The 60,588-nt window shown below is 42.2% G+C and overlaps 2 protein-coding genes across 8 annotated transcripts; one reads left to right on the forward strand and one right to left on the reverse strand.

The window, feature by feature from the left end:
* Positions 1-1,626: 1,626 nt before the first annotated feature.
* SSMEM1 (serine rich single-pass membrane protein 1) lies at positions 1,627-10,561 on the reverse strand. 2 transcript variants are annotated; one of them, XM_045855709.1, is made up of 3 exons: positions 10,266-10,561; positions 3,968-4,022; positions 1,627-2,373 (listed from the first exon to the last, which is right to left on the reverse strand). In XM_045855709.1, exons 1-3 carry the CDS (start codon positions 10,269-10,271, stop codon positions 1,883-1,885), a joined length of 552 nt encoding a protein of 183 aa, XP_045711665.1. In that variant the 5' UTR covers positions 10,272-10,561; the 3' UTR covers positions 1,627-1,882. The 2 variants fall into 2 exon arrangements, with proteins under 2 accessions (XP_045711665.1, XP_045711664.1); XM_045855708.1 differs by lacking the exon at positions 10,266-10,561 and adding an exon at positions 8,718-8,920.
* A 713-nt stretch (positions 10,562-11,274) lies between these two features.
* Positions 11,275-46,111, forward strand: TMEM209 (transmembrane protein 209). 6 transcript variants are annotated; one of them, XM_045855649.1, is made up of 16 exons: positions 11,275-11,366; positions 12,319-12,455; positions 12,592-12,650; positions 13,445-13,576; positions 14,064-14,302; positions 19,510-19,711; positions 30,103-30,278; positions 31,110-31,181; positions 32,552-32,648; positions 33,864-33,989; positions 36,793-36,890; positions 38,213-38,327; positions 38,426-38,523; positions 40,013-40,086; positions 44,284-44,321; positions 44,838-46,111. In XM_045855649.1, exons 2-16 carry the CDS (start codon positions 12,319-12,321, stop codon positions 44,864-44,866), a joined length of 1,692 nt encoding a protein of 563 aa, XP_045711605.1. In that variant the 5' UTR covers positions 11,275-11,366; the 3' UTR covers positions 44,867-46,111. The 6 variants fall into 6 exon arrangements, with proteins under 6 accessions (XP_045711605.1, XP_045711609.1, XP_045711606.1 ...); XM_045855650.1 differs by lacking the exon at positions 11,275-11,366 and adding an exon at positions 11,409-11,530; XM_045855651.1 differs by lacking the exon at positions 11,275-11,366 and adding an exon at positions 11,410-11,515.
* Positions 46,112-60,588: the final 14,477 nt, after the last annotated feature.

Raw genomic sequence — 60,588 nt, forward strand, 5'->3', positions numbered from 1 at the left:
AATCATAACCTGCATGGTTTTTTCCGTAAGAACTGTAAACCTACTTTTACACATACACACATATAACACATTCATTAAAATGTTAAGGATGCTGAGATGGAGGACTTTTCAAGGTACCCTGGAGCATTAGGGAGGGCCTAGTGAGCTTGCCTGCGGGAACACAGTGGAGGGGGTGTTGAGAAGTAAAGGAAGGCCACACGGAACTGGCTGATGCTTGAGCTGAATCTTGAAGTTGTCCTGCCTTTCACTCACAGCCTCAGACCTGCGTCAGTCCCAAGGCAATCCGAATAAGACAGTCTCTGCAAATAAGCTCAGAAACAGTTCTCACGTCCTAGACTCTCATGGCCTAGTTCCAATGGTTGGGACTCCCACAGTGCCCTCCTGGTCTCTTCGTTGTAATCAGCTAAGGAAGCTACTATTGTCAGAGCGACTCACGAGCCCAGTGTCAGAGCTCTGTGATCTCTTGCCATAAAAGGCTCAGTCCTCAGTATTATGTTGCAATCTTTACCATATGTAGTACTTAAGTACCTAAGGCCTCCACTAAGACCTAAAGCCTTTCTTTGAACTTTAGGTCAGTGACCAGAGTCTCTGCTGCTTATCTTATCTGGACCAGTCCTCTTCTCTGGGGTCTGGATTTCGTTTTATAGCCCAGCTGGGGTTCTCCCATTATCTGCAGAATGACCTCCAGAATGGCCACCTGCTGCCTAGGCCTACTGAATTCCCCAGTGCTGGGGTCCCCACTTAACTGGGAAACCCAGCCCCAACCAAGTCTGGGTTCCAGCTAACTTGTGACAAAGTCCAAACTTTAAGCCAGGATCCTCTTGATCAGATGTCAGCTCTGGTGTTCATCACGTCTTTGACCTGCCAGGCCAAGTTTCAGCAAGAATGCTGCTGAGTAAGTTTAGTGAGAGCCCCCCTCACCCCCCCCGCCTGGACATCTGATCACCCCTGACATCTGATCAAGTTCCTCATCCCCCATCTTGATAGATAAGTTCTTGGCCTACCTTCACCAAGAATCCTATTAGGTCGGTTTAACAGGAATCTCCCTAGCCTTGATGTTTCCTCCTAGTAATTTTCCTGCTAGTAATTTTCCATCCACTGACCCCCTTGCCCTGCTCCTTGGCTATAAATCTGCTTGTCCTTGCTGTATTTGGAGTTGAGGTTGATCTCTCCCTGCTATTGCAATAGATTTGACCCCTATTACAATAGGCTTGAATCAAGTCTTCCTTACCATTTTAACAAATGTCAGAGTAATTTTTTCTTTAACATTTGCCATGCCCTTTGGAAAATAACCACCAACAGCCCATGGCTCAGCTGCCCCTCTGGGTCTGCCTTGCCTCCTTGGTCCACTCTAGAAATCAGAGCTCTTATCCCAGGTTCTTGAGCTCCTCCTGCCTCCCAGCCTCTAGCGGACACAGAAGCAGCAGTGCCGCTTAGGTGGAGTCAGTCACCTGGAACCAGGGGCCTGCAGAATATGGGCCAATTCTACTCTAACCAGCTTCACCTAATGCATCCAGTCGGATCATCAAAGCATATGAGTAAGTGTGGATGGTTTCTGGACATATTTTTAAAAAGCTTCCTTATTAGTATTATAGACATAAAACACGTATACTCAAGGGAGAAAATATCTTGTGCTCTTTTGAATAAAAAATCATAGTGGATACAGATCGTCGATGTTCCAATGGTGCCATAAACAAATTCACTGGCCTGGTTTGGGACAAAGAAGTATTTGAAATTTTACCTGTTGGGTTCCAATTATTTTTGTTCTTTGTTAACAGAGTTTATTGTAAAACATCTCCTCACCTAAAGCTTCAGTGATTTTTTTGTGTGTTTTATTTATCCCTTTCATTTGGCTTCAAATAAGGCAAGGACTTGATAAAATTCAAAATTTACTGAATCTTGTGTTAATGTCAGGTACAGAATTTTCCTCTTGAAGATCTCCCTTCACCGGGGCTGCTACTGAAGTGTTCTGAAGGAAATGGCGGGCCAACCATTCATGGGTTCTCCTGGCTTTGCAGTAGAGGCAGGGCCTTTCCCTGGTTCGGTCACTGTCCACACTCTGTTGCCGCTGAGCTATTTTTCTCTTTGTACCGGCGGGCGGTGGGTGTTCACTTTCACTCTCCTTCCAGGACGACGCTCCCAAGTCAGAGTCTTCGCTGTCGTAGTCGGTAGTATCACTGTCGAGTTGGGACTGATTCGCCTGGCTGAGCGGAGAATGGTGCCTACACCTTCTTCCTTCAAGAGAGTCATTGCCCAGAGCCACTTCTGAGTCGGATCCAGGAGTAAGCTGGCTCTGCTTCGGTTTTTTCATCACCTGTGAAGAGTCCCAGGACCCATCTTTGTTTTGCCACTGATAGGAAGTATCTTCGCTTGCTAACAATCAACGAGACAAATCAACAAGTTAGGCACATTGTTGGTTATTGTAATTCACATAACCCATGAAACCTATGGCATGTGTGGGCTCGCTCTTAGTTGCCATTTGCCAAGCCACTACTTTTCTCCACTTTTCTGCACTTGTTGGCAGCTGACTGCGTTTCCCAGTACCACACCGAATCTCCCCATTACCAAATAGATGCTTGACACATTACTTCAGAATTTCATGAACCCTGATATAAGATCAAGGGAAAAGTCTCTCAACTTTTCCAGAGAAGGACCCTCCTCTCCTTTGCCCTGAAGACTTAATGATTCGAGTGTGTGTATGAATGTGATTTGGGTGGCAGGAAACTCGTAAGAATCTTTTCTTTATTCAGTGGTGTGCTGGACTTGGCCTGCCTCAGTCAGCTCACAAGAACCCGATAGTTAAGCTTTCAGGAATTTTGTGAAATGGTTGTTTAACACAGCCACGAGTAGAAATTAAACTCTCCAAATTTGTCATTAAATCAATGTATTACAAATGAACGTTAATACTCAAATCATCACTCCCTAATTATTTTATTGAATTTCGTGATGACGCATGTGCTCTTGAAGCTATTTGTCTGCTGTCTCTGGACATCGGAAATACCGTATAATGACATGCGACTATGGATCTCTTCCCGGCTCCGTGTGCGGTGACGTCCTGCTGGTGATTTGAAACCAGTCTGGGTGGGATAAAAATCAACAGGCCCTACAAGGCAAGTGTTGGTTTATGGTTTTGTTGATTGCCTAGGTGTAAAGCGATGGCAACTTGGTCCTAGCACAGATGACATTTAAAAATGTCGTGCCTATAGCCACTACACTGTGAACAGCACCTCAAAATGCAGAAATATTTTTCCAGAGTATTCTAAAACTATTATCCAATTTGCAAAGAAGTCACTCACCTCACCAACAACCAAATGAAGTTCCAACATATACCTTCCTGTTTCTTTCACATTATTCTTTAATTTAAGGGAAAGTAACATTCATAATGGAACCACACTTGTTCATCAATTACAGACACAGGTGGGTTAGGGATACAAAGGTAAAAGTCAAGGAAAGCATTTTGTGAGGATCAGTGATCTATATGGAATTTACCATAAAGAGTATTATATATTTTATTATTTGTAAATGGTGTGATATACATTCTTTAGGTCAGTAAAAACATTTTAAATGTATACACACTTACACACATTTTTGGAGAGCCAGGTGTTAAACATTTTCCAGCATGGCACTGCTTATAGGTTACTGAGAAAGATGTCATTTACGTCTATAACTCTACAGTAGCTCTCACCATAAAGTCACTCTAACCATAAAGGTATGCGAAAGGGAAGCTGTGTGGAGGGAAAACGCTGAGGTATGAAAAGAGAACTTGAACTTTACCTACTGGTAATGTAGAGCCCCTGCTAGAGCAGCTCGGTCATCCTGCACTAGAGCAAGGAGCTCATCCAACGGGCCGCCACGGGTCTGCGGGGGCCCTGTAACACCTTGGCTATTCACCTCTGCTTTTCGCTCTCCACACTCAGCACACAGTTCCCTCATCATAGCCCAATACTGAATATGCACTGGCTCTCACCTTTACTCAGTGTAGTGCTTGTCCCACTGTCTTCATCCTTCTTCTTCCCGGACATCTGTTTCAGAAATACAGATTAGTGATCTTGCATCATCCACCGCCTCATATTCCCAGTTAACGTGTACAAGTGTAAAATAAAAGTCGGACAGTGAAGAAGGCTGATAGGAAAAAAATGGATTCTTTTGGAATGTGGTGTTGAAGGAGAGCTCCATGGGTACCCTGGACTGCTAGCAAGATAGATGAACAAGGGGGTCCTAGAGCAAGTGAAGCCTGAAACACCGCTGGAGGCAAAAATAATAAAACCGAAGCTGTTTTGAACAAATCATGAGAAGGCGGGGAAACTGGAAGGCAGCTGGAAAAGAGGAGGACCAAATACAAGATGCGCTGGCTCCATCAAAGAAGCCACAGGCGTGAGCCTCCAGTTGCTGAGCAGGGCTGGTGAGAACAGGACCTTGTGGCCACCACTCATTTATAGCGTTGCCAGGAGTCAGAGCCACTCAGTGCCATGTAAAACACTCAACAGTCATCTTAGTCGGTTGTTTTTCATTTTCATTTCTGCTGCCCATTATTAGGGAGACCATGCTTTGATAGCAGAATCTACCAAAGTGTTTTGAACCAAGCAAAATGAAACAAAGACTTGAGAGAAAATGAAACTGATAAGGAGCTATAGGTTATAAAGTTTTCCTGCACGCACATAGAGAAATATCATTTAAAAAGAGATTTGATAGTACTATGATTAGTTTTTAAAATTACTTTTTAAAGGACATTTTATCAGGTCCCATTATCAATAATTCTTTCAGATCTTTACCTGAATTCATAAACTTAATGTCTCCTAAATCCTTTAGAAACTTTCCTTTGAAATGCAACCACAACATATTATGTGTGGATTTGGCAACCAAAATAAATGGATTTCTCTAAATATTTCCAATTTCAAATATTCTGCCCAGTACTGCATAAATGTAGTTGTCCTATCTTCCAGATCAGTGTGCCACTTTTTGATGCTGAAAATGGTTTTGTCAAGTAATACAAATATAAAGTACCTCCTTGAGAATGTATCAAAAACTAGAAATACTTATAACACTTTTGACACATAACAGTTCTTCTGGGAATGTATTACCAGGAAATAAGCCCCAAAAGAGAGAAAGCTTCATATAACTGAAATATTCATGCAGGGTAATTCAGATAATATAAAATACAAAATTCAAAAGTAGGTAATGGTTAAATAAATTACGGTATAATTACATAATTATGTAAGACAGGGATGTCAAACTCATTTTCACCAGGGGCCACATCAGCCTCGAAGCTGCCTTGAAAGGGCTGAAATAATTTGAGGACTGCATAAATGTAGCTACTCCTTAACTGTTAAGGAGCTGAAATGACATTCAGCCCTTTGAAAGCAACTGCGAGGCTGATGTGGCCCCTGGTGAAAATGAGTTTGACACCCTTCATATAAGATATAATTGTAAAAATTATTACAATAAAAGTAAGTCATAATATAAGCAAATAAATATTATACTACTAAATTAAAAATCAAGATGCAAATTTGCATATGCAGGATGATCATGAGTTAGCTAAAAATATGAAAAGAAAGATTTTAAGTGTTAGCAAGGGTTGACTTTGAGTGGTGAAAGTATTTTTTTCCTTCTAATTTTTCAAATTGTCTAAAATGAGGAGCAAATGGATTTATGAAGAAAACCCAACTGTCTTTGGGTGCCATACTTGCATGTTCACAGCTGCAATCTAGATCCTTGGCCCATTCCTCCCTCAGTATCTGATCACTACAGTGGTAGGCAAGTATCTCCAGTGAGACAGCTCTTTGCTTTTTGCACAATTGCAGCCATCTCTGGAAGCCTGAGGGAGGAACCCTCTTTTAAGATAACTCTTTATACAAATGGTTTGGGGACCTTATTTTAAGTTTAATATGTATAGAGATGATTATGAAAAGATTAGACATTTATAAACCTAAAAGTTAATAATAGTTGATTATTTCTGTGTAATCTGGAGTGGGTTTTTTCATTTTTTTCTACTTTCATATAAATTCCACATTTTCTTTTTTAAATATATTTTGGAGGGCTTTTTAAAATTTTTATTTTTGACTTTAGAGAAGGGAGGGGAGGTAAAAAGAAAGGGAGAGAAACATCTATGCAAGAGGGAAACATTGGCGGGTTGCCCAAGCGTGTTCCCTGACCGGAAATCAACCCTGTGCCTTCCGGTTTGCGGGAGGACACCCAGCAAACTGAGCACACCACCCGCGCTCCACAGTTTGTGCGTACATTTGTAATGGAGGGGCAAAAGTTTTAAAAACACTTATTTGGTTTATATCATTTTCATAGAAAGCATCCATTTTTGACTTGATGGCCAAATCAAAATATAATAAAAAAAATCAAAAGAAAGATTTTTGCATGACTGGTGTGGCTTAGTGGGTTGGGTATCATCCAACAAACCTAAAGGTCCCCGGTTCAATTCCTGGTCAGGGCACATGCCTGGGTTGCAGGCCAGGTCCCTGGCTGGGGGCTTGCAAGAGGCAACTGATTAATCTTTCTCTTGCACATTGATGTTTCTCTCTCTCCCTTTCTCCCTCTCTTTCCCTCTCTCTAAAAATAAATCAATAAAATCTTTAACATAAAAGAAAAATTTTTACATCAAGTTAAGAGGAATGTACAAACTGTAGTCACCAAAAGCATTTTGTTGACTACCCCTGAGACTCAGTGAGGGAAAAGAACAGGGCCTGCCCTGAGAGTGGAGCAAACAATGGAGAGATCCAGGCTTTGCTCTGCCTTTCTGCCACCAGAAAGCAACTCCGCCGCTTAAACACCTCGTAAGCTCAGTTTCCACATACGCAAAGTGAGGAGCATGGACTGGTATTGGGGAAAATTCCAGCACTGGCAGTCTGAACAAACACAAATCAAAAATATAAACTAAAGATAGTACATGTGGTCTCTGAAAGCAAAAGGTACATGCATCTTAAAAAGTGGCAAATCCCGAGGAAATCAGCGTGCTTCATGTTTGAGGATAATTACCACTACACTTCCATCACGCTTTCACCGTTACTTCAAGGTTTGTAAATAAAGGATCGTAGCTTAGCAGAAAAAAAATGAAGTTCTAAGTGAAGGGAAAATTCCACCCTCCTTCGCTGGTCCTCATCTGGTTCTCAGATTTCAAACCTGGGACACTTCAGAAGAAGCCATGCAGCAGATTTCAGCTGCCACAAGGGAACAAAGTGAAAGATGAAACCTCTAAGATAATTAAGGATTTAATCAGCACTAAATAGATTTAATTCAACATTTCAACTATGCTCTGAAGCAAACAAATGATGTGGCAGGAAATTTGGGTCTATTGTCCCCTCCGTCACTAACCACGTGTGTGAGACTGGACAAGGCACTTAATATCTTTGGGCCTCGTCAATTTTAAAAAGGAAAGATACTGATATCTTACTTGCTTACAAACAGGAGACCGGACCACATGGAATCTTGAGGTCCTTGGAGCTTGGGTCTCTATGACTCCAAGGAGCTGATGCAAGCAAGGAGCAGAAGAGCTTAGGCCTCGTAAGTGGTCTTCATGATGAAATTGCCAGGAATCAACTGCAGTTTTTTGTTAAATTTCTAAAGTAGCTTTTCTTGCCAAACCAGGCAAATTCCATATACTTAGCTAGGGAGTCTAAGATACATATAAGCTATTGCTTCTAAATCTTCTTTTGGCAAAGTATCTACCATATGAAGCATTTAGAGACCTTTGATGAAACTTCTCAGGGGGAAGAGGTGGTGAGGGGAAGAGTCTTTGATTATTTTAATGGATTACAGCTGGCATAGACATAACACCCTCCTCCTCTCCATCCAGAGCTGACACAGCACTCACTCTAGCTAACCACGGCCTGCCCAGCGATCTGGCAGTAATGCTGAATGATGGTGGCTTGATTAATCATCAACCTGGTATTAATGGCCAGCAATGAGTCTATGTCAGCAACTTAACAAGAGCTTAGTTACTCGTTATATGCTGAAGCATTACAGTCCTGATAAAGTGGGCTTTCTCCTTCCTAAGAGGATGGTATTTTCTTCTGCTAGTAGGTGGTCTAGAGTGGTAACTTCAGTTCTGTTTAGTTTAGTTTAGTTCTGCAGTTTATTCTATTCAGAGAATGTATTGCCCCATTCTAAAATCCCCAAAGTGCTACAACATATATCCTTAAATACAACAACTTAAAAAAAAATCTGTGATTAGAATTATGTGGCTGCAAAAGGAATTTCGAGGTCATTAAGCAGGAGAGAAGTTTATCTCAGCATCACACAGCATATGGACAAAGTGCAAACAACCTCAATATCTCAAAATTGCAGATTTGTTACGGTACAATCACACACGAAACGATGCAGTCATGAAGGGTGCAGCTGTGTGAATGTAATTTGGAGAACTGTTAAAATATAGCATTAATGTTTTAAAAAGCAAGATATGAAAGTGCATACTATAACATAATGCCAATCACGAAGGTCAAAGATAAGAGAGGTGGAAAGATAAATATTGGAATAGAGAAAAAGAAAAACACTAGAAAAACACACTCCAAAATGCTAACAGTGATTATCTAAGAAACAGGATTATTGTAGTTTAAATTTTCATCCTTTTCTTGGATTCTCTAAAATAAGATTGCAATATTTTTAAAACTAGAAAACAAACTTTTAAAAAGTAGTTTCATCAAAGTGAATTTTATGAAATATCCCCTAGTATACAGTAAACATATTATTTAAAATGAAAAAGGATATCCTACCCAGACAGAAGCCCGAGAGAAGAACATCAAGATCAATATAATGACAAAATACCAAACAAGGAAGATCCCTATTGCTCCACAAGAGTCATCCTGCTGGCACTCGTAGTCCTGGTTCGGAATGGCAAAACTTAATGGCATGGGGGGCGGCTCCACCTCCCAAAACAAGGAAAGAAGCTTTCCCATAGTGGCTTCTTGCTTAAGAAGAAAACATGCTCACAGGGATGGCGGCGACTGGGAGGTACTTCTCTCTGGGTATATGACAGCTTCCTTAGCAACCTATTATGACATACACTTCAGCAACTGTGACAGGAACTGACAAACACTTCTTGGATTTCTAAAGTTTTAGAAAATTTATCTAAGCTACTTTTATGAAAGTTGATAGCCATTGTCCCAGAGCTTAATATAGTGTGTTCTGCCTCAATCTTTTCTTCCCCTGAAATTTGTATGTATTGTAGTACACCCTTAAACAACATTGCTTTGAACTGCGCAGGTCCACATATTAGGTTTTTTGGTTTGTTTGTTTTTTTTGTTTTTTTTTTTTTTTCAGTAAATACCTGTAGTGTTGTTGATCTGCATTCGAGAGTCCAAGGATGCGGAAAGCAGACTGTATTCATGGATCTAGGCCATTTTATACAGGGGATTTGAGCACCCTCGGATTTTGGAATCTGTGGGAATTCTGGAACCAAACCCCCAAGAATACCAAGGATAGTTAGGTTTTGGGGAGTCAATATTTTAAAATCTAAGTCTATGCAGTACCCATTTTCTCCCATCTTGTATTGTTGTAAATTAACATATACAGTTCTAACGTGTTACAGACTGAACTGTGTTTCCCAAAATTCATATGTTGAAGTCCTAACCTTCAGTTTGACTATAATTAGAGGTAGGGCCTTTAAAAAGGTAATTAAGGTTAAATGAGGTCATCAGGATGGGGTCCTCATCCAATATGACTGGTAACCTTGTAAGAAGAGGATGTGTAAACACATTTAAAAAAAAAGGCCAGTTAGAGACACTAAAAGAAAGGGCATCCATCGCACACGACAAAGGAGACAAGTCTTAGGAGAAACCAGTTCTGCTGGAATCTTGATCTCAGAATAGACTCAACCTCCAAACTGAAAAAAAATTCTGTTGTTTAAGCCACCTAGTCTGTAGCATTTTGTTAAGGCAAGCCTAGCAAACTCATACATAAATCTAATTGGAGTAGTAGTAGTGTTCCTTTTTAAGCCTTGAATAAATTCACAGTCATTTATAGATTACATTAAGAGGGAAATTATCCATCTATCTTTTGTGAGTTACATCAAATGTACACAATGTCTTCTTAGGAAATTTCTTCTCTTAAGAAGAATGCACATTTGTGCATTCATGGGGTAGGGAGAACCTGGTATTACCAATTTGATTGTACACAGAACCCTTTCACTTTGAACAATTTTCAAGTTAGTTCATCTTGCAATCTAAAACTAGAGCAAAACACCATTGCTGCTAAGGCAATCTAAAAATTATAAAAATCCCACTTAAAAAAAAATCTGTTAGAGCTTTAAGAACATAGCATACCTTCATTTTTTTTCATTAATATGAAATACCACAAGCAAGCTTCATTTTCTTCTACTTGATTTCAGGAGCATTTCAGGAAAAATTTTGGTTGTTGGATTGTTACACCATGTAACAATCCACTAGCTTATTGTGACACACCATAATGTCAATAGGGTCACGCCTCCCTGCCTCCTCAAGGGCAAGTCCCCAAACCCCGTCCATTCTGCTCCTTATCTGCCTGAGACCTGCTTCGCCTCCTCCAGGAAGCTCCCAGGAAGTCCGAGCTGGGCCCGCGGTGCCTCCTGGAGCTCATCGCACCTCACCTGCCAGCCCCCTAATGCACCTGCTGCCCTTCTCCACCGAGCTCCTCCAGGCAGAAACCCGATCTTTAACTTTTACATCTCCATGTGGTTCAGTGGCACACAGTAGGCATTTGTATCTGTTAAATAAAAACCATCTGAACTCTATGACGAACCTTTCCTCGGGATTAGAAGTTCTTTCAAGGAAAATGCAGGCAATTAAAAAAAATTTGTTTTAACCTCAAAACCATTAGCAACTTGAACAAAACGCGTTTTGTTTTTTTTCTTGTTACTGCTGCACCCTCGTTAAACAGAATTTTAAGAATTAACATGGAGTCAGAACACGATTTTTTTTAACACAGAGGTGTGAGAAATGCTTTGTCATTGCTGATGGGGTTTGAACACATTATCATGTACTCTAGCCTACGTATTAGCCATTCTGCTTAATACAATGTTTTAACACGTAAGCCCATAAACGCCCTAAAAAAGCTAAAGTTAAGTTAATACATAAAAATTTAATTTAGCTTGTTACAATTATTACTTTATTCTGAGGGTTCAGAACCGGGCCTGAATCTTTACCGCTCAATTTTCTCCCAGCACCTGAGTGCAAGCCACAAATCCGCGGATGTTTCCCTGGTAACGCTCCAGTCTCCATCCTCCACACCCCCCCCACCACCACACCCTCCTCTTCTCGCGAGAAGAGGTAGCCAGGCCCTTTCTTCCGGTATTGTAGCCGAGCAAGCTGGACTCAGCCTTGGCGCTTTGCTTCGCGCATGTGCAGTACTGAGTGGCGCGAGCCAGCGGTTTCCGTCCGAAGATCACGGTGCGTTTTCGGGGTCATTTTTGTGCTTCCTGCATGTGGAATCCACGGGGGCCTTGGGAATTCCGCGCCTGCGGATCTGCCGAGGGCTCAGCCGCAGGGGGGTGTGGCCAGGTGTCCCGCCACCCGTAAAGGAACGGAGGAAAGAAGCAGTAGGGGTTGCAGAAGTTTGTATTGGGAGAGCCAGGGAGGGAAACTTGGACTGCAGAGTTTTGACTCCGGCTGCGTGGCTGGAAGGGTATTGCTGTGTACTCCGGGGGATACGAGTCCATATAACTGAAACACATCTCACACATGTCTGCAGGAGATGAGGCCTAGCAAGACAAAGGAAATATAAATCCCAGTGTAGACCAAAACTGAATGCACACTTCTCCCGGTTCACCCTCATCCCTGTCACATCAGGAGTACTCACCCGTCTAAAACTTAAAACGGAGATCCCTGTCGTGTGTCAGCTTGAGTGCAGAGTTGTTTAAGATCATAGGCGGTTCATGGTTTGTGCATAAGGCTGTGGGAGAGGCACTGGTGGCTTATGGCTTAAATGGAATAGTTTCTCCCAAAGCTTGGTATTTCGAGTGTCTTAAATCAGCCCTTTGGCTAGCCCTTGTGACATATTCCAAAAACACAATACAGGGAAATTGCAGACGTACATAACTATCAATACTTAAGATCAAAATAACAAAAAACAAAATAAGACATTTTTATTTATTGGAAGTATTACATTTTTGGAAGTGACCAGCCACTTCTTTTGTTGATTATAATATGGTGCCAATGAAGTTATAATTTAGGGTTCCCTTTTCATAACTAACATGACAATGTAAAGTTTTGGAAAAAACATTTTAAAAATGAGGAAAAGTGGGTGTATTTTTTAGTTAACTGTTATAAAAGGATACAAGTGTGATTTCTTAAATGGAGTAGTTTCTTTTGATTAATTCTTGTGCTTTTTGTTTTTGAATAGATGCAAGGGGAGCCAAGCCCTAGTGCTTCCCTTATTGACAGAACCATCAAGATGAGGAAAGAAACAGAAGCTAGGAAAGTGGTTTTAGCCTGGGGACTCCTAAATGTATCTATGGCTGGGATGATATATACTGAGATGTAAGTTAATTACTACACCCCCCCCCCCAAAAAAAAAGGCCCGTGTTGGTTCCATAGGTTTTTGTGTTGGTTGATTTTTGGTGTGTGCGTGTGTGTGTGTTTTAAAGAGATTGAAAGGCCTTTCTAATTTTTTCAGGACTGGAAAATTGATTAGTTCATATTATAATGTGACATACTGGCCCCTCTGGTATATTGGTAAGTAATTAATTTTCACTGTGATTTAGAGTTACTGTGGATGAAAAACTGCATTCAAGTTTAATTCAACTTAGTACCCACGCCTTCATTCAACAAGTATTTGAGTGCCTTCCCCAAACTGGGACTGTACCAGGAAGGGAACAAAGGCCCCGTCCTCGTGGGTGGAACATTCCAGTAGGGGAGACAATCACATTAAACAAATCTCGGTAATAATGAGTGCTTTGAAGGAAAAGTTTGGGGGAAGAGAGGTTTGTATTTGTTATGCTCCCTGAAATGCCTTCCCTACTTCTCTAATTTTTTACCCTTCGAGAACAACCAGATTTCTACCGTATTGATGTGTTCCTGCTTCTCTCTGCTCTTCAGTAGTCCTTGGGGATAAATCCTTATGACTGGTAAAGGAAATTCCATTGTCTCATACCCACCTTCATCTGAAGTCTGTTGTAGAGGTGGTGTGGGAATGGAAGAGCAAAAGTTTGGGAATCTGCACTCCTAAGCTAGTGTCATGGCTTCAATAACTAGCCGTGTGCCCTTGCAAAAGTCACTTGACTTCTTCTCTACAGCTGTTGGTTGATCTTTAAAATGGAGGTGAAATGTTTATTGTACAAGTTTTAAGGATTAATAATATTTTGAAACTCACTAGTAAGTACCCTACACATAATAGACATTCATTAAGTGCTAACTGTTACAAAGAATATGTTCTCAATTTTGTTGTTAATTTGCTAACATAGAGTTTTGTTTCTCCCTTTAAATGTTCCACCCCCTCTATTTAAAAAAAAATTGTTATTCTCTTATAGAGCTTGCCCTTGCATCTCTCTTCAGCCTAAACGCCTTATTTGATTTTTGGAGGTATTTCAAATATACTGTGGCACCAACAAGTCTGGTTGTTAGCCCTGGACAGCAAACACTTTTAGGGCTGAAAACAGCTGGTAAGTGTTTTACATCTTTTACAAAGATGGGGGAAAGGTTGGCCATAACTCTTTCTCAATTTAATTTTCCCTTTTCCTAGACTCGGCTAGAAGGGACTTAGGCCATCTGGTTCAGCTATATTAAGCACGTCTACAATAAATTGTGTTAAGACCAATGACCATTATTCCTATTTCTATAAATTAAATGGAACTAGCAATAAATAGCCTCATGAAAGTTTGTTCCCTTGTTTAATTAAAATTAAAATTAAAATTAAATTACTAATGCTTGCTGCAGTGAAGCTAATTTCTTATCTTGAACTCTGGAAATGGTAAAAAACTAATTTGTGCCTTTTGGTAATAATACTTTATGTAATTTAACGATCAGGTTCTCTATTACTTTCCCTGTTTCTGAAGAAAAAGATTCCATTCATTAAATCTGTTTTGATAGAAATTTTACTTATCTATACACTGACATTTGATTTATTTGCCATGTATTTACTTCTTCCAGTTGTACAGACGACTCCTCCACATGACCTGGCAGCCACCCAGATCCCTCCCTCTCCACCTTCTTCAATTCAGGGTCAGAGTGTGTTAAGTTACAGCCCATCTCGTTCACCCAGTGCCAGTCCCAAGTTCACCACCAGCTGTATAACTGGGTACAGCCCTCCGCTGCAAGGTCTGTCATCAGGTGGCAGTGGTTCTTACAGCCCAGGAGTGACCTACTCACCCATCAGTGGTTATAATAAGGTAACGACTCTTTCCTTTTGGCCAGTCACATTATTTTAGAATTCAGAGGTACCTTGACTGTCTAATGAGTCGAAACTCCTAATTTTATTGATGAGCAAACAGAGGAACAGTGGATCATGGACTCCCCGAATTGCCCATTTAAGAGCCAATAATAAACCCAGATTTCTTTACACCCATTAGAAGTTCTTTATACCACGTCTTAAAATGAAAGAAGGATAGCTTTTGCAAAGGTAATGAACTCAGGTTCACCCTCTAGGATCTTTCCGCAGAGGTTTTGAAACAAGTTGAAACTATGATGACTTTTTATTTTAGTTTCCTATGCTCATGTTTCGCTCCTTGATTCTTTATGTGAAACTTCTGTATATTCTTACAGAATTTTAATGCTTTCCATCATGTTAGAGCGTCTTTTAAGTTAAAAACTGGGATTGCCATGTAGTTTCACTCTAGAGTATAGACACACTCCACTGGATGATTGGAAATCTTTACTCCAACTCCCACTGCACAGTGGGTATGTGTTTTAATTGTAGGCTTGATAGAAGCAAAATTGACATTCAAAATTGTCACTTCTGCCTGAAGCATAAGAACATAAGAGGGGCATTTAAAGGGGAGTGGTCACATCGTCTGATGCACTCACCAGTTAGACTAACATCATCATTATAGCTACTAGTGAAATGAGGAATGTCTGGAAATAAAATCCAGTCTTCCTTTACCCTTTTACATAACATTTCTTTGTAATGAAATTCTGTATTACTGGTGCCCAATAATTGGGCAAGTGATAGAACTGACAAAATTTTGTATAAATTAAATATGAGGGAATACACATACAGGGATAATTCATAACCCATAGGTAAACATGACTTTTAAAATTTGTTTTTATGAGAAAAATACTATACGATCATTATTAAAAAGTTAGAATATAGAAGAAATATTACTCAAGTCTTATCACTGAAACATCTGTTCAGTGGCTATTTAATACTCATCCAATAGGTATACTATAGTTTACTCTTAAATATTTATTTTCATTTATTAAAAACTTATTAATCTGTACAAAATATGTCTGTCCATAAAGTTCATAACATTGCTTAACTATCTCTTTTGACTAGATTATAACCTCCTTGAGCACATGATTATGTGTTTTTTTTTTTCATCTTAAGATAACCCATCTTAACATAGTATATGGGTTATAGAGGCAGTGTAAGTGTTGAAGTGAACTAAGACCTTGGAAAAGTTCATGAAATAATTATTTTTCAGGGGAAAAAATGCCAAAATTAACTACAAAGTAGGAAAACTGAATAAATCAAAGAAGAAAATTTAAAAACTTAGTCAAATACATCCTCAGAATACATTAGGCCACTGGAGTTTTTATCATTGAGTTCCTTTAGATTTTCAAAAAAAGTTACTTTTTAAACATTTGATTATTAAAATTTTCATGTGGGAATGTAGGGACCAGCACTTTGAACTCCTGTGTACCTCTCATTTTCAACAGTTGCCAATATTTTGTTACTATGTGAACAGATCATTCCAATCCTGAAAACATATTAGAAGTGTAAATTCTAGACTTAGAAAACTGGATTGAAATCCTGGTATGATCTTGAGCAAGTTACTGAAGCACTCATGTCTAAAATTAGTACAGTAATGCTATTTGCCTCTTATGAAGTGGATGAAATAAGATCATGTATTTTAAGCATAAAACATTATGCCCCTTCAGCAAGGATAAACCACTTAATAAAACAATAGCTCAAATAGAGTAGTAGTGTATAAGGATTTAATATGTTCATTACAATAAAAGAGAAATCAATGTAGAAGAGGATTAACATTTTTTATTTTCAGACAGCATTAAACAATTATAAGATTTGTTCATCTTTCATTTATTACAACTGAATATAAGTTGATTGTGAAACCCTGGTAGAAAAAAATTTTCAGTATACTGGACTAAACAGTTAAAAATGTGGGTAATACTAGTAACCAGTAATTGTATTTTTAAAGTTTACTCCGCAACTATAAAAATGCAAATTAAAAGTACGCTTTAAAATTTTTCTGGAAATGAAACATTTTAAAAGAGTAATGCTGATGAACATATACCAAAATAGGTACTCCTGTATGTTCTCTTCTGATGGTGTAACTCAGTGCAACATTTTTAAAATTATATTTTATTGATTATGCTATTACAGTTCCAAATTTTCTCCCTTTACCCCCTCCACCCAGCACCCATACTCCCTCAGGCAATCCCCACACCATTGTTCATGTCTGTGGGTCATGCGTGTAGGTTCTTTGGCTGCTCCCTTTCCTACACTGGACTTTATACATCCCAATGGCTATTCTGTAACTACCTATCTGTACTTCTTAATCCCCTCGCCTCTTCTCTCATTCCCCCACACCCCCTCCCATCTGACAACCATCAAACGCTCTCCATATCCATGATTCTGTTGCTGTTCTTGTTTGCTTAGTTTGTTTTTTAGATTCAATTGTTGATAGATATGTATTTATTGCTATTTTATTGTTCATAGTTTGGATCTTCTTTTTCTTAAATAAGTCCCTTTGACATTTCATATAATAATGGTTTGATGATAATGAGCTCCTTTAGTTTTTTTCTTGTTTGGGAAGATCTTTATCTGCCCTTCTATTCTCAATGATAGCCTTGCTGGGTAGAGCAGTCTTGGCTGCAGGACCCTACTTTTTGTGACTTTGAATATTTCTTGCCAACCCCTTCTATCCTGCAAAGTTTCTTTAGAGAAATCAGCTGACAGCCTTATCGGAACTCCCTCAGATGGTTTCTCCTTGTGCTGGGCTTGGAAATTCTCGGGTGAAGCCAACCTGTGAATCTAAGCTGGCTGCTGCTAGTGCTGGGCCTGGTGCTACTTAGCAAGATGTAAGAGTGCTGGGGGCTCACTGAGACTGGCTTTTGCTTATTTGAGAGGATTTAGGAAGTTGTGAAGCTTGAGCCAAGACCAGCCATTCTTATAGAAAAGCAACTTGGATAGGCCCGTAAGTTGGGTGGGATAGAGTCTTTGGTGATCTCCAGGGTGGGGAAAACAGTGTTAGCCAGGTTGATGGAGTCTCAGATATGGTACCAGCCTGCTGGCTCTGTGGCTCTGTGCAGGGAGGGTTAAGAAAAGAGACAGTGGCCTCTGCCTGCCTTTCTGTCTGTAAGAAAGCTGTTCCCCAGCTTCTGCCTGGATGCCAGACACTTCAGTTTCTTCCTGTATGCCACTGGTACCTTTCAAGCTGCTACCCCAGTGCTGGAGCTCAGAGGGAATGAGAGTGAATAAGTCTGTGTGTGGGTTCTTTAAGAGGAATTGCTTGGAACTCCAGTGGTTTCTTCCACCAACTCAATCCCCTGTGGTTTTTGCAGCCAGAAGTCATGGGGACTTATCTTCCTGGAACTAGAATCTTGGGCTGGGGGCCTGGTATGCAGCTGGGACTCTTCATTCCTGAGATATTCCTCCTGAATTTTTATCTGCCACGTGTGGATGTGGGGCCAGCCCATTCTGCGTCTCCCACCAGTCTGGATGGATGTGGTTTCTTTAATTCCATAGTTGTCAGATTTCCATTCAACTTGATTTCTGATGGTTCTGAGTGATGGTGGTTCTATATTTTAGTTGTAATTTTGATGGGTTGTGGGAGGAGGCAAGGTATGTTTACCTATGCCGCCATCTTGATCGGAAGTGAAACCCTTTTGTTGAGAAAAATATGTATAAAAATGTTTGTATGATTTTATCAAATCATTTCAGTTCTAGGAATCTTCTAAAGGAAGTCACTAAATTAAGCAAAGATTTATGTACAAAGAAGTTAATCATAACACTTACAGTAGCCAAAAATTGTTGACAATCCAAATGTCTAAATTAAGAGAAGGTAAAAGGAAATGATGATATATGTAATATGTATGTATATACAATGATATATCATGTAGTTAGTAAGAATATTCATAAAGAATTTTATAGGAAAATACTTGGTTAACTTTAAGTAAAATGGGGGTATAAAATTAAAAAACAGTATTGTTGCAATTACATGAAAAAATATAGACATAGCCATGTACATGTAAAGATTTGAAAATACATAAACTGTGAAAAGATTATATTAGCTCTGGGTAATAGAGTTCTAAGTGTGACTTATTTTTTTTATACTTTTCAGTGTTTTAAAAAATGCATATATTCCCTTTTTTTATCCTCACCCAAGGATCTGTGTTGATTTTAGAGAGAGGAGGGGAGAGAGAGAGAGAAAGGAACATTGATGTGAGGGAGAAACATCGATCAGTTGCCTCTCATACGTTGCCCTGACCATCGGACCCACAACCTTTTGGTATGCGGCGTGATGCCCCAGTCCACTGAACCACCTGGCCTGGGTGCATATGTTACTTCTTTTAAAAATAGGATTATATTTAGAACAATTTTGGGTTCCCAGCAAAATTGAGAGGAAGGTACCGTGATTTCCCATCTACCCCCCGGCCCCCACACAGGCTCAGCCTTCCTGACTGTGAACATCAGGCACCAGCGCGGTCCTTCTGCTACAATTGACGAACCTGGGTCTGGGTAAATGTGTGATGTGTGCACCATTATGGTGTACAGAGTATTTTCACTGCCCTGTAAAGCCTCGTGCTCCACATAGTCATCCTCGCCCCCACCCCAGTCCCTGACAACTGATCTTTTTATTGTCTCCATAGTTCTGCCTTTTCCAGAATATCATATAGTTGCAGATGTAGTGTATGTAGCCATTTCAAATTGGGTTTTTTTTTTTCACTTAGTAATGTTCATTTAAGTTTCCTTTATGTTTTTTCATGGCCTTCTAGCTCTTTTTTTTAGTGCTGAATAATGTCCCATTGTCCAGACATACCAGTTTGTCCATCCACCTACTGAAGGATGGTAGGTTGCTTCCATATTTTGGCAACTATGAGTAAAGCTGTTATAAACATCTGTGTGCAGGTTGCAGTGTGGACATAAGTTTTCAACCTCTGTGGGTAAATACTAAGGGCACAATTGCTAGGTGATAAGAGTATGCTTAGTTTTGTAAGAAACCATCAAACTGTCTTCCAAAGTGGCTGTACCAGTCTGCCCACCATCAGTGAATGAGAGTTTCTGTTGTCCTCACATCTTCGTCAGCATTTGGCATTGTCAGTGTTCTGGATTTTATTTTTGGTATATTGCTTTTTGAAAGTCAAACACCAAGACAAAAATAAGTTTCAATTAAATAAAGATTTTTTTTGTGTGTAGTTGGCAAGCTATAGTTCGTCGCCTTCTTCTCCATACCCTACCACGGTGGGACCAGTGGAGAGCAGTGGATTGAGATCTCGCTACCGCTCTTCGCCCACTGTCTACAACTCGCCTACGGACAAAGAAGACTACATGACAGACCTGCGCACTTTGGATACTTTTCTCAGAAGTGAGGAAGAGAAACAGCATAGAGTAAAGCTGGGTGTGTACCTGATTTTTTTTTTAGATCTTGTGTGTGTGTGTGTGTGTGTGTGTGTGTTTGGTGTCACTTTACATTATCTTTAACCTATTATTTTCATTACTTTGATTACCCATACTTAAATGTTTAAGTCTCTTTTACTAATATACCATATGTAACTTAAGAGAGAAATACATTTTGGTTTTATATTTTATACAGTTAAGTTCACCAAATTTAAGAAGTAAAATAAAGCTGAACTAAATGAGAAATCTTAAACCTTTCATCTACATTAAGATCGAAAACCTTTTCACACACTGTACAATAAATGACCATTTCCATTTAAAACTTAAGGCTATCAAATGTTTTCGAAGCAGTGCATAGCAAAGCTCATTGAAGCGATGGTTGTCTCCTTTCCAGGCGTCCTTGGGAAGGTTGGTGTGGCCAGGAAGGGGGAAGGACAGAGCGTGGATTTATGCCAGAAATGCTACCGTTTCTCACAACATTTAAACTTATCTTTTGTTTTCCTTGGAAAACAGTGTTAGAAAATCTTAAATGTATTTGGGGTGGATTTGATTATTACAAAATCAATTATTTGAAAGCAAATTAGGTTATTGAGCAGAGTAATGGTTTTCTGCCCTCAGGAACTTTCCCAGAAAGCACATTAGGTGCGAAAGCATGGCCGCCACGAGGAAGCCGGTTATTGGGCCATGGCTCTTCATGTCACTTTAAATCTCTCCGTTGATTTTTAATAGGATTTTGCCTAGAAGTACCACAAATGTCAAAGAAACAAATCATATTATCTTGTTATTTGTCAATACATGCTTTTTCTTTTTTAAATCTCAAAGTATTTCAAGTATACTGAAAATTGTAGGGTATAATACAAAGAACAACCTATTAGCCCTCTGCATATATTTGTCATAGCCAGAATTTTTCTGACTTCCATTTTTGTTTCTTTGACATATAAGACTTTTTTGGAAATGTCATTATTATTGATTAGTGCTGCTTTTAATTTGCAAACAGGTAGAATGAAAGGCTTGATTATCTTTTTTCTATTCTCTAAGCTGATTGTACTGTGGCTACAGATTCTGATCTGTACTCTATTGATTTTTTGGTATTGTTTTTTCAGACTTGCATTTTGGCTTGCTGTGTGATTACTTTTTATGAACAGTTCTTGCTGTATTGAAAAGAATGCATAGTCTCACCCTGGCTGGTATAGCTCAGTGGATTGAGCACAGGCCTGCAAACCGAAGTGTTGCTGGTGTGATTCCCAGTCAGGGTACATGCCTGGGTTGCGGGCCAGGTCCCCAGTAGGAGGCACACAAGAGGCAACCACACAGTGATGTTTCTCTCCCTCTCTTTCTCCCTCCCTTCCCCTCTCTCTAAAAATAAATAAATAAAAATCTTTAAAAAAAGAATGCATAGTCTCAAATATAGGACTCTATATTTGTTCATTTAGTAAGCTTTTTGATGGTGTTCTTAAATTCTTTATCTTCTTTGTTTTTGTCTGCTTGACCTATTTGTTACTAAGGAAATATGTTTTAAAAAAAAACGCCCTCTGATCGTCTTCCATTAAATGTCTCTTCATAATTCTGTCAAATTTGCTAAATATCTATGAGATTATGTTAAATACATGTAAATTCAAAATTGTTAATACTCTGGTTAGTCATTATTCTTGTTTCTGCCTTCAGGAGCATGTTGTCTGACGTGAACACATCTGCACTATTTCCATTTGGTTAGCATTTGCCGAGTACCTCTATGTTTATCGCCATACTTATAACCCTTCTGTGCCCATAGGTTTTAGTTAAGTAAGAATTTCGTACAAATTAATTTGTAAGTAATAAGTATTTGGGGGAGCTTACTTTGAGACTACACATGTATCTTCATCATCAAATTTAAAAAAAAATTTACTATATTTTTTCATTACCTTTTAACACCCCACCTTGCAGTCACCACACTGTTGTCCATGGTCTGCAATGCATCCTTTTTCCTTTTTGCTTGATCGCTCCACCCTAACCTCCCTCCCCACTAGCTGTCATCCTGCCCTCTATGCTTCTGTCTCTATTTTGCTTGTTAAGTTTGTTCATTAGGTTCCACGTGAGTGAAATTACATGATATTTGTCTTTCTCTGACTGGCTTATTTCACTTAGCATAATGTTCTCCAGGTCCATCCATGCTGTCACAAAGGGTAAAATTTTCCTTTTTTACAGGCAAGTAGTATTCCATTGTGTAAACATCCTGTAGTTTTATCCACTTATTTATTGATGGACACTTGAGCTGCTTCCATATCTGGGTGATGATAAATAACGCTGCAATGAACATAGGGGTGCTTATGTTCTTCAGAATTAGTATTTTGGGCTTCTTAGATATATTTCTAGAAGTGCGATATCTGGGTCAAAAGGCAGGTCCATTTTTAATTTTTTGAGGCATCTCCATACTACTTTCCACAGTGGCTGCACCAGTCTGCGTTCCCACCAACAGTGCACAAGGGTTCTCTTTTCTCCACATCCTCGCCAGCACTTGTTTGTTGATATATTGATGAGAGCCATTCTCACAGGTGTGAAGTGATAGCTCGTTGTGGTTTTATTTTGCATTTCTCTGATGGTTAGTGACCTTGAGCATCTTTTCATATGTCTATTGGCCATGTGTATATCCTCTTTGCAGAGGTGTCTATTCAGGTCCTTTGCCCGATTTTTAAAAAAGATTTTATTCATTTTTTTTTTTTTTAGCAGGAAGGGAAAGGAGGGAGAAAGAGAGAGAAACATCAATTGGTTGCCTCTCATGTGCCCCCAAACTGAGGGCCTGGCCCACAACCCTGGCATGTCCCCTGACTGGGAATCAAACTGGCAACCCTTTGGTTCATAGACCAGTGCTCAATCCATTGAGCCACACCAGCTAGGGCTGCCCATTTTTTAATTGGATTGTTTGGGGGGTTTTGGCATTGAGTTTTGTAAGTACTTTATACATTTTGGGTATTAACCCCTTATCAGATGTGTTGGCAAATGTTTTCTCCCATTCCATGGGTTATCTTTTTATTCTGTTGATAATCTCCTTTGCTGTGCAAAAACTTTTAGTTTGATGTAATCCTCATATGTTTATTTTTTCTTTTGTTTCCCTTGCCTGGGGAAATGTATCAGATGAAATATTGCGACAAGCAATGGCTAAGATTTTACTCCTATGTTTTCTTCTAGGGTTTTTATGGCTTTAGTTCTAATATTTAACTCTTTAATCCATTTTTAATTTATTCTTGTTGTGTGGGGTAAGAAGATGGTCTAGTTTCATTTTTCTGCATGTATCTGTCCAATTTTCCCAACACCATTTATTGACTAGACTATCATCTGTAGTCCACTGTATATGCTTGCTTACTCTGTTGAATATTAATTGACTGTAAAGATGTGAGTTTATTTCTCGGCTCTCTATTCTGTTCCACTGATCTGTGTGTCTGTTTTTGCCAGTACCATCCTGTTTTGATTACTATGGCCTTGTAGTATGGCTTATACTGTAATATGGCCTATTACTATGGCCTGTAATTTGACATCCTCATCAAATTTTGACATATTAGTTTTAACATCCTTTTGAGATCTTTTCAAAATTAATTATTACTATGTTGGTTATCACAGTGGCTTTCTAATTCTGTCATTCTTTCAGTATTGATGACTTATGTTTAAACTTTTTTGTGGTAAAATATACATAATATTTATCATTTTAATATTTTTATTGCATTCATTGGGGTGACACTGGTTAATACAATCACATAGGTTTCAGGTGTACCGTTCTATAACACATGAACTATGCATTGTGCTGTGTGTTCACCCACGTCAGGTCTTTTTCCATCACCACCTTTTAACCATTTTTAAGTGTATAATTCAGTGGCGTTAACTACGTTCATATAGTTGTACAGTCACCTCTCATATTTATTTATTGGCATTCTCCCAGAAGATGGATCTTTTCCTTCTCAGCTTTGTCATTTATTTTGATGGTTAGATTGTCTCAGATTTGGCTGGTGGGGCAAATCTGGCTTCTGTGTTTTTTAGACATGACACTATCATTGTTTGAGCACTTAAAAAAAAAAAGAAAACAACCTTCCAGCATCGCAAGACATTTCAGGCTCCTTTTGTATTTTCCCTGGCTAACTAGCTCTGGAGTCGGTCTGTTTTTTTAAGGGGCCACAGTTGCTTTTAGTGGAAATGATACTTAGAAATTAATGTCTGGGCATTGGATATACCATGTTAGTGGGGTGTCATTGCTCTAGGGCCTTCCAGCAGACAGCTCGGAAATATATGTAAATATATACATGCACACACATACTTCTATATGTATTTCTACACCCATCCTTTTCTTTTTTTATTTATTGATTTTTAAAGAGAAAGGGAAGGAGAGAAAAGGAGAAACATTGATTTGTTATTCCACTTATTTATGCAATCTTTTGGTTGATTCTTGACCAGGAATCAAACCCACAACCTAGGCATGTGCTCTGACCAGGAGTTGGACCTACAACCCTTCAGTTTATGGGATGACACTCCAACTAACTGAGCTACACCAGCCAGGCATACACAGATTTTTGACTGCATGGAGGTGTCAGTTCCCCTAACCCCGAGTTGTTCAAGGGTCAACTGTATTAAAAACCACGCGTTGGTAGTAATACCTCCACTTCCAGTCCAGCTACACTGGGTTAATTCTAGCCTCTCCTACCTTTCCATACTTGTAACTTCTTTCTCCAGCAGTGAGAAACCAGACACTCATGCGCTTGTTTTCACACACCTACTTTTTTGCCAAAGAGCCACTTTCATCCTAAATATTTCACATGCATCTCCTAAGAACAAGAACATTTCCCTTTCTACTAACAACATGACTTTCATATTTAAGACTACCATTATTCTTATTCACATTTCCTCCTGTTGACACAATAATGAACTTTGTAGCTTTTTTCCTTCTACTGATGCAGGATCCAGTTAAGTTTTCGGGTATTGCATTTAGTTGTCATGTATCTTTTGTCTTCAGGGGCGTCCAACCGGCTGCATTTGGCCCCGAATGGCCGTGAATACAGCCCAACACAAAATTGTAAATTTACTTGAAACATTATGAGATTTTTTTGTGATTACGTGTTGCAGTGTATTTAATGTGTGGCCCAAGACAACTCTTCTTCTTCCAGTGTGGCTCAGAGACGCCGAAAGGCTAGATGGATATCCCTGATAGAACATTTATGGGTTTGGCGTGTTTGTGCGTTTTGAAGAGGTCAGGCCCATTGTATTGCACGTTTGGATATATGTGATCCTTTTCTCACCATCAGATTCAGTTTCAATATTATTTTTGGCCAGATGCAACTTAGGTGGTGGTATGTATGTTCCTTTCAGTGTATCACATCAAGAGACACATGATATTTTGTTGCTTTATTGGTAATGTTAATTTGGGTCACTAGGCCAAGGTGATGACAACTGATTTCTCTGTAATAGCTTTTTCCTTTTGTATTAATTAATAATCTATAATGTGATTCTTTGAGACTTGCGAATATACTGTTCCCCCAATAGCCTTTCGCCCAGTGATTTTAGCTAGCATCCATCAATGGTCCTTTCCCAGTAAGTTAGTTAATACAGTGATGGCTTCAGAACTTTTTAATACTTTCATTTCTTCTACATTTAGTAGTATGGGATTCTTCTGTTAAGAACTTTGTTTACCCCTCCCCCACAGTTTGTTTGTTTGTTTGTTTGCTTGTTTTAGCCAGTTTGTACTGATGGCTGTTTCCTCCTCTGGCAGTGTCTAGACGGCTGTTTAATTAACTCATTGAGTTTTTAATTTGTAATTTTTTAATTTGTATTTTTTAAAATTTGTATTTAATTGTATTATTTGGTTCTCTTTCAAATCTGCCTGATTTCTTTTAGGGTATCTTTTGTTTTTGTTTTCATTTTCTCTTCCTATATCAATCTCTGTAAACATTTTTTAAAGCCTTTGTCCAATAGTTCAATTATCTAAAGTTCATGAAGATGAAATACATATTTTTGTCTTGTGGGGGCATGCTTTGAGGCTTGTTTCCTTGTGATTTATCCATTTTTTTGTTTGTTTCTGGTAGGTTCATCTTCAGTATAGTTTCATCTGTGCTTTTTCTACCCAGGGCAGGCTGGGCAGAAGCCTCCTCGTTCCTCCTAGAAGTATTGTATATGCCTTTGCCAGGTCCCTAAGGAGTATCCTTGACCTTGAACTAACTTAAGTGAAGTCTAGACTTGAAGGTTTCGTCAGTCTCCCAACAACCTAAGATGCACTGACTTCCTCTTTATCTCCTGGTGCCAGTGGTCAGATTATTTTCTCATACACTGAGAACGTGGCCCTATGCCAGGTGCAAGGGATGGAGGTGTGAGAATGGCCTCAATCCAACTCTCTGCCTCTTCTGGGCCTCTGTCTTCATTTCCAGGTCCCACATGGTCACTGGAATCCAAGCTGGTGGGTTTCAAAGCCTACAAGATTCTCCAGAGCAGCCACAGTCTCAGTTTACACACAGTCCATTCTGAATTTTCATTCCCTCTTTACTTGTGGCCACTGGCTATTCCTCTTAACTTTCTGCAAGCTCCATTATCCATTGCAACAAAGTATTTTCTTTTAATAAACATTTCTAGACATAGTGGGGACATTTCACTGTTACCTGGTTTGTTAGTTTACCAGAATTCAAAGTCTCTTTGCACTTTGATGCTTAGGGCTTCAGGGTTCTCAGCTACAGGGTTTGTGCGGTTTTCTTGTGGGTTGTGGTCATTACAGAGATGCCCTGTTTGTCACTGCTTGCTGTGTATATTTTGCTTGTCCTCTGGCTGATGCACAACAGATAGTAAAACCTCTTATTTCTGTCGTATTATATCTAAAATCTGTATAAAACTTTTGTCATGTAAAGCTAGTCTTTACTGAAATTTTTCTCAAGTTCAACTTTTATCTCAGAAAGCTTATTATTTTTGAATAGTCAAAATGATTAAGCAAAAAAGAATAACTTTGGGTTCTTTTACCTTCCTTTTTATTTCCTGTTTATTAACTCATTTGTGTTGGTTGAAAACTTACTTTCTTGATGGTAATTCATTCCTGTAAGTCAGTTTTGCCAGAAGTACTTGAAAAGTTAACTTTACACCGTGTGGTATTTCTTCATTGTACACAATCATTTATTTCTATGCCAGCATGAATCATACTCGCGTTCACCTAAGCTGCTGTCACAGGCCTGGCTGGCCTTCAAGGTTGTGATGCCACGACTTGAAATGTCACATATCCCTCTCGCATCTCTCATCCTTTGTGCCTGTAAATAAACAACATAAGAAAAGCAGTTTTATTATTTTATAGTCACTCCTCTTAGATATGGTGCTAAGATTTTTTAAATATATTTTATTGATTATGCTAGTACAGTTGTCCCATTTTTTTCTCCCCTTAATTCCCCTCCACCCTGCATCTTCCCTCCCACCAGCATTCCCCCTCCCCTTAGTTCGTGTCCATGGGTCATACATACAAGTTCCTGGCTTCTACATTTCCCATACCAGTTTTAACCTCCCCCTGTCTATTCTGTACCTGCCATTTGTGCTTTCCCTATACCTTTTCCCACATTCTCCCCTCCCCCTCCCCACTGATAACCCTCCATGTGATCTCCATTTCTGCAATTCTGTTCCTTTTCTAGTTTGCTTAGTTTTTGTTTTAGGTTCTGTTGTTAATAATTGTGAGTTTTCTGTCATTTTACTGTTCATATTTTTGATAATCTTTTTCTTAGATAAGTCCCTTTAACATTTCATATAATAAGGGCTTAGTGATGATGAACTCCTCAAACTTGACCTTGTCTGGGAAGCACTTTATCTGCCCTTTCATTCTAAGTGATAGCTTTGCTGGATAGAGGACTCTTGGAAACGTCCTTGCCTTCCATGACTTGGAATACTTCTTTCCAGCCCCTTCTTGCCTGCAAGGTTTCTTTTGAGAAATCAGCTGATAGCCTTATGGGAACTCCTTTGTACATAACTATCTCCTTTCCTCAGGCTTCTTTTAAGATTCTCTCCTTATCTTCAATCTTGGGTAATGTAATTATGATGTGCCTCGATGTGTACTTCCTTGGGTCCAGCATCTTTGGGACTCTCTGAACTTCGTGGACTTCCTGGAAGTCTATTTCCTTTGCCAGATTGGGGAAGTTTTCCTTCATTATATTCTCAGATAAGTTTTCAGTATCTTGTTCTTTCTCTTCTTCTTCTGGCACCCCTATGATTCAAATGTTGGAATGTTGAAAGTTGTCCTGGAAGTTCCTAAACCTCTCATTTTTTTTTTTTTGAATTCTTATTTCTTCATTCTGTTCTGGTTGAATGTTTATCTCTTCATTCTGCTCCAAACTGTTGATTTGAGTCCTGGTTTCATTGCCATCCCTATATATTTTTCTTTATTTCATTTTGCATGGCCTTCATTTTTTCCTCTACTTTTCAACCGTACTCAGCCATTTCTGTGAACCTGATTACCAATGTTTTTAACTCTGCATATGATAGGTTGGCTATCTCTTCATCATTTAGTTCTATTTTTGGAGCTTTGATCTGTTCTTTCATTTTGGCCATATTTTTTGTCTTGGCATGCCTGTTACGTAGTGAGGGGCAGAGCCTTAGGTATTCACCAGGGTGGGGCAACTCACAACGCTAGGTTGTGGTGTTATCTGTGGGGGAGGGTTCCAAGAGGAAATAGTGCCACTTGCTTGGCTCTCAGCTGGCTTTCAGTCACTTCCCCCACTACCCACAAGCAAATTGGGCCCTTCTGGTGTTGATTCCAGGGTGGGTAGGTTTGTGTATGTTCTAGGACCCCGTGGGTCTCTCCAGTGAACCCTCTGTGAGGCTGGGAGTTTCTCCCGCCACCACAACCCCCACAGATTTTTACAGTCAGAGGTTTTGAGGCTTTTTCCCCCCACCCTGGAACCCTGGATTGCTTGGTCTGTCTTGCTCCCCAGTTGTTCCTCCCGGTTTATTCGCATGCAAATGGGGGATTGCTTGGTCCACCAGATGCCACCTTGCCCCATTCGCAAACCACCGCCTTTCTGGAAATCCTGTCCGCCTAGCTGCCCGTCTCCGCCCCTCCTACCGGTCTGAATGCATGTTCCTTCTTTATCTCCTTGGTTGTGGGACTTCCATAAAGTTCAATTTTCTGGCAGTTGTGGTTATTTTTTGTTTTTAAATTTGTTACTATCCTTCTTTGGTTGTGCGAGGAGGCAGAGTGTGTCTTCCCATGCCTCCACCTTGGCCGGAAGTCTCTGCTAAGATTTTCTTAAAAACTTGTTTCTGTTTGTGACTTTTCTGTGTATGAAGTATCAATTGGTATTTTTTGTAATACTTTAATTAGTTGGTTTCTTTAGTTAAACTCTAAAAAAAAATAAGCCCTTCACAAATATAAAGTCTTTGAACACAGGCTGTTTATTCTAATACTGTGCTAGGTGCTAAGGGAAAAAAAATACTCCCTGTCCTCAAAAAAAAAGAAATAACCTCTGACTTTAAAGTATTTTGCCACAGATAATGTACTCCCTTGTATGTGTATCCACATTTTTGGACCAAACTTTTAGGAAAAAAATATTTCATTTTAATTTTTTATTCAATTTTTTCATTGATTTATACTTAGAAACAAAACCTATTATCATATTCCAGGGCATTGTTTTGCATATGAATATTGTTATTGCTTTCTAGAATTATGCTTTTAACACATAAGCATAAATAAAAGATTTAAAAACATTTCCATAGATATGGAATTACTACCACCAGTATAATGTACATCCTTATTTTTCCCTCAAAAATTTGGGCAAAAAAATTGCATTATACATTGCAAAATACAGTAATTGCTCTTTAATTATAGGATTAAGTCCCTAAATGTAACTACTTACATTTCCTAAAAGTAAATTCAGAAGAGTGATCAGCAGAGAGTCTGCCAGTAAAACACAGGACTTGCCACAGGATATGAGTAGAAGACAGTGTAGTGCAGGGAAGGGTGAGTACTGTAGTTGCTGGCCCAAAGAGTAGCTTATTAATAGGATGCTGTGGTTATCCCTCTCAGAAAGAACTTCTAAAAAGTCACACAAGGAGCTTCCTTAGCCTGTTTATTTCCTGAAAAAAAGTTTGTTTTTGTTTTTGTTTTTTTGGCTTGTTTGCCATTGAATCATTTGAAAGTCTTAGAGAATGAAAAAAGCTTAATTCTATAACAAAAATAAACACTTTCAACCACTTATGGGTCTTAATACTGTTCAGAAATGTCCTTGTTAACTTTTAGCACAGGTAGTCCACATTGTCTGAAGAAAAGGTAGTGCTGGGGAGGGAGACAGGAGAGGAGCTCCCTCAGGCTTTGTCTCCCTTGGTTGCCAATCGCCTCTGTGCCGACACCCCGTGTTCACGCACTCACTCTGGGCGTCAGAATTACTCAACACACTGACGCTCTTTAATGAATCATTGTAGGGAGCCCAGATTCTGCCTCGCCTTCCACCAGTCCTACTTTCTGGAACTACAGTCGGTCAATGGGGGATTATGCACAAACTCTAAAGAAGTTTCAGTACCAGCTTGCCTGTAGGTCTCAAGCCCCATGTGCAAACAAAGACGAAGCCGATCTCAGTTCTAAACAAGCTGCAGAGGAGGTAAATGGAAAATAAAAATGACTTGATGCTTATGATTTACAGATTATTAGAATGTCTTTTTCACTTCTGGAATGCTTTCTTTTTCTGTGCCCTCCACTTTTGTTGACTAGGACATAACTCTGGCACACATTAAACAATGGAAAGTCTCCTGTCTAAATTTGTACCTAAAACTGAATTATATTGTATGTTTTACTGTTCATGACACCTAGTCGATATCAGTGTCCCGCCTAAAACATTTTTTGGCATTCCTTTATAAAATGCTATCTTAAGTAACAATTTGTCCTTAACATATACAAGACTCTTGCTTTTAAAATATATTTAGGCCCTGGCCAAGTGGCTCAGTTGGTTGGAGCATCATCCTGTACACCAACGATGTTGCAGGTTCAGTCCCTGGTCGGGATGTCTGTGGGAGGCGGCAGATAATGTTTCTCTCTCACATCGATGTTTCTCTCTCTCCCTCCCTTCCTCGTTCTCTAAAATCTATAAATACATCCTTGGGTGAGGATTTTATATATGTATATATATATATGTTAGGTAGATAAAAACATTTGACAGTCTGGGACTTCATCAGTTTAATACCAAATACAGGATTTTTATTTTCTTCTTAAAAGCAAGAAGAATGTTCATTAAACATACCAACTTAAGGAATTTTAAAGATGTCTGCATGAATAGCAATAAGTGCATAATAAGAAAATTATTGAATATTAGATTATTATTGATGGTGTGAATTTTTTCAGCATATTCCACGTATTTTTGAGGTTGGGGAAAGAATGACTGGTTTCTGGCAAGATGTCTTCTTCATTGATTGTTCATTTTAAACGTTTTTAATAGGTTTGGGCAAGAGTGACTATGAATAGACAACTTCTTGATCATATGGATTCATGGACAGCCAAGTTCAGAAACGTAAGTTTGACATTACACTTTGGACAGTGTTCATGCCTCTTAATAACAAAGTATGTTGTTAGAATACCAGTTAGAGATGCTAATTGTTAACTAGACAGCAGAATTACTAGACGTGCAGCGTGGGTGGCACGTGACGTTTACCTCACGATGTCTGTGTTTAAGGGATCCCTCCCTCCCCTGTGCGGTAAACCAGGTCTTCTGAGTAGATGAAGGAACAGTGTGGCCTTCTTCCTTCTCCAGCCCCTCAATTTTATTTTCCAAAGAACCTTTCTGTCAGAGTCTATTGTGTAACCAGAAAAGTAAGGGAAACAAAAATGAGGTCCTTGCCCTCAGAAAAATTCAGTCAGAGAAGATAGTGTATATGCATGAAACTATGTCAAACTGAGTCAATTTCTTCGATTTTTCTAAAGAAGAACCCTCTCTACCTTTAGCCAGAGGTTGGGAAGGCCACTTCCTCCGTGTACGGAGTGAGCGAGTCCGCTCGTTTCAGCCCCACCGCTTCCCCCCGCCCCTTGGAGCCCCTGCAGCCCAGGTTCTCCGGGCCAGTGGTGGGCCCCTCCTCCGCTGCAGGTGTCTGCACTTGGATTCTGTAGAGGCCCCGGCTTCTTCCCCCATTTCATCTTGCAGCATTCACTCATCAGTTCTACACCTTCTAGAAATATGTTGAAATCACTTGTATTCCTTTTCCATTTCTTTTATTATAATTTAATAGGGTATCAAGAGGGAGTGATGAAAACTAGTAGCCTACTTTCTTGAATGAGAAGCCTGGATGGCTTTTAAAAATAAAAACTCTTGCCCTGGCCAAATGACTCTGTTGGTTGGAGCATTGTCCCATACACCAAAAGGCTGCAGGTTTGATCCCCAGTCGGGGCACATACCTAGGTTACAGATTCAGTCCCTGGTCAGGACACGTACGGAGGCAACTGATTAATGTTTCTCTCTCTTCCTCTCTCTCTAAAACCAGTGAACGTGTCCTTGGGTGAGAATTTTAAAAAAGTGTGTTACTAGTTGCAAACCAATATAAACACTGCATGAATAAATGTATGAATAATTACCCTAGCAGTGTAAAGTGAAGTTTATTCTTTTAGCTCAAGTATAATAAGCACAAAAAGAATCATTTAAGAAAACCTTAACATACGATTGAAAGTTTTATATTCCCTTCAAAAACAAACCAGGTGTATGTGATTTAAGAATGTACTCGAATAGCATGTGTACTGAACTCGCGCTGGCTTCGGGTGGCTCCTGCTGCCGTCCTCTCACACTTCGTCAGTGTGTGAGTGCACGAGAGGAAAAAAATCTTAGAGTCTTATGAATAATTATTTGAGAAATTGGAATTATGTGTGCAAAACCTCTACCTCATTTTCTCCTAGTGGATCAATGAGACAATATTAGTGCCACTCGTTCAAGAGACCGAGTCTGTCAGCACGCAGATGAGACGCATGGGTTGTCCGGAGCTGCAGATAGGAGGTATGTGCGACAGCCCGGCGTTCGGTGCGCCTTCATGATCTGCCAAGTGGAACGTTTCTGTAGTGGGTTGTTTAACAACTTCCTTTGTTATCTTGAGGTGACGAAAAAAACTAAATTTCTATAATGTAGTTTTTTATAACACAGTGTTATTGAAATATAATTTACTTACCATACATTTTACCCATGTAAAGTAGTCTGCCATTCCAAGGTTGGAGTGTACAACCTTTACCGTAATCAATCTCAGGCTATTTCATCATTTCAAAAAGAAATCCTGCGTGTCCTTTAGCAGGCACCCCAGGGCTCCACCGCCACCCGCTCCCCAGCCCCCGGCAACTACCAGCCACATTCTGTCTCTAGACAGGCCGCCCCTGGGCATTCCATGTGAACGGGACCGTGCAGTGTGGTGTCCTCGTGACTGGCTTCTTTCACTTAACGTAACCATGTCCTCAAGTTTCACCCATGTAGTATGTGTCAGTGCAGCATGGTGTGCTTTTTAAAAAAGAACGACATTGCTTTATAACTGCAAAAGCAATATGCAATACTCCTGTGTTCACGCAGGAGGTTTGAAATGTGCAGAAATACTCGAAGACTACTCCCCACAATTCTACTTTTGGAGATGACCACTGTTAATTTAGTCACAACCAGTTATATTTTTAAAGAAAAATACTGTAATACTAACTATATATATTTCACTTGTAGGTTATCTCATAGTTTAAGAACATGAAAAGTACATATTTAGGAGTTGAGGAATTAGTGTACATATATATGTACATATTTCTAATTGAATTGGAGTGATGCTGTTTTCAGGAAATACGGTACATATATATATATATTTCTAATTAGGTTGAAGTTATACTGTGTTGTTGTTGTTTTTCCCTCCCACTCTTTCTGTCTGTTAAGTATTCTCCCATATTGCTTTTATGGCTGGACTCTATTTTTTATTTTTCTATATATTTTGTACACTATAGATCTTCCAAAATGGATCTGGCCGCTGCCTTTGTGGAGAAAGAGGGAGAGAGGGAGGGTGGGGGGAGATCTGGCCACCTTGTTGGAAATGATAAAATAAATTATAAGGAAAGTAGATAATGTAAATTCTTAAGGTAAACTATTAATGCTGTCATTTTTTCCTTCAACACCTGTTGAGGGAAGAACATCTGAAGTTTTTTTAGAGACCCACGTGAATAATAAGGTGCTCCGGTGTTTTCTCTTTAACAGAGGCCAGCATCACCAGCTTGAAACAAGCTGCTCTGGTCAAAGCGCCGCTCATCCCCACCCTGAACACGATCGTGCAGTATCTGGACCTCACCCCAAACCAGGAATACTTATTCGAAAGGATCAAAGGTAACAATTGCTCTGAAGAGGGTCAAAGTGAGAACCTTTTTTACTACTTTGAGATCTTATAAATATAACAGGGAAAAAATGTTTTTTTGAAAAAATTAAAATATCAGCCCTGACCAGATAGCTCTGTTGGTCAGAGTGTCATCCAGATACACCAAGGTTGCAGGTTCGGTTCTGGGTCAGGAGACATGCAAGGATCAACCAGTAAATGCATAAGTGAGTGGAACAGCAAATCAGTGTTTCTCTCTCCTCACTCTGCTTCCCCTGCCTTTTCTCTTTCCCCTCTCTCTCTCTCAAATCAGTAACTTTTTTAAATTAAAAGTATCATTTCATTTTTATAAAACATAAATATGACCTTATATTTCATAAAAATGTATTTATGGCTTAACTAAGGCTTATACTGAACAGCTTTTGATTTATATTTTATATGCTTAAGAATTGTCAAAATAGTATACTTAGTCTTGAATATGTTAATCTTATTTTATATAAAGAAACTTAAAAATAAGCTAAATGGGCTCAAGTGAATATTTCATTCATTTTTTATTCCTTTGTTTCCTCTACTTTTTATATTTTTATTGTTGTTCAGTTACAACATCCCATCCCCCCACCCCCCACCCCCGTACCTCTCCCCCGCCCCATGATTTTCTGTTCTTAAACTACCAAGAATGGGTGCCACTCGGGCATTCTTTACAATTTTAGCAAGTCGATTCTTATTTCTTTCAATTTTTTGTCATATTTATTGTGTTCCTTGTTTTATATTTCTGTTATCTTCTGATCACTTCGGGGAGGGGGAACGTGATCTAAGGAGGCTGACTTGGGAATCGGGAAGCTGGCCTCCCCAGTATTCCCATGCTCTCTCTTTTGCCTCTCTGTTTTTATGTGGATAAACTCTGTAAAATGTTCTCATCACTAAATCAGGTTTTAGAAATAGTATTTCACTCTGCCAATTAATTGTAAATCTTAATGTGAAAATGTTGTGGTACCCCCTTCTTTCCCCTAGGTTTAAGTAATAATGTTCAGAAATAAGCATTTATCATGACTTTAAAAATTTTTGTATATAAGGAGGATTCAGATGTGCATGAAACTAGACACCGCAGTGTGTTCAACCCTCTTCACAGCACCCAGTCCCCACGACCATCAGTCCGCGGGCAGCCTCTGCTCTCTCCATGTCCCCATCTTCCTCTCTCTTCCTGTGCTATCTGGAGCAAATCCTACATACCCTTACCACTTCATACCTAAGTATCTCTATACATATCTCTAAAACATAAGACCTTTAAAAAACATAGCCATAATATGAGCCCTGGCTGGCGTAGCTCAGTGGATTGAGCGCGGGCTGCGAACCAAAGTATGGCAGGTTCAATTCCCAGTCAGGGCACATGCCTGGGTTGCAGGCCACGGCCCCCAGCAACCACACATTGATGTTTCTCTCTCTCTCTTTCTCCCTCCTTTCCCTCTCTAAAAATAAATAAAATCTTAAAAAAAAACATAGCCATAATATTACACCTAATATTTTTAACAATTTCTTTATATCATGAAATAAACAGTCTGTGTAGACATTTCCAAATATATCCTAAAATGTGTAATTACTTTTTTTCATATTCTTTGTTTGAATTAGGATCCAAATATTATCACATGTGGTGTGATTGGTTGCTCTATTTAGGTTTCTTTAAGCTGTACGTTTCCCATTGCCCTTTTTTTTCTTTGCAACTTATTTGTTGAAAGAACTGTATCATTTGTTCTGTAGTGTTTCTCCTGGTAGGGATTTTGCTGAATGCATCCCCATGGTATAGTTTTACATGATTCTCTGTTCTTATATGTCCTGAAAATTCAGGTTACAGTTTTTGGCAAGATTGTCTCATAGGTAGCAGGGCATTTATATATCCAAAAAAAGTATGTATGTGTGTGCACATATATGCAAATTATACATAAAGTATTAACATATATTAAATATACAAAAGTCTAAAAAGTACAAGGAATCCTAGTTGAATAGTTGTAAGCATTTTCCGTATTTGATTCTCTCCCCCCCTTTCTGTCCACTGCTCCCCCACTTACACAGAGTCCAGCAAAACTAACGCCATTGAGTGTGGTGGGTGGGGGACATGAATGTCTCGCACAAGATGGACGGCAGTTTGAACATTTCACCTAAAATGTCATGTGGTGTGCTTGAGTGTGACATTGTTATGTTACAGAATAACATGCTCGTGCTTTTGTAGTGAAAGATTTGGGGATAAAATAGGGGCATTATCTGTGCCAGACCCTGTATATACGCGCACACATGTTTTTGCTCATTTGAAAGTATGTTGTAGACATCATTACTTTTCAGCACATCAGCTCCTAAAAAAATAAATAATAACACTCTCCTGTGTTACCAATATGATGATCAGATCTTAAAAATTAAAAATATTTCTATAATATTGTCTAATATACAACAGTTCATATTTAAATGTCCTAATTGTCCAAAGAATGGTATATACCCTTTTTTTCCTAACCAGGGTAGTATAGGTTCACTCTTCGTATGTATTGGGGTTTGGTCTTTGTTTGTCTCTTTGTCTAGAACAGTGCTGCCACCTTCTCCCATGACATTGACTTTTTTAAGAATCCAGAACATTAGTCTTATCTCACATTTTGGATTTATATGGTTCTTCTCATGATGTTTAAGTTAATCTTTCACATCTTATATTTCTCCACGTAATGGGTCTTTTGATCAGGTTTTTTAAATGACATGCTTCATTTATTATAACCCCTTAGTCTTTTTCCCCTTCATTTTGCATAGTCTTAGTTCTTTATTTTGCCTTCGCTGCTACAGAACTTTCTCAGGGTGGCTGTATGAGCTCATTTCGATGGAACAGAGGTGGAGACTTCAAAGGACGCAAGTGGGACACGGATCTACCCACTGATTCCGCGGTAAGTCTCTGGTTGTGTTTTCAGTTTTGTCAGTTGGATGTATGTGTTTTTATTCCCCCATTATCAAAATAAGAATTAAAAAGGATTTAGAAACTAAGGTAGAAATAAAAAATTAAAACTGACATTGGCCGATGTGGCTCAGTTGGTTGGAGCATTGTCCCATGCACCAAAAGGTCACTGGTTTAATTCCTGTCAGAGCACATACTTAGGTTGTGGGTTTGGTCCCTGGTCAGGGTGCGTACAGGAGGCAGCTGACGGATGTTTCTCACATTGGTGTTTCTCTCTCTTTCTGTCTCTCTGTCTCTTTCCCTTCCTCTCTCTTTAAAATCAATAAATGTATCCTTGGGAGAGGATTTAAAAAATTGTTTTAGCCCTGGCTGGTGTAGCTCAGTGGATTGAGCTTAGGCTGTGAACCAAAGTGTCGGAGGTTCAATTCCCAGTCAGGGCACATGCCTGGGTTGCAGGCCACGGCCCCCAGCAACCACACATTGATGTTTCTCTCTCTCTCTCTCTCTCTCTCTCTCTCTCTTTCTCCCTCCCTTCCTTCTCTAAAAGTAAATAAATAAATAAAATATTTAAAAAAAGTTGTTTTAATTAAAATTTTTCCAATATCTTAACCCAACAAGTATTACTACTTTGGTTTATTTTTTTTTCATTTACTTGATTGTGCTATTTTTTAATGTTTTTTAATCATAGTTGTAATCATTGTATATGTAAAATTATACATATTTTGTTTTCATTTTTACAGTGTTTAAGTAGTTTTTTCATTATTACACACTGTCATTGAACTGTTCTCCTATATCGGACCTAAAAGTTTGAGAAGTGTGGTGGGGAAGGGAGTTTTGTTTTTCCTGTCCTAGATACCATCGCAAGGAAGGTCCCAGTGCACATTTCTTTGTGTGGGGTCACTACTCGGAGAAAGACCCCTAGGATTAGACTTATATGATCAAAGACTATCAAGTTTGGGGGTATTTAAGAGTTTTTCAAAACCATATTCTTTATTTTTTTTATAGTGACTGTTATGTGTGAAAATGAAGTTTTAAATGCTGATACTCAAATTCAGAACTGAACAGATGTGTATTTTATCTTGGTTTTGCTGTTCATTGACTATATGGGTGTGAATGATCCACTTAACCAAAAACTGGGAATATCTTTTATCTTTCATTTTATAGATTTCATCTTATAACCACTTAAAAGCATTTTTGCTAATTCTCTCTTTATGGAAAAGTTTTAAAATTGGAGTCATAAACACACGTTTTTAAAGGGCTACATCCATGATAGATTTTCACGCTGACTTTGGAAAATTGTTTCCTCGTTTTCAGATCATCATGCATGTGTTTTGTACCTACCTCGATTCCAGATTACCTCCTCATCCTAAATACCCTGACGGGAAAACTTTCACTTCCCAGCACTTCGTTCAGACACCAAACAAACCAGGTATAAGCCTCTCCTGAAATAATGCATTGAGCCTTTCACATGAAGTATAATATCTAGTGGTTTTGTTTGTTTTTTCACGTAGCATGTTTCCTTTGCAGATGTGACAAATGAGAATGTTTTTTGCATTTATCAGAGTGCCATCAACCCTCCCCATTATGAGCTAATCTACCAGCGTCACGTCTACAATCTTCCAAAGGTACTTCTAAATGTGGAAGCTGCTATAATGGAATGTCACGGATGACTTCTTTGATAATATTTTTAAAATTAGAACCTCTTGTTTATGGAATACGTAAACTTTCTAAATTAGGGAAAATGTGGTTTTTGCATATCCCCTTTTTTAACTATAAAAGTATTATATGCTTAATTTGGAAAAGGCTTTTAAATTATATATCAACTGCTTTTATATCACGTACTACAAGAAGGGTTATTGTACCAGTTTACGCTTCTACCCAGGTATTTTACTCTTGGTTGCAAACATTAATCCCTTGCAGTTATTTTTGTTACCAGCATCTTTACTAAGAAATTTTATCTCTTAATATTATGATGGAGAACATCATAAAATATGTTCTCCATCAGATTCCCAAGAAAGAGTATTAATGTCATTATTTTCAAGTTTAGTATTTCAATTTTGTATGTAAATATTTTGGGCCATTGAAGTTCCTTTGAATACCCATGCAAATTTTTTAAGAAACACTGTCTTTTAAAAATTATATGTCAAATTGCCCTGGCTGGCGTAGCTCAGTGGATTGAGCGCGGGCTGGGAACCAAAGTGTCCCAGGTTCGATTCCCAGCCAGGGTACATTCCTGGGTTGCAGGCCATAACCCCCAGCAACTGCACATTGATGTTTCTCTCTCTCTCTCCCCCTCTCTCTCTCTCTCCCTTCCCTCCCTAAAAATAAAATAAATAAATAAAATCTTAAAAAAAATTATATGTCAAATTCTTGAGTAAAAGCATTGAATCAGAGTAAGCAGGAACAAGTTAAACAATGAATTGAAAATCTAAGTTAGGAGCTAGTGTACAGATCAGAAATTACATACAATCGTTTGATTTTAGGGCTTGCAAAATGCTGCCTTGTAGTCACAGATAAATTTACGTTTAATATGTTACTTACACTGTTATTAACATAAAGTTGAAGTGTGATTAAAAGTTTGTCAATCCCCACACTTTGTTTATGCTGTTAATTTTTGGGACAGAGTACTTTTCGTGTGCAGTGCACAGGACACCAGCCTCACAATAGCTCTGCTGGGCCTTTGTAACTGCTGCTCCCAAGTGTAGAAACTTCCCGGTCAGTTCACTTTCTGTTCCTCTCTCAGGTCTCGACTTAATCTTTCCCTTGAGGAGGCATCCCCTGCCTCCCCAGTCTGGGTCAGAGGCCTGCGCGTGTTCCCATGGCACCCTCCCCTAGCCCTCATCACTCAGCACACTTTCTGTAATTCTGAGTCCACCGTCTGCCTTTCTACTAGACTTGAAGCCCCTCGACTACCTGGATCCTCTCTGCCTTACTCACTGCAGTATCTCTGCCTCCTAGCACAAAGTAGGCACTTCGTTTAATGAATGAATGAGAATCTGAATTACTTGGAACTCTGAGTTTGTAGAAGGTGAATTGACAGGATCTGCATTTACCTATCAGACTGAATCTTTTGCTCAGTTTGGTTTAAATCTTGCCTTTCTGTCTTTGTTCCAGGGCCGGAATAATATGTTTCATACATTATTGATGTTCCTCTATATCATAAAGACCAAAGAGTCAGGAATGCTCGGGTAGGTATTTATGCTTTGGACACACAAGTACTTTATTTATTGATTTGCTTGCTTCCTTTATTAAGATCGTGTAGGAGTGTCAAGTGGTTGACCCTGGGAAGGGTGCTTGAGGGAGACAGAACTGCTTATTTCTGTCAAACTTTTAACAGTATATGTTTTTTAATTTTTGTTTTTGTTTTTTGCTTTTGGTATTGTGATTTATTTTAAGAAAAATCTTCCTTTAAAATGCAAATATTCATGCTAAATGAAAATAGAATTAAACTTATAAATGAGGAACTTAATCACAAACTCTACTCTTACTGTCCTTGCAGGTATTGTCTTTTTTTAATAATTAAAATATCTTAATACATTAAGCTATTGTACAAAAAAGACATCTTAATTATATTGAGTTTTCATTAATATTTGCAGACTATACTAAAGTATATGATTTTTAAAAATTGAGTATGTATTCATTTCAATAAAAAATTTAAAATATATATTACAAAAAGCCCTTCACAAATAGTAATTTCTGTCAATCATGTTTTCTTTTTCTTCATGCCGTCACCAACACTGCAAATGATAAATATCAATTTGATAGGAAAATGTTTTAATTTGGGCTTGTTCATATATGAAGCTGAGCATCTTTCATATTTATTGATCATTTGTATGACGCCGTTCTGTGAAAAAGTCTGTGTCTGTGTGTATTTTTTAAGATTTTATTTATTTGTTTTTGGACAGAGGGGAAGGGAAGGAGAAAGAGGGAGAGAAACATCGAATACTTGCCTCTCGCACGCCCCGAGTTGGGGACCTGGCCCACAACCCAGGCACGTGCCCTGACTGGGATTGAACCAGCGGCCTTTCGGTCTGCAGGCCTGTACTCAGTCCACTGAGGTGCACCAGCCAGGGCTTTTCTTATGTTTTTGACCATTTTCTATATTTTTCTTTTCTAATTAACTTACATACTCTCTTTAAATGTGATGAATATTAACGTGGATTTGCTGTCTTGGGCAAGTCCATTAATTCTTCATAACGTCCATTTCCCTGTTGGGGAAAGGCAGTTGGACCACATCACTGGCCTTAACAGTTGTGTCCCCCAGGGGAACAGTTCTGAGATCTGTGTCAGGGCCTCACCACTTTAAAAACAAAGCCAAACTGGTGCCCAATTTTATTCAAGCCATGCCATTTCAAACACATGGTGCTCTGCAAAGTGTATTCTTCCAGAGACATGGAGTCAGCTGCCTCTCAATAATATTGTTAACTAGGCTGGAAAAATTGAAGTTGTCTACTTTGTTCATTCTAAATACTTAGTAATAAAGCTCACATACCATTATAATAAATTCAAAATTGTTCTCTTGATATTTTGGTGATGCTAAGCTTTGGTGTGTCAGATAATAATTGAAATAAGTGGACCCCAGCCAGAGCTGGGGAAGTCTAGTACTACAGGTCTGGGAGTATGCAGTCTTGGGTTCTCGGTCCAGCTCTGCCCTCACTAAGTAACTGAAGGCTAAGAAAATGTAAAGGGAGGTGCCTGCAGTAAAAACAGCCAGGGTCCATTCCAATTCTGATACACATGCCTCTTTTTATTTATTTATTTTTAGGGAAGTGGGTGGGGGAGAGAGATATTAATGTGCGGTTGCTGGGGGCCATGGCCTGCAACTTAGGCATGTTCCCTGATTGGGAATCGAACCTGGAATGCCTGGTTCGCAGCCCGCGCTCAATCCACTGAGCTACGCCAGCCAGGGCCACGTGCCTCTTTACAGTTTTGTTTAGGCATCCTGTCTTACGCATGTTCTAGAGCAACATTACACAGCAGCCGCCAGCCACAGGTGGCGTTGCGCATGTGAAACATGACTAGCCCAAATTGAGGTGTGCTGTAAGTGTAAAACACACAGACTAGACATCAAAGATCTAGTACCAAAAAAAGTAAAATATCACATTAATAAGTTTGCATATTGTTGAAATAGTATGTTGGATATATTGGGTGAAATGAAATGTATAATTAAAATTAATTTCACCTATTTTTACCTTTCTTTAAACTTTTTAAGGTGTTTACTAAAAAATGTGAGTGAAGTCATACGTGTGGCTAGCATTTGAGACGCACGCCACATTGTCGCTCTGCTGGGCGGCGCTGCTCTAGAGAAAGCCCGGCTACTGCTGTCCAGCACACGAGGTGCAAAGGCTTAAAAAGATGTAAACAAAGTTATAAACAAGTAGAACTGTTAACCAGCTTCTGTTATCATGTATTTTAACGTAAAAGATAGATATTTATCTTATAAAAAGATAAATAGCTGGGACAAATAGCTATTTATCTTATAAAAAGATAAATAGTCTCACTTTTGTGAGACGTCTAAACTCCATGGTTCTTTATTTTTTTAATTACACAATAAGGCATGCTCAATTTAGAAATGTTTAAACATACACCTGTGTCTAAACTAGAATTTGAGAACTCCCTGCTAATCGGCTCCGTCACTCTTCTTCCCTCTCTCCGGAGGTGCCAAGTGCTAGCAGTTCCCAGCGTGTGTCTCCAGACCACTTTCTGGGAGGGAGTTGATTTTGGCTTTGTTTTTCTTTTTTCTTTTTTTTAAATATATCGGACCCAACCATATTAGTCTGTGACCTGCCTTTTAACATGATGGTATATCTTTGACATTCTTCTATGTCAGCAAATACCGATTTTTTCCTTAAAATTTCTAGCAGTACTTAGTTATAAAGCATATACATGCATACCTGTGTATTTGAAGGATAGAGTATGCTATAAATACGTTGTTGGTAATTCTTCACTTAGAATTTCTGGAAGGTTACATTGAAGTGAAGAATTAGTTTAGAACTATTTTAAATAATGAATTTTTAGTTTTGGGCTTTAATTGAAAACGTATCTTTTCCTCTATAGATCCAAATTGGTATTTTGATGCATAATTCATTTGCTGTGATACAGTAGCATGAGGCGTGTGTTGAGTGCCCTGTACAATTTGTCATGGGCATAAAAATGTAAAAACTTTGTTAAAGTACTCAGTGGGACAATAATTCACTGAGAGGCAAAAAAATTAATATTTTTTGAAATGCTTCTCTCTCTAAATGTGCAACTTATAATGAAACTTTTCTGACTAAGACTACTTTGTGTTTTATTTATTTGGCTTTTCTTAAGCAGGGGAAAAAACTTGGAAATTAACTTTAAAAATATGATTAGTTAATCTTTTTAATGTAGTCTGACATAATCAAATGGTGAAAAACTACTCTTCTCTCTTAAAGGAAATAGCGAGTGGCTCAAATGTAGTCAATTTGGAATCGTGCCCATAAATCAACAGGTCGGTCCAAAAACATTTTCAATCTAATGCCACGTATTTGTGCTGTCACTGGGATGAGCTGAACACTTTACTTCCAGAAGGGAGAGGAATCTAGACAGAGCCGACCACACAGTCATTGAAGTGTTCTGTTCAGCGAAAGGCACCATAAATAAAGTTTAAAGCTAAATGATAAACTGAGATAAAGCATTATAATTGCAACACCTACTGCAAATCTAAGTTAATATTTCTCACATATAAAGAGCATATGTCCTGGCTGGAGTAGCTCAGTGGATTGAGCTCGGGCTGTGAACCAAAGCATTGCAGGTTCGATTCCCAGTCGGGGCACATGCCTGGGTTGTAGGCCACGGCCCCTAGCAACTGCACATTGATGTTTCTCTCTCTCTCTCTCTCTCTTTTTCCCTCCCTTCCCTCTCTAAAAATAAATAAATAAAATCTTAAAATATATATATATTTTTTTTAAAAAGCATATGTAAGTTAATTAGAAAAGTATAGAAAATGATCAAAGCTGTGAAAGACTTTTTCACAGAAAATGTCAGGCACTGGATTGGGAGTAAAAGGGAGAAAACTGTATTTGAACAATGATTAAAATAAAATTAAAAAAAAAACTAGATAGACAAAAAAAAGAAAAAATGTCAGGCAAATGGTAATAAACATGGAAGGATGCTTAGCCTCGTATACAAACAAGCCCAAATTAAAACATTTTTCTAGAAACAGGGAGACATAATTGATAGAAATAACCTCTTATAAAGGACAATTTGTGTGTATATTTTTAATTTTTTTATCAAAATAGGTACATACTCATAACTTTAGTGCTAAAAGTTTGTGTGCTAAATCATACAGTGCTGAAAGTTTCTGACAGAAAGCAGCAGTTTTCTGTGTTACTCAAGTCCACTTCCACTTGAAACTCCCGCAGATTTTCCCTGTCGCTCCTCCCATGGTTCCGAATAACAGGTACGCAGCGCTCTCTCAATTCTTCCGTGTCGGACACAGTTGGTTGACTTCTTACTCTGTTGATGAGGGATTTATCTCTCTCACGGCCCTCCTCTCCTCCTCTTGTACTCTGGGTACAGTGACGGTGCTCTCTGCAGTAGAAGCTGATTCTTCTTTTTATTATATGCAACATGGCTTACCCATATGCAAATCCGCTAAAGCATCTCTAATAATTAGAAAATTCCTAATTCAAGGCAGATAGGTAAAATTCTGTCTGATATAACAGTTCTTGAGGTCTGCTGAAAAATTAAATTTCAGTACTCTGTAAGTCTGTTTATTCTAAACCCAGGTACTAAGCACAGTTAAGAAAGTAGTTACTGTTACTGGAATTCACCTGATAAACCGTGTGTGTCATACCTTATCACAGAGCAACTTTAAACGTCATCAATTAAACAGTGTTTCTTGTTTTAGTTATCTGTGAAAAGCCCTTCAATGTTTGGCCATCAGTGCCACTGAAACTTTTTTTTTTCTTTGCAGGAGAGTTAATCTTGGTCTGTCCGGTGTGAATATTTTGTGGATTTTTGGCGAATAGTGGATCGTTTAGTTCCGAACATTTAGGCTTTTATTTGGCTGGATCGGCAGTTGAGTGGAAGCATCTCCGAGTCACCGCCCCTTTTGTTTTACGGCGCATTGTGTGTACGTGTTACAGACTCTCTAGCTTTAAGGAAGAATTGCCTGTTTTAAACCTTCCTTGTGAAAGCGTGCCCTGTACCTCCCGCACCGGGGGACACCACCCACCATCAGGTTCTCACCACACCTCAGGCTGTTCAGTTGCCTGCAAAACTGCAGCTTTTCAGATCGTTGTTGACCCAGGACAGTGCAGTTGCTGCTCAAGTCAATGAACAGGAGGCCTTTTTTGTTTTAACTTCCAAATAAGAATCATCTACCTCATTCTTCCCCGCAAAAACTGATTTTTCGATTATATTATTTAGTATAAATATTTGAAAAGAAACAAGCAAGTCACTAACATTCTTTTTGTGTTTTAGTCTCTGTCTTCCCCCAGTGTTTGGCAAACCAGCGCAGGGCCCATAGTTTTAAAATGAGATCAACTTCTAAGTAATGTGTTAGTTCTTGTGTGTTTCTAAAATATAATTGAAAGAAGTTTGACAGGATTGTGTTTAAAAAGTCAGCTCTTGGGCTAAATGTAGCCGACAGAATTGACTATTCGGGTCTTAGTGACGAAGCTGAGGACATCAAGAAGACTACTGCTGCTTTGGTTTCAGTAACTCAAGTCGCACAGGCAACATTTTCTCAGAGGTCTATCTCTGTAGCCTCCATCTTTAAACATTGAATTCCATAATATTGTATGTATGATTCTAAGAGCTCCCTTTAAGATTGTATGATTTCTTATGTTTAGATTTTTCAGGTGTGTTCTAATCTGGAGAGTGAGCAGTTACCGGGTTTGTAAGTGCTCGACTCCCCGTCGGTGTTTCCTGCGTGTGTGTGGCGTCCTCCGGGCCAGCCAGCAGTTGCTTGTGTTTTCTGGGGTGACATACTCTCTGTGTCCGTCGCCTGGGAGGACCCAAAACGAGTGTGTTCTCAGTGACTGCACGTCAGCGCTATATGTGCAGCCCACTTTGTGCGATTTTTTTTGTAAATTCTCTTTTTCAAGAAGTTGTTTCTGTTTTTTAAAAGTGGAATATCCACAGGAAAGGACGTTTCTATCTTTCAATGGCTTTTGGTGCATGTTACTATGTTTGCTATGATGTTTTGGGAGAAAATGTCGATTAAACATGTTAAATGTAAGGACATATTAAGAGCTCAGTCTATTATTTCAATAGTTATTAAAGGTGTCCTGGAACAACAGTTACTTTACTGCTAGACTATTCAGATGCATATTCTTTTTTTTAAAGCTTTTATTTTATTTATTTTGAGAAAGAAGGGAAGGGAAGGAGAAAGAGAGGGAGAGAAACATCAATCTGTGGTTGCCTCTTGTGTGCACCACACTGGGGACATGGCCCACAACCCAGGCATGTGCCCTGATTGGGAATTGAACCGGTGACCTTTTGGTTGCCAGCCCGCGCTCAGTGCACTGAGCCACATCAGCCAGGGCCAGATGCATATTCTTTATTAAAAGCAACAAGGAGAAAAACGTTAGCAATACATAAAAAAAATGTATAGGACTTAAGGCAGCTTTTAGTCCAGAAACTTAAAGCTAGAACCTTTTATTTTTTTTAAGTGATCATCAGAAATACAATATACTAGCTCTGGCTGGTGTGGCTGGCTGGTGTTGAAAGAACTTATATGTACGACCGATGGACATGAACTGAGGTGGGGGAATGCTGGTGGGAGGGGGGTACAGGGCAGAGGGGAATAAAGGGGAGGAAAAAATGGGACAACTGTAATACATAAGCAAGAAAATACACAAAAATTTTAAGAATTACAGTGTACTCTAAATACACATGTAAAAAGACTATGCATAAAATAGAAAAGATACTTTGTGTGCATGCTAAGTCTAGTGGGTAGCTTTCCTATATTAACTTATCTTCACAGATGTTTGAGCCAGCCTTTAATAGAGCCTTCATGAAAAATTCACATTTCAGGAAGACAGTGCACAGAAAATACGGTAAATTTTTTGGTCCTGTATTAAAATGAGTAAATATCTACTTTTCTCTAATTAACTGTTATTGATAGGATCTTTTTCACTAGTTCATATTGCTTGACTCATCCTTGTGGGCTCAAATGCACTAATCTTCTAGATTATGTTCACTATATCATTTGTTCTTTTCTCTCTGAATACCAACTTTGACTTCAGCCAAATTTGTTTTAGGGGCATAGTTAGGTGTTTGTAATTTAGTTCCTACTGAGACATAAAAATGCTGTGTTGCTTGCCTTTCTCCAGGTGATACACACTTTACACTGATGTTTTCATGGTGAGGACACGCAGCATGCGGATGGCACGTCTAAACTCAGCTTTGCAATATAAACCCTTTAAATGCGGCGTTCCTCAAAGGCCAGTCTTTGCTCCTCTGCTTCACTGCATTGTGCTTTTCCTTAGAGACCTCATTCTTTCCACAATTCCATTTATCACTTCTCTGCACTTGACTCTCAAGTTCATCACCGACCAAAATGTCTCTCCCGAGCTCTGGTGTTCCATTTCCTGTGACCTGTCAGACATCTCAGATGCCCGCAGACCCTGTGTCTGGAACGTAATTCACATCTGCTGAGACCAGCCCCCTCGTCTAACATCCCTGTTCCGTTCATTGTGTTAGCAGTCGCCCACGCTCAAAACTCGGGTGTCATCTTTGATTCCTTTGGCTCCCTGGGTCCCCAATCCAATCGGGCAGCAAACCTCATCCATTCTTTCTTAACAGTGTTTCTTGCAGCTGTCCCTTTCCACTGCTGCTGCCACTGCGCTCATTTACACCCTTATCAACTCACACAGGACTACTACAGCAGCCTAATTAATCTCACAGCTTCCTAACTGTTGCCATGCTTCCAGATTTTCCAATTCATCCTGCACATTCTCTGCAAATTCATCTTCCTGAAACACCTGTTTGATCATTTCGTTCCCCTGATGAATTCCTTAGCCTGACATTTAAAGCTCCCCGCAATCTGGCCCCAAGCTAGCCTCATCCACCAGGCCCTTGGCTGCAGCTGGTGCCGGCTGCTTCTCGGTGGGCTCCCTGCACGCTGCCTCGCGGTCATCCAGATTGCTCCCTGGGGATGCCTCGGCCCTCCGCAGCCCACCCCTGCCCGCGACTTCACTCTAATTAAACCTGCTACTTTCTGGAGCTGGTCCTGACTGCTCCAGCTGGCAGTCATTTCTCCCCCAGGGTGATCTGTGCCCTGTTTTTGGCACTCAGCAGTCATATGAATGGGTTCAGAAGTGACTTCCAGTCTCTCTAACAGTGTGTCCTATATCTTGCCTCACCCTCACAAAATAATGGCAGTTTTTACTAGTTGAGCTGTACTGCTATTGAAGAAGACTTGATGAAGACTTAAGGCTATTTTTTGAGAAAGGCTTGCATTCTCCTCTTTGAAGGATGGACACTTTTTGAGCAGCCAGACACACTGGCATGGAAAGTTGAGGTGTTAGGGACATGCCACAACCAATTCCATGTGCTCTTGGGGGTCTTCCATGGTGCACTGGGGTGGGGCCATTGCACTTGACAGCCCATTGTCCCAAATGCTGCAGGGTGAGGGATGGGAGGAGCTGTTGGTTCACCTCCCTTCTGGGTGGCTTCTATCCCATCTGTCCCTACACTGTGTGTGAGGATCGGCAGCGGAGGGCCGAGCTCTCTGGCAAGAAGGCTCCTGGGTAGGACCTTGTATGGGGACTTGTCCGCATGCTTAAGTGAGAGGGGCTGGCACGGTCAGCACCTTGGCCCTGGTGACATTGCCACATCTCACACTGGGTATGACGGGGGCTTCCTGCCAAGTCTGCAGGATTCTTAGGTGTTAGCTCTGAGTCACGTCTCTAATTTGACCCCTGAAGGCGAGCAGTAAGTTCATGTCCACAGTGAATGGGCTCCACTGATGGGGACAAGTTACAGATTCTGCAGCAGTGGCACCTCAGTTGGGGTCAGGAAGAAGAGTCCTATACAGCCACATGGGCATGGGAAACAGCTTTGTGTGCCTCCGGGTCCCTGTCCATCTGGGACAGCAGTGACTCCAAAGATACTTCATAGCAAAGTCACACACAAACAACCCTGGGTACCACTAAGGGTGGAATTTAAAGCTATAGGTAAATTTTCCCATGCCCCACGACAAAATGAGTATGCCAAAGTCTGTCTAGCCAGAAGAGCCAGTGGCCTCGATGGGCTGTTGTGACTGCAAGGACTGAGCTTCGTCACTGGTGGGGCAGGGCAGTTAACTTCTTACCCTGTAATTTCTGATGAAGATAAAGATAACTCCTCACACCAGAGATCATTGAGAAGCTAAACATGAGAATATAGATGGCTGTGCTTTTAGGTAGTGGAAAAAAATGGCTTTGAAAAAGTCTTTCAAAACAATACGTTAGTGTAAAACTAGGAGATGGCCCCTGTGGCGTTGTAAAGCAACTGTCTCGTGGCCTTGACACTCAAGCCTGCCCCAGGCAGCCTAGCCCAGCTGTGGCTGCCGCCTCCTCCCTCGGTGCTCCCCCCAGCCCGGCCCTGGCCGTCACCCAGTCGTCAACAGTACTGTCCTTGTATCCTGGAGGCTGGGCTTTCTGGTCGACCAAGAAAACACATTCTCCTTCCTTTCCCATTTCTAAACGAGAGGGAAAAAATAACAACCCTGAATCAGACTCTGCTTTCATGAAACTGCGACCCGTAGGAGGAAAGTCAGAAGGTGGTGATCTGCTCTGTTGGGGGCAGAGCTTGTTTCTGCAGGAGCACAGCCGGGCCTGGTTCTTCCTCAGCACGTGGTGTGTAAACTGCAGTCCGGCCGCGCTGTGATGGTTTTGGCCCGGGACACAGGCATTAGCTTACCGAGCTCCAACGGCAAAGAAAGGCCCTTGTGTTCCTGATGGGGAGGGGTATCATCCGCTGGACGGCCTGAGGGGCGGAGGAGGAGCCCAGCCAACTCGAGAACGTGAGGCTTGGCAGAAAGAAGTCTGAACTGAAGCCACCAGCCCCCAAGCCTGGTGGTTTGAGAGAGTTAACGTAAGTATGGCTTCCATCTCAAGTTCCTTAACCACGCTTAAAAATAAAGTCAGTACAATACTTCACTTCCAGCTCAATGTCCTGCTCGAGTTCTTTGATTTCTTTTTAATGCCATCTTGAAAATTCCTGGAGTTGAATACCTTAAAGTGGTGGTTAGACACCACTTAAACCAAGTGCCTTGGGCAGGACTTAGAGGCAAAGTCCACGTCCTGGAATAGTGTCCCTTGAACTGGACACTAGATACTTCCTGTGTAGTCAGAGCAACTCTGTTTCCTTTAAGCTCCTGTACCACTCCCAATCAGTTAACACTTTTTCCCACCTCACAACTCTGTCCCCGTGCACACCCCTCCCCATACACCCACCCTCAGTAGTTTCTGTTAGAGAGGGATCTGCAACTACGGCCGGCCGCCCTCTGACCCAACCCTGGCAGGTGCGGTAGTGGGGCGACACTAGGACAGATGCCCAGGGAGAACCGCAGCCCTCTCCGATGGAACACCTGTGAGTGAACACCTGTGAGCGGTGGCCATTTCTGTTACACCGCAGCTCCCTCGAGGTCCTTGAGGGCAGGTGTGTATTAGGTGCTCGCTAAATATTTGTTGAATTAATCGTTGGGTTAAGTAGAATTCACTTGAAAAAGACTGGAATTTTCAGTGAGTGTGCTTTCCACGCTGAAAGACCTCTCTGGCTGATGGGTGAGTGTGGCAGAGAGAGAAGCAAGGAGTTGGCAATCGGCAGTGGGATCTAAACTCCCCTCTTTGCTGGGCTCCATGAAAGCATTCAGGAGTGAGGAGGATGTGTGTGGCAGGGGGCAGGGAGGGCGGGGAGCCATCTAGATACATACCTGCCAGTGGTTTCTCAGTCGGATGCAGAACTGGTGGCACCACAGCCTCCCAGCGGGAGCTGTCCTGGGGCGGATGCAAGGGCACAGGGCTGGGAGCGCTGTGATCCGGTCACAGGACACCATTACCCTGTTCTCCAACACACGGGTGTTTTCTCCACGTGTGCATCTACCTGGACTAGAGGGTGTATTTCCTGAGCTGCTTCCCTGGCATCTGCTTTCTCTGATGAGGAAATCAAGTTAGTCCGCGGCCACAGTCCGTGCCTCCTGGCCAGGGTGGTCTCAAACGCATTCCCTAGTTGTGCATACTTTGAACAAACACACAAGCATTTGCCAAGCGCCTGCTCAGAGCTGTGATGTGTCCCCTCCAGTTGCTCACCGTTTAGAAGTGGAGGTGAGTGGTGGAGACGATGGCGTCAGTGCCCACAAAGAGACCAAGCTCCAGGGCTCGGGAGGTTGTGGTGAGTCTGCCCCCCACCTCCACTGCCGGTGGCGCTGCCCACTGGCACAGCCCTTCAGGAACACAAACAACATGGCGCTACGAGTGTGTTTTAGTCACTCCTGCTGTGTAACAAATTACCCCAGAATGATGATAATCATTTAGTCTCTCTCTCCAGGGGTCGGGAATTCAGATAGGGCCCAGTGGGGATGGCCCTTTTCTGCCCCACAGGCCAGGGGCTGGCACAGTGAGTCAGCTTAAGGCTGGTCCATTCCCACGTCTAGTGGCTGACGCTGGCCGTTGCCTGGGGGCCTACCTGGTGATGTGCACAGAATGTCCACAGGTGGCCTGGGCTTCCTCATAACGCGGTGGCTGAATCCCAGGGGCAAATACCTTGCGAAAGAGGAGGAGCGGGGACAGAAGCACATTACCTCTCTGGCCTAGGGCTCTGTGTTTGCTCCCCTGTGTTCTGCTGATCAAAGAAGCTGCAAAGAACCGACCGATCTCAGAGGGAAGGGACATACACCCCACCTCTCAGTGGAGGGATGTCGCACCCCATGGCATGTGGGACGGGATACATCGATGTGGCCGTTTTTGGAAAAAAAAAAAAAAAAAAACACAATCTGCCATAATGTGCAGTGGCCCGCACCGTCCCCCAAGGACCATTGTTCTTTGGCTGATGGCACCCGGGAAAATACATCCCAGGAAAATGACTGACAGGGAAAAAGTTACGCCTAAAGATGTTCATTGTTTGCATTTCACCATTTCCTTATCTATTCATCCAATAAATATTTGTTGAGGTAGTTTGCTAAGTGCTAGGAGTCCAGAGAAGATTTAAGATACCCTTTTTTTCACTCAGAAAGCTTCTAGCATATAACAGCTAGAAACCAAACCCATTCAGATTCCTATTGATCAACCCTGTGAGAGACACCCTTGAACGAGACACTTGGACTTATTTTGACCTCTTTTTAAAACTCCTTTAACTTTGAAAAGACTGTAGGAAGATGGAGGAAATGTTGGGCAGAAGTGAAAACCAAGTTGTCTGTCAGCTGTGATTACCATTATGTAAAAACGTGCATGCCGATTGGCAAGGACTGGTAAGAAATATCTTTTTTTCACTCACCATGCTCTCTACCCGCTCAGATGGGAATCACCACTTGTTGAAATGGGCATATGGATGATTGCTTTTTCACTGTCAACTCGTTTCTCATTGTCGTATTGCTTTAATGATTTAAAAGGACCAGAAAAGAAAATGGTGCAAATAGAATTTCACGGGTCAAAGGGAGAGAGAGCCCTGGTGAGTGAGAAGCTGAGGAGAGACTTCACGGGAGAAGTGGGCACTGAATTTCGGGAGGAGGAGGAAGCGGCCAGACTCAGGACACAGAGACAGGAGAGTTGGAGCGGCCTTTGGAGGACTGCGAGGAATCCAAACTGAGCTGTGTTTAGAGGAGCGTGGAAGATGGGACTGGAAGGGCAGGTGGGCCTTGGGTGCGGGGCCAAGGGCTGCGGGCTTTAGTTGTAGAGATTCTGACGCTTTTTGAGAGGAGCATTAAGTCAAAGCACCACTTGAGGAAGGTGACCGACCACCGTCTAGAAGACGGTCAGAAGCTGGAGCAGCTGCGGGCAGGAAGGCCTGTGAGGCCACTCAGCCACCCAGGGCCTGGGCTCCAGAGGTGGCAGAAAAGATCGGAGAGCATTGGTGGAAGAAATGGCCACGGCTTGGGAACTTGGTGCACGCTACTCTGAGACGGCAGTCTAGACTGCAGCTGGGGGCGCTAACGACGCAAACAGCGCTCCAAGGAAGCAGAGCGGTTCAGAGTTAAGCATGGGGAGCTGGAGCTACCCCTGGGACATCCAGGCAGAGGGGACAACAGACAGCTGGGATGTAGCTCTGAATCTTACTAGAGTCCCTCTTTTGGCAAAACAATTTGAACGTAGCCCTCTCGCTGGAGGGCTCTTCCCCCAGCTACTGGAACAGCTCAAACAGCACCTCCTGGGACCCTTGCTGGCCCCCTTAACCGGACACCGCTGTCGCTCACCATCCCCCGTACCCTGCTTGGCTCTTTTCATTGCACACACTTGAGATTTTACATATTATCTGCTCCCCCCACCTTTAAAGATGGGACACTAGTCTAACCTTCCCGTTCCAAGAACTGAATGTTAAAGACAACTGAGTGCCAATTCACTCTTACGTAAATTCCTATTGTGCAGTAACAAATGGCACATGTTTTTCTGCCGTCTTCAGATCTTAGTCTAAAGGTTTAAAGTGCTTCTGCCACATGGCTCAGAAGAAGAGACACGTACCCACTGTTTCTTAAGGCTCCGGATGGTGGCGGATGCTTCGAGGTACATCCCATTGGCCAGCACTTAATCACATGGACACATCTAGCTGCAAAGGGTTCTGGGGAAAGTAGTTTTTACTCACAGTGGTCATGGCCTGCTAATAACCCTAGCACCGGGGAAAAGGAGAGGATGGATACTAGACCACAGTGGCGGCCTGTCGCTACAGATGTCTGAATGACCCCAGAGCCGCGGCTCTGACTGACCCCAAGGGTAGTAGCTGCTATGCATATGGGATTCACTGTCTTCTTGAAGAGTTTAACTCTCATCAAACCCTTTATTTTTTTTATCCTCATCTGAGCACATGACAATTTTAGAGAGAGGGAAAGGAAAGGGAGAGAGCAATTGGTTGCCTCTTGCATGCACCCTGACCAGACCAGGACAGAACCTGCAACCCAGGTATGTGCCCTGACCAGGAATCGAACCTGGGACCTTTTGGTTTATGGAACAATGCCCCAAACAACTGAGCCACACCAGCCCAGGCTCACCAAGCACTTTCTTATTGGCTGACCCTCTCCCGCTTCCCTGGGCACTGAAAATGAGGAAATATCCAACTCCTGTGTTCCAAATGCCAAAATCCTATAGAACAAACCACTGCAGACTGTGCACACTGCTCCCCATTGACCAACATCCTAAGCATTTTAGCCAACACCACCTGCATGACTTGCAGGACCCAGTGCAAAGTGGAAACGCAGGGCCCCTTGGTCAGGAATGTAGACACAGCGACAGCAGAGCGTTAGGCCAAGCCCAGGGCCTAATGCAGGGTCCTCTGCAACCGGCCAGGCGTCAGGCCTGTGAAGCCACTTCTGTGTTCAGCCTGATGGAACAAAGGAATTCTTTATATTGTGAAACACCGCATGAAGTAGTGCATGTTTTGCAGACCACTCGGCTGTTAGATGAGATTTTTTTTTCCTTGCCACGGCTCAGAAAACAGGAGTGGTCTTGGGGATGAAACAGCTGGATTGTCTCATTTTACAGAAGCCCCAAGGGGCCTATGAGTGCCCAGCGTCCTGCTTGGTGTGGTGTCACAGCCCACTCTCCAAGTCCAGACTGCCCACCGGAGCCCTGGCTGCACTGTAGGAAGTGACCGTTCGTCCCCATCAGGTTGGCTCCGTAGTGCCAGGTCAGGGGCATCCTTGACAGTCCCCAGGACCTACGTGGCCGGTCCGTTCTTCCAGCCTCTGGTCAAAGCCAAGATAAAACCAGGAGCTATCCTGTTCTGGCTCCCTTTAGGGAGATGCCACTGGTCATGAAAAGGCCAAATGGTGGCCTGAAAAGGGAGCACTTGGCCACTGCGCTCTGCTACTCCTCTCGACAGACACCCCCAACCCGGGGTCTGTGCCCTCGGTATGGAAGTGAGCAGGAGGTCACACAGTCTGCCTACCAGGTGCCAGGCTCACCGTGACAGCACCGGATGGGGTGGGGGCGGCCACGCAGGACGGTTGTTGTGGTGGAGGTCGGAGCGGGCGGGGGCCAGGGCTGGGGGTTGTAGCACAGAGCGGGCACAGCAGCAGGGCAGGCGAGGTGTCAGATGGGCACGCTTTTCTCCTGGGAAGGAAGGCTGTGAGGGATGTGAGGGGAAGGAGAGCGGAGTGATTAGCAAGCAGGGAGTGAGTCATGCATCCAGTCCCCTGAGCAGCCGTGTGCACGCGGGCTCTCCTGGGTGCGGGACTTGGTGCCAGGCTGCGCAGCTGGCGTTAGGAAAGGTGCCAGGTTTCCTGCGGGGGCCTTGCAAGCTAGGGGGCCAGGAGCCTGGGATCTAATGGCCACCTGCTCCTGGCTTGAATCCTGATGCCGCTGGCATCTCAGCCTCTGGGCAAGCCCTGGATTAGCAGGCCCAAGTCCTCCCTGACCTCCACCCTCCCAGCGCTCAGTTCCTTCCCCTTCCCAGTGCCCCTCCTTCTCCCTTTCCTCCACTGCACACTGAAGAATTAGGGTCCTAAAGAGCTCTGAGCTGTGAGGGAAAAAGCAGCAGCCAGGATGTGCCCTTCACTCCCTGCCTCCCTCCCTCCCCTGGTGGCCCTTACCTAGAGGACACCTGGGCCCCGGTGGGAGAAGTCCAGGCAGTAGCACCAGGGCCCTTTGCCTAACTCGCTGGAGTGCCCTCAGCCACGACAGCTGTTGTCCCTGCCTCCCCATGATGCAGAGGCTGCTGACCACTACTTTCTGGTGACGCAGGGAATTGTGGGCAAGAGAAACCCAACTGGTTTTCATGCCCTACCGTGGGCTCAACCGCTGGGACTAGCCCACAAAGTCGCCAAGCCCCTCCTCCTGCAGGTTCCTGGATCCCTTGATGACGCCCAGAACACAGACTCTGTGGCCCGTGTCTCTAGAAGACCCTGTTCAAGGTCCACTGCCCCTCCCCCTTGCCTGCCATCATGGGACCTCAGTAGGCATCTCTCCCTGAGTTCTCTGGGTCTTAGAAAAGCACCCAGAGGGGCTCGAGGGGTGGGGTGGCTGTGGGCAGAGGGCAGTGGCTGTGGGTGAGAGGAAGCCTGTTGGAGGGAGGGACTGTTTAGAGGAGCAATAGGAGTCCCAGCTGGGGACGCCGGGAGGAACTTCTCTTCCTAAATTCTGTCCTCCTCAAAGGCTATTGCTGACCTAGGTCCGCCTGGTCCTGGGTGGGGAGAGGGAAAAAGGAAAATGATGGCCTCTCCTCCTTCTGGTCCCCGTGGCTATTCAAGCACCAGCACCACCAGCTGTTCGGAGCTTCTGTCTAGGTCCAGAAGGTTACTCCAAGCCATGCCAGATGTTAGACTTTCCAGGCTGTGCCAATGGCTCCCAGGATGGGGAACGTTTTCACACCCCTTTAGCGGTCCCTGGTGTTTGCCCCTCTCCTGCCAGAAGCTGCTCTGCCCTAGCTGGGGAGGGGGCTGGGGGGCACCAACAAGTGTCCGGGTAGCCGGAGGCCTCTCCTCCACTGGGCCAGCCCCAGGAGAGGAAAGGGCCAGTCCAGTCTGGCCCTGGTCTCTGTCCCTTGTCCAGCCACTGCTGGGGGCCTCAGAGGAAGGAAAACGGCTACAACACTTCAGTGTCATTTCCGGCCTTCCTCGTCCATCAGCAAATTTATTTAACATTCAGTATGCTCAGGACCTCGCAGCTTTCACCTTTGGCTAATGACTTTCCTTCCCTGTATCTATTTTCTCCGTCTGCAAAATGAGATCAATAAATCTCAGTCCCGAGGTGAGAGGCTGTTTCGCAGCAGAGCTGCTAAAGGAACAATAGCCAGGGGCCTTCACCTTCCGGCACAGCCGGGCCAGAGTGAGGCAATGACGCACTTCGTCTCTAACGACAGAAGCGCAAGCGGCGAGCCACCCTCCACCGCCGGCTTGCTGCTTCGCTGCCTCGTCTCACATTTGCCCTGCTTTGCGTCATGGATGACGGACTCCTCCCTCGGGTTCTGGCCCAGAGCATGCGTGCGTGCGTGCGTGCGTGTGTGTTGCATGGGTTTGTGTGGCTTGCCTGTGTGGTGTGTGTGTGTGGCGGGGTGGGGAGGAGGGGCAGGCTGCCCTGTGGAAGTCTTAAACTGTAAAATCACCTCCTTAATGTTCCCTTCCTGAGGTTTATAGGGAAGGGCGGTGGTCTGAGCCCCCACAAGCGTGGTCCCCCAAGTGTGGTCGCAACAGCTCTTACAAGAGGTCCACCTGCAGACCTCATTTGAAACGAAGAGTCGGGCTCACCCCAGTTTACTGAAGCGGGACCCACAGGGGCGGGGCCGCGTGGTCTGTGCTTTCTAACGAGGTCCTCAGATGGTTCTCCTGCCGCGCAGGTCTGAGAGGCGCGGTCCCGCGGGTGAGCCGGAGCGCGCGAACTCCGGGCCTGCGGGCCGCACCGTGTGCGCAGGCGCAGGCGCAGACGCAGGCTCCCTTCCTTCTTGCTCGGAGCGGTGTCCGTCTTCAGTTCAGTAGCCACTGTGTCCCTGGGTTACAGTTGTCCCCTCATGCTGGGGTTCTTGAACTTTACTGTCACCTCTGATTAGCCTCCTCTGCCCCATCTTCCAAAGCCTTGTGGTGTGTGCATCATAAATACGCACTGTCGGGCTGGTTTTGTTCTCAGGTCACTTAGTGCATAGATTAGTGTTTCCTGACCATTCTAGAATATCCTCATGGGCTGATACGTTTCCTGTTTCCTTTTTGCTCCCCGGAGTCAAATACGGGGTTCTGTACGCAGCTGGTGCTAAACTGCCTGCTAAATAAAATGGCGACAACTGAGAGTGAGACTCTAGGAGGCCCCGTGGGAGGGCCTGGGGTTGTGGCGGCCCCTCTCTACAAAGCCAACGTGCCGGTGGCTGCTTCTGAGCACATACACCTGGCTGAGGTGACCCCGCCTGCCCTCCCTCACCCCTTCACTAGATGACCGTGAGGGCGAGGCAACTCCTGGCAGGCCCTGAGCAGACGTGGGTGCAGCGGCGGCGGTGGTGCAGCGGCGGCGATGCAGCGGTGGCAGTGCGACCGTGGTCATCTAGTGTCCGCTTGGCTGAGACCGAGGTGGCCGGGGCAGACCCTTCCAGCCCAGCAGAAGTGGGAGCCCTCCAGCCCCGCTGCTGTCGGGCTGCTCGGAACAGGTCCGGAAGCTGCACCCCAGTGTCAGTCCCCAGGCAGCAGGCCCCGGGCAGAAGGCGCAGCACATCTTCAGCGCCCCCTCCACGCTCCTATGCCAACCAGCACCCCCCTCCCCCAGTAAGCAGGAGGATTTGGGGGCTTTCAGGGTCAAATGTCCTAACAGGCTTCAGCCTCCCCACCCCTCAAGCTGGGTCAAATTTTAATTGAAGCTTGTGAAGCACAAAGTCCAGTGTAAACCATTACCGGAGTCTTCTGGAAAATAGGGACTGACGACACTCCCCGCGGTGAAGAGGATGGAAGTAAATCAAGTAAAGCCCTCCCATCCCCCCCGGGTACCCAGCTGGGCTCCTGCACCTCCGTTCCCAGTCCTCTCTCAATCCTGATCTCATTAAAAGGAAACCAAAAGGACTATATTATTTGGCTTCCATCTGGCCTCTTGAGATTTAAGGACTTTAATCAGTAGAATGTTAAAGAATAAAATAAAATAACTCTACAATAAAGAGAAAGCCGCCAGCTGGCCCTTCCAGTGACCTTGCCAGCGCGCACGGGAACTGGATGGCACCATCTGGACTTGACTCCCCTCCCGGGGGAGAGTGAGCGATTGCACGAGTTTAGGATCCAAGTTGACAAACAATTTCCTTCCCAAGTTAGTAAAAGTTGTGCCCCGAAACAGCTTATATCTAAGATATCTGCTTCCTGCATCCCGCTGCCCCCTCCCCCCACCCCAAACCAGCCCTCCTCAGTTCCCCATTCCAGGTCCAAAATCCCAACGTGGCATTAGAGCTCACAGGGAAGAAACATGGAAATGCCTAAAAGCAGGAAGTAAATTACACTGGTTGCAAAGACAAGAGAAGGGGTCGAATTCTTCCTCCAAGCCCAAGTCTAGGATTTACGGGTCCTTCTCCTGGAACCCCTGTGCTCTGGCCCAGGAGAGCCCAAGCCTAAGCCTGTGAAGGACAGAGAGCAGGCAGCTGCCCAGCGGGCCGGCGACTGTCCTAGACCTGGAGGCCTCCCCTAAATGCCCACACACCCACCTCTGGCAGTCGGGACCAGCCCTTGCCCATCTGCTGTGTCCTCTGAGACAGAGAGGCAAAGGGGAGCCGGAAGACACCACAGAGGGCGGGATTGAAGCAGGGGCTGGGGGCCAGGGCTCTGCTCTCTGCAGTGCTGTGAGGAAGGGGCTTCTGCTCTTCTTCCCCAGCAGGGGTGTGGAGGCAGAGGCAGTTGGAAATAAATCTCTCCCTGAAGGATACACTTCAGCTGGCTGCTCCCCTCTCACCTCACTGCCCCTCAGATTCCTTTTTCTCAGCCCATGGAAGCCTATAGAAGCTTCTTTCACAGTTGTGGAAGAAGCTTCACTCCCTGTACTGGTCATGCACCCAGAGGTCATCGGTATCTTCTGTTTAGGCACCCCTTTCTGAAGCCCCTCCAATATGCACCTTCTATAATGCCCTAGGAAAGGTTTGTCCCCACTATTCAGGGTCCAGTTGGACTCTGGCAAGAGAATTGCCCTGGCTGGGTTGGGGGTTTCACTGGGACACTCTTCATGGAGGCAATAAGCCGCTTCATTAGCCTATTCATAACTAGCCACCTTTCCTCCACTGTGCACCGGATGTTAAGGAGAGCTTATGCATCTGCCCAGGGTGGATGGTGAGTGGCAAAAATGGAGGTGATGAGACCTGCCATTTTCGGAGGATCCTCCCTATTTAAGGGGTAAGAATTCTTTCAATTCAGTAAACTGGAAGTGGAAAACAAAGAATGGGCCCAATAGTAGCCTTGCTTTATTCTGTCTGTCGGGTATTGCCTCGAAGGGAATTGTCCTGACCCAGACAGGGGTGCTCCCTGGACAAACTGGGTGCCCTGCCAGGTCTTTGAGGGGGAGACCATTTTTTCCTCACACCAGGGTGGGGCTTGCCCCACCCCCAGGCCCTATTTCAGGGGCATCCAGCAGCAGGAATGGTGATGGAGGAGGTCTTCCTGCTGCTAATCCTATGTCCCCCCGGGTTCAGAGCATTAAAGAGATTCGTTTCCTCCTTTTCCTTTTCTTCCTGTGTCTTACTATCAGGGAGGGGTTTTGAAGCAGCTTCCTTTCTCTGCATCATTAAGCAGTTCCCTCTCCTTGCTGAATCCTTAAAGTGTAAAGACAAAAACGCCTGGGCTTAGGGATTTTGTCCCATTTCCCTGACTGTTGGCAAAAACATTCCAGGAGCATAATGGTGTAGTAATTTAGGGAACCATTTAGAGGCCATTTTTTTCCACAGTCTAAAATATACACAGGTCAAGCAGTGTTACAGTAGAAAACCAGTTCCCACGTGGCTGGTGTGGCTCAGTGGGTTGAGCACCAGCCTGTGAACCAAAGGGTCACTGGTTCAATTCCCAGTCAGGACATGGTTGGGCTGTGAGCCAGGTCCCTTGGGGGTGTGTGAGAGGGAACCACACATTGATGTTTCTTTCTCTCCCT

The sequence above is a fragment of the Phyllostomus hastatus genome, unplaced genomic scaffold (genome assembly GCF_019186645.2).
Source record: "Phyllostomus hastatus isolate PE091 unplaced genomic scaffold, TTU_PhHast_1.1 phas_scaffold_114, whole genome shotgun sequence".
Taxonomy (NCBI): domain Eukaryota; kingdom Metazoa; phylum Chordata; class Mammalia; order Chiroptera; family Phyllostomidae; genus Phyllostomus; species Phyllostomus hastatus.

Excerpts from the sequence above, each read along its gene's own strand:
- SSMEM1 (XM_045855708.1), bottom strand. The coding sequence starts at position 8,900 with ATGGGAAAGCTTCTTTCCTTGTTTTGGGAGGTGGAGCCGCCCCCCATG. Across the intron at positions 4,023-8,717 it reads TCTCTCGGGCTTCTGTCTGG|ATGTCCGGGAAGAAGAAGGA; the intron begins GTAGGATATCCT and ends TTTCTGAAACAG. Across the intron at positions 2,374-3,967 it reads AAGCACTACACTGAGTAAAG|CAAGCGAAGATACTTCCTAT; the intron begins GTGAGAGCCAGT and ends GTTGATTGTTAG.
- TMEM209 (XM_045855649.1), top strand. The coding sequence starts at position 12,319 with ATGCAAGGGGAGCCAAGCCCTAGTGCTTCCCTTATTGACAGAACCATC. Across the intron at positions 36,891-38,212 it reads ATCTACCCACTGATTCCGCG|ATCATCATGCATGTGTTTTG; the intron begins GTAAGTCTCTGG and ends CCTCGTTTTCAG. Across the intron at positions 40,087-44,283 it reads AAAGAGTCAGGAATGCTCGG|ATTTTCCCTGTCGCTCCTCC; the intron begins GTAGGTATTTAT and ends AAACTCCCGCAG.